At 36.2% G+C, this 72,089-nt stretch overlaps 4 pseudogenes; all 4 read right to left on the bottom strand.

The window, feature by feature from the left end:
- The window catches only part of LOC134361035 (olfactory receptor 4C16-like), a 3,478-nt pseudogene extending 260 nt beyond the window's left edge, over positions 1 to 3,218 (bottom strand).
- A 17,584-nt stretch (positions 3,219 to 20,802) lies between these two features.
- Positions 20,803 to 27,622, bottom strand: LOC134391800 (olfactory receptor 4C11-like; annotated as a pseudogene).
- Positions 27,623 to 39,113: 11,491 nt separating this feature from the next.
- Positions 39,114 to 40,089, bottom strand: LOC134391799 (olfactory receptor 4C15-like; annotated as a pseudogene).
- A 13,081-nt stretch (positions 40,090 to 53,170) lies between these two features.
- LOC134391798 (olfactory receptor 4C6-like) lies at positions 53,171 to 54,076 on the bottom strand (annotated as a pseudogene).
- Between the last annotated feature and the right edge of the window lie 18,013 nt (positions 54,077 to 72,089).

The raw sequence follows: 72,089 nt of genomic DNA, 5'->3' as shown, positions 1-72,089 counted from the left end.
TTCTTCAGGGAATGCAAGATGACAACATAGGAGAACATCAGCATGACAAAACTCACTTTGCAAATGGCACCAATATTGGAAACCAGGAGTAGGTTGATCACATAAGTGTCTGAACAGGCAAGTTTCAACAAGGGCTGCAAGTCACAGAAATAGTGATCCAGAACATTGGGGACACTGAAAGGCAAACTCAAGAGAAGAAAAGTTTGAGTGGAAGAATGTACACAGGATCCCATCCGAGCCACAGCCACCGACACACCACAGACCCGGTGGCTCATGATGGTCATGTAGTGCAGGGGTTTAGAGATGACCACATAGCGGTCAACAGCCACGAAGATAAGGATGAATATCTCCAGGCAGCCAAAGAAATGGGATGAAAAGAGTTGGATCATGCACTCAGTGAAAGAGATTATGGTCTTCTTCAAAAGGGTATCCACAATCATTCTAGGGGCTGTGGAAGTAGACTACAGGCTGATATCCTTGATGAATATAGATGGAAAAATCCTCACTAAAATACCAGCTAACAGAATACAGCAACACATACATAAAATTTTTCACCATAATCAAGTGGAATTCATCCCAGGGATACAGGGTTGGTTCAATATACACAAATCAATAAATGTGATACACCATAGTAAAAAATCAAACACAAGGACCATATGATCATCTCTATAGATGCTGAAAAAGCATTTGATAAAATTCAATATTCATTCATGACAAAGACCCAAAGACCCGCTATAAGTTAGGTATAGATGGAAAGTATCTCAACAGAATTAAAGCCATATATGACAAACCCACTGCAATATCATCCTGAATGGGGAAAAGCTGAAAGCTTTTTCTCTAAGAACAGGAACTAGACAAGGATGCCCACTCTCACCACTCCTTTTCAACATAATGTTGGAAGTACTGGCCAGAGCAATCAGAGAAGGGAAGGAAATAAATGGCATCCAGATTGGAAAAGATGAAGTCAAACTGTCCCTGTTTGCAGAGGACATGATCCTATATATTGAACAGCCTAGAGCCTCTACAAAAAAACCTCTTGGAGTTAATAAATGCTTTCAGCACAGTAGCAGGATACAAAGTCAACACACAAAAATCAGTAGCATTTCTAATCTCCAATAGTGAACATGCAGAAAGGGAAACCAAGAAAGCTAGCCCATTTACAACAGCCACCAAAAAAATAAAATACTTAGGAACTGAGTTAACCAAGGATGTGAAAAATCTCTATAATGAGAACTACAAACTACTGCTGAGAGAAATTAGACAGAATAGAAGATGGAAAGATATCCCATGCTCTTGGATTGGAAGAATAAACTTAGTGAAAATGTCCATACTACCCAAAGTGATATACAAATTCAATGCAATCCCTGTGAAAATTCCAATGACATTTTTCTCAGAAATGGACAGAACCATCCAAACGTTTATATGGAATAACAAAAGATCACACATAGCCAAAGCAACGCTGAGCAAAAAATAAATAAATAAATAAAGCAGGAGGAATAACACTACCTGACTTTAAAATATACTACAAAGCTATAATAACCAAAACAGTATGGTACTGGCATAAAAACAGACACAATGATCAATGGAATGGAATAGAGAATACAGAAATCAATCCACACACCTATAGTCATCTGATCTTTGACAAAGGCACCAAGCCTATACACTAGGGACGAGAGTGCCTCTTTAGCAAATGATGCTGGGATAACTGGATATCAATATGCAGGAGAATGAAACTCAACCCATACCTTCTACCATACACTAAAGCCAACTCAAAATCGATTAAAGAATTAAATATACACCCTGAAACAATAAAACTTCTTAAAGAAAACATAGGAGAAACACTTCAAGAAGTAGGACTGGACACAGACTTCATGAATATGACCCCAAAAGCACGAGCAACCAAAGGAAAAATAAACAAATGGGATCATATCAAGCTAAAGAGCTCCTGCACAGCAAAAGAAACAATTAACAGAGTTAAAAGACAACCAACAGAGTGGGAGAAAATATTTGCAAAATATACATCTGACAAAGGATTAATATCCAGAATATATAAGGAACTCACGCAACTTTACAAGAGAAAAGCAGGCAACCCAATTAAAAAATGGGCAAAAGGGCTGAGTAGGCATTTCTCTAAGGAAGATATACAAATGGCCAACAAACATATGAGAAAATGCTCAGCATCACTCAGCATTCGGGAAATGCAAATCAAAACTACACTGAGATACCATCTCACCCCAGTTAGGATGGCTAAAATCCAAAAGACTCTGAACGATAAATGCTGGTGAGGTTGCAAAGAAAAAGGAACTCTCATACATTGTTGGTGGGACTGCAAAATGGTGCAGCCTCTATGGAAAATGGTATGGAGGTTCCTCAAACAATTGCAGATAGATCTATCATATGACCCACCTGTCCCACTGCTGGGAATATACTCAGAGGGATGAAAATCATCAAGTTGAAGGTATACCTGTTCCCCAGTGTTCATCGCAGCACTCTTTACAATAGCCAAGATTTGGAACCAGCCCAAATGTCCATCATTGGATGAGTGGATATGGAAAATGTGGTATATCTACACAATGGAATACTACTCAGATATAAAAAAGAATGATATACTGCCATTTGCAACAACATGGATGGACCTAGAGAGAATTATATTAAGTGAAACAAGTCAGGCACAGAAAGAGAAATACCACATGTTCTCACTTATTGGTGGGAGCTAAAAATAAATATATAAATTCACACACACACAAGAAAATATTGGGGTGAGAAGAAGACATAACAATTACAATTCCTTGAAGTTGATATGACAAGCAAACAGAAAGGACATTGCTGTGTGGGTGGGGGGAGAGGGAGGTGGGAGGGAGGTTTCAGTAATGGGCCACAATAATCAACCACATTGTATATCGACAAAATTAAATTAAATTAATTAAATTAAAAAATATATATAAAGCCATTGCAAAAAAAAAGAAAAAGGCATCCATAATCATTCTTGGGGCTGTGGAAGTAGAGAAGAAGGTATCAGATAAGGATAAGTAGAAAAGGAAGAAGTACATGGGACTCTGAAGTGCTCGACTGGTCTTGATGGTAACAATAATCAGCAAGTTACCAAACAATGTCCCCAAGTAGAGAAGGAAGAAAGTGGCAAACACTATTTTCTTCCTAACAGGATCCTGTGTTGACCCAATCTGAATAAACTCGGTCACATTATTATTCAGGTGCATGATTTCATGAATGAGGAGGAGTGAGTGTGAAGTGGTTTATCTGCAAAAATAAAAAAAAATTATGATGTACTATGTGGTGTTTTGAGATATTTTAGCAAAATAAATATTTCTCATCTGGGCTTTCTGTGCCTAGTTTCTTAATAAGTCACTTAAACACTTGTTCCTCAATTTTAATGAAAACCTCATAGGGTGATTTTGAGTCTCGAATACACTTATGAATGTGATACTTTCCTGCAGCATTCTCACAATATAAACCCTTGTTAGTTTTGTCATATTCTGATTAATTTTGCCAATTCAATGAATGAAAAGTTAGGAAGTATTCATCTATCGCAATATTAGCCTCATGTTTTAATATTTAATAACTATCAGGGTACATGTTTTAGATTGTGTATAACTGAATATTTAGTATATAGTTTACTGCACTCAGAGGTTCATTATGTAAATATAAAGTCACACACCAATGCCATCACCCTGTAGATAATTTTTATTTATGCATATTTTATATATTTTATATCCATTATACATTTTATGTAGATATATATTATTTACAATTCCATAACATGCTCCACTCTTTTGCACAATTTCTCACAGATGTTCCAACGTGAAAAGAGGAAAAGTGAAAGGAAACATTAATAGCCTCTAAGTAATCTGCTGCACCTGTGAAGTGCTGTATGAACAGAAGTACTTGATATATATTAATGAACGAAAGGGAATGTTCTGTGATAGATGCTAATATCTCAAATATTCCCATTATCAATTTTCTTCTCCTAACTTATTAAAAGCACTTCTTACAGCATTCAGAGTCCCTGAGGTTACATTTAAATGAAATGAGGATGGGGTATTATTACACAATTGTTCATGTTTTCAATATCCAGGTTTTTAGTTTAATCATTTTGTAACTGCATGGTTTGGAGAGATATTACCAGGCAGTTGGCATAGGACCAGATTATGGTTGCAATCCTTAGCATAGTTTTTATTATCTGGGTATCTGGAAACCCCACGTTTCTCAGAGCAGAGATTCAGAAGAGGGAGGTAGATGTGCTTTTGGAGAAGAGGAATAGTAGGTAATCAGTAACTGACTTCTTTATTCAATTTGCTTTCCATCCTTGAAAGTAAACATTTATTCAACTTTAAAATGTAACTTCTTTCAGGACAGATGTATTTTCTTAAATTTAGAAAAAAATAGTATCAAAGGGCTTCACTTTTAAGAACTATAACTTTTCTCTAGATCTTTCTTGTCAAGATGAGATTGAAGGGACACATATGCAAGTAAATGTATGTGTATAAACTAACATGTAATTTATTTAAATATAATCTGGAAACATACTTAGCCCATTGTGTTCATCTCCAGTCCCATCCACACCTTCAATACATTGTGTTGAAAGTTGTGAGTTGGCCTAAGCACAGAATATGATAGACAGCAGTGACACAAAACATCCCTTATGTAAATTTCTTGCTCTGCCTTGGTAAATTTTCTTCTTATCAATAAACCTGAAATCTACCTTATCTTACTCTTAATTAAAAAATACTCTTTGGAAATATTTATAAACTTACTCACTTTCAGGTGCCGAGAATTTTTTAAAAAGTATCTTTGGGTTCTTTAATCTTTTGCATGAATTAACTGTAACAGAACTGAGTACCTTAATCATCACAATAAACTCAATCTTTCCTTTATTCATTTCCAAGAGTGATCCATCATGAAATATTTCTACTTGAAATATGGTTTTAGAAGCTTTGGGTGCATGATAATGTAAACGTCATTATCACAACCAATGACCCATGATCTTGCCTATTCCTTTGAGTGTATAGCTTTTGGTCTGCATATTGGCAATCCCATTAGACTATCCAGATCTAGAACAAGTTTATTTACTTCAAACATTTGGACATAGAGTTTTACGATAAATTAATAATCAGAAACACATACATTTTAATTAACTTGGTAGTAACTGTTAAATCCTTATCAAATATTTAATCAATATTTTAATCAAAGGTCATTAACTGTGTTCTTTCCTGGGAATCCTTTCCATTTCTTCAAACATCTTGAAACCTCAAAACCTGGCTATAGAAAATCCTCCTCAAAGATGCCTTCAATGGCAGTCCTGTGGTAAAGGAAATTATCTCTGCTACATCCTAAGAGGTTTCCTTATATCCCTTCTTATGGTATTACACATAATTGCTTAAGTGCAATTGTGTGTGTGCTCATTTTAGCTTCCATCCTGGAATAAGAATATTAGAAATCCCATAAAATGTTCATCTTAAGAACTTGTTGTTGCTTTACATGAATCCTTTGCTATTAATGAATGCACGGAGGTCCTTAACATTCTTTATATCCTCCTGATGCTAATGCCTAGTATTGTGTATGTCTGTGTATGGCTATGTCCACTATTTTTTCAGTCATGTTAACACATTTCATCGGATCCTCAAAGGAATCAGACACAAAAATGGGTTACAGTGGACTAGAGACAAGACATCACCAGTAATATAGCACATCTTCTAATAATGACTGAACTTACCTCAACTCTTCAAGATTAACCAATCTCAGAATGGCTATACTGGTCAAAACAATAGTAAATAGACAAGTGTCAGCACTGGAGTTAACAATGAAGAACTGAAGGAAAAGCAATTAAGAAGAGAAGGCTAGATGAGGGTGGAAAACAGAGTAATAGGCTGCTCCTTCTATGATTCTGTGTTGGATTGCAGAGGATGCAGAAGCATTGCTTTCCTCAAGGACTCTCTCCTAAACTCCCCAACCCTCCCTAAATCAGTGACACTAGACTTCTGTCTTTCAGAGAATCTCTTTACTCACTTCATTTATACACAGAATTTACCATTCACCATGGGAAGGAAAACGGATTGTACAAAGCTCTTTTGTGCCCCAAAAGCCCACATTAAAGAGTGATGTAATCTACACACTTTCAGCTTCTCATCCTGTGTAACTGAATCCCATGATTCTTTCTATCTGGTCAGGAGATGCTCTGGAAAACAACCTGGCCTGAAGACCAAAAGGTCATCAAAAAATTCAGTACCCATTATCTATGCTTCCTATATCTTTTTTTCCCAAATGTCATAAAGTTAATACTTAATTATTCCTCTTCCAAAATCTTACTAGACAGAGAACAAAAGTATTGTGGAGGAGCAGGGACAGATAAAATGACAAGTGGAAGAAGGTCAGGTAGAAACATATATTGAGGAAAAGAGATTTTTACCCAAAATATTTTCAGCAACACAACTCCACATTTATGCTATTTTATCTATTATCTTAAATATTTAGTGTTTAGCCTCCTCATTTTCATATTTGCTCAGAACATTCTCTGAGGCGTAGTCATTCAACTTTTCAAACTAAATTGCAGATATGCATGAATTGCAAATTACTTCTATGACAATATTTAAGAAACACACCGGGAATAATAATTCTATACTGAGATATACAATATTCTGTTCAAATCTGTGACTTTGAGATGGAAATGCTGGCATTCTACAGGAGCTTTATCAAGATCACTGTTCGGCATTAACCTTTTCTATAATTGTTTATCAGGCATAACCTCTTCTGAATTTCTGGTACCCATAGGTCTCCGTGGAGACTTATCTTGCCTAGCTACCTTAAAAAAATAATAATTGTGAGCTACTATTAACTCTTTCATATCAAGAAACTATAATGAATTTAGGATATGAAATGTACTCTTCTCCCCCTACAACAATGATGGCTTTTCACGTACCTAGTGCTCATAAATATTTGCTGACTTCAAAAAATTGTTTTACACCAAAGCTTGTATTTCATTCCATTTATTTTCTACATAACAGTAAACCTTTAAAAACTCTGAGTTATTCATATTCTTCTATTTCTTTCTCAGTATAGTCACACCGTATGTAAATATATTAAAAAATTATATTGGGTCAACCTGTAATGATGACTCTCTGAGCTCAAAAAATAGGAATAATGTCACTTACCTGTTAGAAGACCTTCTAAATTAGTGTCAAAACTTTTCAACCCTTTTTGAAAGCAGCCTTCCCAAAGAATACTTTTTTAAAACCCCTTTCTACATTCCAGAGGAAATATGTTAATGCATAATGATGGAAAACACTAGCATCCTAGAGGGTATTATTCCCTAAAGTTTTCCTTCTTTTGCTAATCAAAAACATCCCAGATGTTGTAATAAAGTTAAATTTTGGTTTGCCTATGAGAATAGCAAATTAACCCTTCTCATATTCAGTAACCAGATACAAACAAGGCTGTTGTGCCTCAGACACACCAGAGGTGTCAGAGAAAAAGGGGCTGGGGTTGTCAAGAAATTAGTTAATGGACACAAATAATGCGTATGTTTCATAAATATGAATATGCTCATTATCATGATTTGATTATCACATATTGTACATAGGTGTTAATATTCAACTCTATACCCCACACACATGTATAATCAATTATGTTTCAATAAAAAAATGGATGGTGAAGTGGGTGATACAAACAGGAAGAAGAAAAAATGGTGTCATTGGTTAAAGAGTAAGTGGATTACAAAGAAATATCTGTTCCCACACAATGCCCTAAATTCCCACTCCCTGCATTAGAAAACAAACTTCTCCAGCTCCTGTAGTATATTTGTATATATTTATGAGTACAGTTCAGGGAAGCCACCGTGGGGTCTTGAAACCAGAGGTGTGATTATGTGGGCTACAGAAAAACCCCACCAAAGAAGCACAGATTTACAGCAAGTGGTCAGATGATTGACTGGTATACTGAGCACTGAATCTCATGTTTCAAATTTATTTCCATTTGTTTTACTAATCCATGTTAGTAAAAAGACATTTATGAAGCAATACATTTTCTTGAAATAATTTTACTTCAAAAAGTATTTACTGTTTTTATGTATTACAATTTTTTTATGTAATAGCCCCAGTGTTTATCTCTTTCCATAATTTACATCATTTAATTTATATAATGGTCCCATGTAGTAGATACTAAATTTAACATTTCATGTAAGAGAAAACTAAGACATGCAGAAGTTAAGCAACTTGCCTGGGTTCCATGTTTAGTAAATTCAATTCTGAGATCTGTACTAATGACTGTCTTATTTTGTGTTTTCTCCTCATTCCACACATTTTCCTTACACTAGCCTAAATTGAAACCTGGGGAGTACTTGAAAGTGCTGATGGTGAAGGACACTTCTAATGGCTAAATAATAGTACCTCAGGTTGAGGACTTTGAAATTAATAGTACGTCAGTGAGGACAGGTTTAAATTCAGGTAGCCATGGGATATACAAACGAAAATATTTGGTAGAGGGCTGCATTTTTTTAAGTATAAATTTCAAGTCAGTACTGCAGAACTCAATTTGAAAATCATTAGTTTTAAGCGGTAGCTTAAATATGAGATTACCTGTATCACCCAAAGAAAACAGATAAGGAAATTCAAGTGAACCGATAACAAAATGTAGAGTTACACCAACATTTAAACGAATCCCTGAATGATCCCAAGAAGTGTGTTCAAAGAATCATGATAAAATTATGAAAGAGAAACTATATGGCACTGGAAGGACTAGGCTAAAAAGGAAGGAATGCATGAGTTTTCTGCATAAAATGACCACATGAGCACTTGTGTCTGAAACTCACACACATGCAAGTCCTGATTGAAGGATCAACCAATAGATAACTGTAAAATAGGAAAAATTTTTAATGTTTTTATTTTAACTTCTCAATATACATTGTAGTTGATTTTCTTGTCCCTTTACCCATTCCTCTTTCCCCCCACCTTTTCTCCCCTCCACAGCCCACTACATCATATCTGTTCACTTGTCTTAACAAGTTTAAGGAATTGTTGTGACTGTTGTGTCTTCTTCCCCCCCACCACTTTTTTTGTTTGTATATTTACAACAGAGTGAAAAGACAACCAAGAGAGTGTGAGAAAATATTTGCAAAATATACATCTGACAAAGGATTAATATCCAGAATATACAAGGAACTTTATAGCAAAAAAACAAATAACCCAATTGAAACATGGCAAAAGAGCTGAATAGACATATATCTTCTCAAAGGAAGGTATACGAATGGCTAACAGACACATGAAAAAAATGCTCAACATCAGTCATCATTCAGGAAATGCAAATCAAAACCACTTTGAGATACCATCTCACTCCAGTTAGGACGGCTAATACCCAAAGGACTGAGAATGAAAAATGCTGGTAAGGTTGCAGAGAAAAAGGAACTCTCATATACTGTTGGTGGGACTGCAAAATGGTGCAGCCTTTATGGAAAATAGTATGCAGGTTCCTCAAACAATTACAGACAGATCTACCATATGACCCAGTTATTCCACTGCTGGGAATATACCCAGAGGAATGGAAATCATCATGTCGAAGGGATACCTGTACTCCCGTGTTTATTGCAGCTCTATTTACAATAGCCAAGAGTTGTAACCAGCCCAAATGTCCATCGTCAGATGAGTGGAAAAGGAAACAGTGGTATATCTACACAATGGAATACTCCTCTGCTATAAAAAAGAATGAAATACTACCACTCGCAACAACATGTATGGACTTAGAGAAATGTATGTTAAGTGAAACAAGTCAGGCACAGAAATAGGGATACCATATGTTCTCACTTATTTGTGCGAGCTAAAAATAGAAAAATTTTGAATAATGGCTATAAACAAGAAAAAAATCTTATTTTGTTCCTCAAACACTAAGAAAGTCCTGTAAATTGTAAGCACTTATTGATGGTTGTGTTCATGATTTACCTTGTTCTTCACTATATCTACTGTAGTAAGTATTTATAAACTATAATTTATAGTTTGTGATTAATAATCATTTAGTGAGGAAATGAACAAAGAAAAAAATGAAATCAAATTGAGAAGGAAGTTAGTAACAATTTATAATTACCTTTTCCAGAAATCTACCTCTGTAATGGTAAATGAAATAAGAATCACTAATTCTTCTTGAATGACACTAAGACCACTCATTTAGAAAGCTTGAGATAGAACAGAGGTTAGATCTCAGGACACAACACTCCTTCAGTAACCTTTCAGAAATGAGACTTTCTTTTCATAGCTTTTATAGATGAGACTTACTAGCAATCAACAGCACTGGGACACATGAAATGAGATGTTGAAAATGTTAGATTGTCCTCATAATAGAATGTGGTATTTTTCATGATGTAGTGGGGAGTGGAATGTAGTATCAATAAGAAGGATGCATTCAGCATTTGGTGGACATTTGCTGCACAATATGAAAAAGTTCATAGCAAGATAGAATTGAAATATAATAGAAACATTTTAATGAACTTCTTGAAGTATCTTCATATCTAAATTCCTGTGCAAATTCATCCTGCCTGCCTCATAAGGATACTAAAGATGAGTTGTAAAAGTCTTCTTAGTGGACAGTGGACCCTCCTTGTTATACTTGACAAAAATCTATTTGCTTATTGAATAACTGAACCCAGAGTTTCCTCTGAGAAACCACAACTTGTCCATACTCAGAAAATATGGTTTGAGGAGTTATATTTCCAAGGACGGAAATATGATTCCTGCTCAGTCCATCAGAAAATATTTTCCCAAGGCTGTAATGATGTGGTCAGGGATCTATTATAAATGAGAGGCAAAGCCAATACTTTTGTTTGGAATATTGAGAAAAGTTTTTTTCTAATGGAGTTTATGAGAGGACAAACCCAGAAATCCTTTTTATAGTCGTACTACGAGTGGAGAGAGCCTGACTGAAAATGGAGTCAACAGAAAAGGAAGCAGATTCAACGTACAAGCAGAAGAAACCAGTTCTAACAACAAAATCTCCAATGTAGAATTGTCCCATTTCTAAACGATTTACTATCTTTTATTTATTTAATATTGTTGTTTTCTTAGACTTATTTAACAGTATAATGAATACTTGGAAACTTACTACGCATCCCAAGAACTAAAATCTTACCGATATTTGAATCTATTTTAAATCCCTTTCCTATCCTACACTGCCTCACCCTAAAGATTAACAATATCTTGTTTTTTAATGTATAATTACCTTGTATATGAAAAATAAAATATCTTTATAACATATGTATTTTTTAGTTTTATCTGGTTTTGAATTTTTAAAACTTTGGCACACTTTATGCAGACATAGGAATTTCTTTTATTTTTTCATTTAGCATTAATCTATTAAGTTTTATATCAGTTGTAGAATGTAGTTGTAGATTCATTTTCATAGCTGTACAATACCCCAGTGAATATCATTTCAAAACACATTAGGTCATTATCCTGTCAATTAGTATTTTACTACTACAAACAGTGCAATTATGAAAGTTTTAACATGTCTCTTAAAAATGCAATTGATAGGTTGCAGGATGTGGCAATATTTAGTTTTATAAGGTAATATGATACATTTATAAAAGAGATGCAGGAATCACAATCTAACCATATGCCAAAAAAAAAAAAAAAGAGAAGGCTGGAATATTTGTGAACAGACCTAATAACCTTCACACTATGAGGAAAAGCTTAATTTAAAAGATGTTCTAAAATTTTTGTTGTTGTTGTAATTACATACATATATGAATCTGTACTCCCACACCAAGCTGGGCTTATACTTTTTAATGTCAATTTTAGAATGTCAACTTTTAGTCACCTGATACTTGTCATATTTGGAATAAAATTTTAAACACTAAAATAGACTGATGTTCTGTGAAAGAGTTCTTTGAGGCATAAAGTCTTTCCTTTATTTATTAAATATTATTAAATATGTAAAATAGAATGTTGGATTTGAAGTATGTATTTATGTTTTTATTAATGAGAGGTAGTAACATAAAAATATTTCCTTCTACACCTACATGCCTACATTAATTAAAAATGACTTCCAGAGGTTAGCAGAGGCACAAAAATGAAAAATCTTAGAATAGTATATGATATCTTAGAGTTCTTTGTTTCCTAGAATATAGTCTGGGCTCAAAATCTTAGCCAAACAGAATAAGATCACCTGTTTGGAAATTTATAAGGAGATGTATCATCTTTACTCTCTTACTGATTTGTTATACATTTTAATAAGTAGGTGAACAACCCAAACCATGAGTCTTAAATGGACCTCATACGTTCTAATGGCAGACTCTGCCTTCGGAAACTTTTGCTTATAAAAAATTTCCTAAAGTGAAGAGCTCAAAAGGACTGCCTAATCAAAGATAGATTTACCTTCACCTCATTTCATAATGTTAAAACCAGCTTATATAGAGATGTGTACATGCATTTGCCCACTGTTTCTCTAGGGTATAATATTTTGAGATCATGAGCTATACTGAGGTGATACAGTCTTTAGATCAGCCTTACACACAGATTCATTGGAAATCAAGCCCCTGCCTCTGGCTCCTGAGGTAGGAAAGGGAAAATCACATTCCCCAAGGCATATGGCAAAGTGGTCTATATATCCATCCAGCATGGTCTCTTGGACTTCAAGGATGACAGAGTGCTTTAATTATTCAGAATGTTTGGTGCCAAAACCACTTCTGCACTAACAGGCCCTGTTGTTTATCAGCTCCCCAGTGTTTACTTCTAGTATCCAGTTGTTACTTGGCAAGAAGGTTCAGAGCTGGATCCTGATACTGAGCTTCTGGAAGTGGTTCCCACTAACAGACCCCATGATTAGTGACTAAAAATGGTAAAAAGTCCATACTACCCAAAGTGATATACAGATTCAATACAATCATTACCAAAATCCCAATAGAATGTTTCACTAAAATGGAAATAACAATCCTAAGATTAATATAGAAACACAAAAGCACCCAAATAGCCAAAAGAAAGCCAAGGCATCACTCTACCAGTTATCAGTATCTATCATAAAGCTATGGCAATCAAAACAGCAGGTACTGGCATAAAAAATGGACACACCAATGGAGAGAATACAGAGCCCAGAAATAAATCCACACACTTACAGTTGGATGATATTTGACCTAGATGACAAGACCACACAATGGGTAAAGGAAAGTTTCTTCAGTAAATGGTGTTAGAAATCATAGTGATGCACTGAACTTTCAAAAGGAGAGAATAGAACTGTGGTTATCAGAGATGGGAAAGGGGGACGGAAGACGGGTTAGTGAGAAATTGCCACAGGGCCACAAAGAATGATTACGTTTGTGAAGATGAATATACTAATTATCCTGACTTGATCATCATGTATTATACACAGGTATCAATATTCAACTTTGTACTCCATTAATATGTATAGTCAATTATGTTTCAAAATAAAATAAAATAAAATAAATCGTGTTGGGAAAAGTGGATATCTACAACCAGTGAAATGAAATTAGGCCCTTAAATATAAAAGTCAACTTAGGGACATCAGAAAATGGTCAACTCGAGGTGCCTGATACTCAGCTCCTCCCTGCCCCCCAAAAGATCAAAACAACAAGTAAACTATATTTTGGCTGGAGTGACTTAGGAAGTGCACTGGAGATCATGAGAGGAGCAAGAAAATCACTTTGGAGCATGGAAGCCCAGGATAGCACCACAGAGAGGGGAGCGAGGCACCCTGCCTCTGCCACACTGTTCCCCCAGCAAGAATCAGCTCAGAGTAGGGGGACTTCTTCTTCCAAGGAAAAGGTAGCTGGAAGCCCCTAGTTGTTTCCCTTGCCCATAGATAGAAGAAATACATTTTCATACATAGTTCACCATGTTTAACAGAAATTCCAATTTTTAAAGTATACACATATTAGTTTTCTTTTACATCATACAATGACAGAAAAAGAAGAAAACCAAAAAGTCACCACCTAAACAACCTAGATGAAAGAAAATATAAAGGATCATGTGCATACATGTTGAAAATTTAAATATTTCAAAAATGTACAAAATGAAAACCAATCTGATAATCATCTCTTTCCCATCCTCTCCAAAAATGATATTTATTGTTTACAGTTTGTCATGGTTTGTTCCATTAAGAAATAATCTTATGCCTATATACACATGTACTTTTCATTTTATATTGTGCTTTTATTCACAGAAAGGAGTGGTATAAACAGTTACGTAACTTCTTCCTTTGCAGAGTAATGCAGTCTGCCTCCACACAGCAGCACTTACAAACGAAACTCCACGCTCCACTCAGATTGGATTGCAGTGCTCTTGCCGCAGCAGATATGACAGAGACCATGCCAGAAATTAGTCCTCCCCCAGGGAAAGCTAAGTAGCTGTCATTGTGAAAAGAAGAGTCTCACCTCTCCCCCAGGTTGACGGAGACACAAAGAATTACTCAAAACCCATTTCTCCAGAGCAGCGGGAGGCCCAGAAGGGGTTAATTCCAGGAGACAGCTTTTTCAAGAGAGAAAGAATTCCTTGGAAAATAACCCTGAGCTAGGTTTTCCCTCCATTTTTATTGTCCAGCAAAGAAAGTTACAGAAAAGAACACAGGGGGTTAATCAGTCATAGTGAAAACATAAACAAACTGGCTACATGACCATTTTCATGAAATCAGGTGCAACTTAAAAATAGTTTAAGCAATTTACCATCAAAGGAGTCATAATACTAAGCTATGTGACATGCAAAAGTACCAATGAGATAATCATTATGGCAACACTTACTTCCCTAGGAAACTTAAAGAAACAGCTGAATGTGAAATGCGGAACCAAGCACTAATTGGCAGAGTAGGCTTGAAGCTTTTAGCACACGTGTTTTCTCATAATTAGGTTTAGCTGCACCAAGGGCATCTGCCCTTAGAGAAAGCACTTCTGCTGTGTTACAATTTTCAAATCCACACCAGAGACTTTTTAGTCCTGTGAAAGTTTGGTTTTTTCCCAAGTTTAGCATTTCTATGTGCAATACTAAAAAGTTAGGCTATTCCTAAGCTACAAGGCTTTGGCCTATCTAAAACTACAGGGCTGTGGCCTTACTATACTACAGACTAAACTAAAGGGCTTTGGCCCTTCTAATAGCTAAGGACTGTGGTCCTATTAAGATAAAGATCCTACTAAGCCACATCCTGATCTAAGGACTGTGGTCCTACTAATCCCAAGACTGTGGCCCTACTAGACTAAATGTTAAGGCCCTGTGAAATACATGTGCTTTATTTGTATTAGTACCCTGCACAGAAGAGATGAGTGGGGTAACATCCAGTGTTTGCAATTGAGCATGCAGCCAAAAGTTTGAGAGGTAGTAACTCAGAGTACCCTTAGGATGGAGGACACAGATCTAAGATACATTCCTTATTGCTGCAGCAATTCCCAGCAATAGAATTCCAGTTCTATAACTAATATAGAGCATCGCTCTGTTCCACCACCTATCCTAGTTTTCTCTTGCTCTTGGCCTGCACTTGAGTTGGTTTGGGCTGTTTGTCTGTGGGGTGAGTGAAAACTTTATCTGCAAGAATTCAATCCCTTAGTTACCTTGTGTTTATCAGGCAGCAGTTGCTACAGTTGTCCAGTTACAGTTATCATTGAGTGTGCAAGTGCTAAGACATACTCCACTGAATTCTCTGTGTTCTGGATGTAGTCATCCCTGCTTAACCTATAGTAGCAACCATAGCTACTCACAATAATCAGAATCAAGTACCCCAGCCAGAACAGTAACACAATTTTCCTGTTAGTTCACTCATATATGGTGCACGGAATGGTGGTTTCTACTATGTCCCTAGCAGGTATGATCTCCTCTCCAGAAACCAGGACCTCTATCTTAGTGAAACTCTGAAAGTGAGTTCCTGGGAGTGTTAACAGTAGGGAACCCTCTGCTTCACCCCTTGGATCTCACAATGATGTATGTTAGACAAACGGGGATCCCACACCACGTTATCAGGCATTGGTTTGGTGTTAAGTGCATATGCTGAATTCTGAGGGCAGTATTCCAACCCCTCACAGTGTTGACTTCTAGCTACTCCCTCATTTGAGCTTTTAGCAGGCCTTTTCTGTCTTCTATCGGCTGATTGCTTAAGGGTGGAAGGTTACTTGGTAAGAATCAGTGAATTCCGAAGTCATGGGAAATTTTTACATATCCTTTGCCCTCGAATAGGTAACATGTCCTTGGTCATGTTCATGGGATATTATGTAAATGTATCTGTGAGTCTGAAAATCCTTAAATGTTGGTATAGGTAAAGGCAGTGTGGAGACAGAAGGAAAAAAACTATATTTATAGCAAGAAGATACCTTTAAAAAGTTCACTAAAAAAAACAGAATTAAAAGATAATACATATCTTCCCATATTTTCTGAAGTAGCCTCATATTTATCATTTCTGATAAGGCTACCACTTTCAGGATGGAAGAGGTCTAATTAATCAACCTGCTGTCAGGTAGATGCTGTTATCTCAGGTACTGATGTCATAGTGAGTGCTGAGATATAGAATCTGCTACTGGCAGGTTGGACTCTCAGAAGCTGTGGATAGAACACTAGCATTTATGACAGGGAGCCCACATCACTGAGCCAGTGTTTAGCCTACATCTTTGCCACTATAGACACTTTGTGTGCCTATTGACACTTCACTGGGATATCGTTAAGCCAAACCATACAAACATAGTTCATCCTGATGATACGGATATTGAAACCTATTCTCTTGTAGGTGCTTCCTAATTGATGCTCATTCAATAGGTCTATTCACATGACTCCTTTCCAGACAACTTATTCAGCCTTTTTAATTTCCAGAACTTCATCAACAACCCAAGCATTTGCCACTGCCCCTGAATCACTGTATATCCATAATCCAGGATTCTTCTCTCTGTATACAAAGTTGACAACAAGGTTATTATTCAGGGCTTTGTCCACTGGCAGAAATTCCCTATGCTACTTACCTTTGAGACCATCATTGAGTTGGCTATGATGGTGACATGGATTGAATATTTGTCTCCTCCAAAGCTCATGTGGGAGCCTGATTCCCAGTGTGGCAGTGTTGAAAGATAGGATCTTTAAGAAGTGATTGGATCATGAAAACTATGTGGTCTATAATACATTCATGAAATAATGGATTAATGGTTTATAGGTTATCATGTGTTTGGACAGTGGATTTACAAGGAGAGCAAATGAGAACGCTAACACTTACACTTGCCATTCTTGCCACGTGATACTGGGAGTCTCACAATTCTCTGTACAGAGCTCCCACCAAGAACAAGGCCCTTACCAGATATGCTCCTTGACTTTGGACTTCCCAGCCTCTAAAACTGTAAGAAATAAGTTTATTCTCATTAACTACCCAGATTTAGATATTCAGTCATGAGCAAGTGAAAATGCACTAATACAGATGGGCAACTGTTCTTTTCAGTTCATGCCAATGTGTTATGATGCCTTGTCTGTAAACCAGACCGGGATCCTTTCCTGCTCTGTCAGTTGATCATAGAGTATTCCTTATGAGGCTATAGGTGTGAGTTGAGGGTGAAGCACTGATTTAACAGAAGTGGGTGATATTAGAATCAAAACCATCCATTTGTTCATGAATTACTCTGACCTTCTGATTCACTCAGGCCCACTTCATACAAATTCAGGCTGGTGTACCCTCCAGAACTTAAGACTTGCTGAATCCTATACTATCCAGTTTATAATAGGTAGTTCAGGTTGCAAAGTCTCCTGGTATCCCTGGTTAGTCACTCAGTATTTTTTGTACTTGCTATGTAATTGTGAATTGATTTTATCCTGTTTGTGAGGATCGAGAAGTTTGCATTCACCTAACTCCAAACTTTCTGTGATCATAAAAAATGTAAAATACAGTCATGTGTTGCTTAACAATGAGGATATCATTCTAAAAAATTTTTGTTAGGCGATTCTATCATTGTGCAAACCCATATAGAGTGTACATGCTATGAAACTTAAGTCCGGCTGCCCACAACCAAACAGAAGAAAAGACTCAAAAGTCAAATGTTGGTGGAAAGGGAAGGCATATTTATTTCAGTACTGAGGGGAAAGTAAGCTAATACATCTCAAAAGCTCAAGTTTACTAAAGGGTTTTTTAAGGGGAGAAGGGGAGGGGATGGAATGTGGAGGGAGTGAACTTCTTTCCAAAGCTCTTGCTGGCTGGCAGCTTCTGTTATCTCATAGCTGGGCCTGCAATTCCTTGTCAGTACTCAAGGTCAGCTTTTTGGAACTCTGCAAACCTCAAAGAAGAACTTAGTTTTGCAAGGTACTGATGAGCTTTCAACAGCCTTGTTTTTCTGCTTAGCAAGCAAGATAAGAAAGTCAGGGAATGAGAAGAAAGAGAGGAGGGGAAAAAAACTCTCAAAATTTCCTATAGCTCAGGTGGTTTTAGGTCCCAACATGGCTTCAGTCCTTCTCACTCCAACAATGTCCTCACTGTCAATAGTTCCTTCCATTCATATGGATCAAGGCAGCCAGCAACTCATCTCACTGCTTCCTGCTGGGTCAGGGGAAAGAAGAGGATAATCTGGAATAGAACTTTTTGACATGATGGTGGATCTAGCTTTTGGTACCTGGCTGGAGTGGCAAGGACCAAAGGCATTTGCTTATCTATTGTTTTCACAGTTGATTGGCAGCGGGAGATAGTACAGAGAATACAAAGCTTAATCATAAGGAAGAGAACAAAGATGCGGATGATTATAACAACAACAATTTGGAATGCAGATAATAATAAATTTTTTAACACCAAAAGTAGCCAACTAAATAAATCATTGAGAGGTCAGTGGGCTCCACCTCTTGTAACCATTTTGCATGAGCAAATATTTTATTTACTCAGGTCTTGACTCCCTTTGAGATATTAATGTAAGTGCAACAGGTGGTGTTTGCTAAGGCACAAACCCCTCCCTGCTCTGCTAGCAGAAAATCTAAAGCCTTGAGGTTGTCCAGTACTATCTGGGCTAGAGAGTTTAATGATGTCTGCTGGAGTGCTATGGCTCTGGCTGTGTCTTCCACTCTTTGACCCATGGTACTTGATAGATTCTGGATTATATCTCAATCAATCCACTCTCCCTATTGGGAAAGGTTATGCTAATAAAGTCTTGCCACCAGGTATACCGGTATTCTCCAGGAAGCAAGTCTCTCTTAACTCTATGTCAAGCACCATTGTATATTTCTTTTTGTATAGAGAAAGGGGCAGTGTAGCCTAAAAGGCAATATCCCTCAATTTTCCAGCTATTCAAGCACTTGTGAGCCCCACCCTGAGTTGATAAATCTGTTCCAATACCACAAACAGAGGTGTATCCTCTCAGGGTACATATCACACCTCCCAGGGTATTTCTGTGTAATTGGTCATTTATAGGTAGAAGTTTTAAAAATTGTATACAACCAAGGATCAGCCTTTTTGCAGTCTGGCCAGGTTCCAGCAGAGGCATGATGCCTTTCAACAGGAGGTTGCAGACATAACCTAGAATGATTTTTCTCTTTTGGACATTCACTTGTCAAATAGAGGAGTGATGAGGCCAGCAGTAGCAGAGCAAGTTTGCTGAAATGTGAGGATCTGCCTGCTCTGGACAATTCATCTAGGGGAAGTTTATGACTAAGATAGTTTAAAATAGGCAGGATCATTATTAAGCTGGGAACAGAGGAAATATTCATCTCTACTAACTGTACATGAAAAAGTCATGTTAGGAGGAGGCTGCTGTAAGAATACAGGGGCATTAGTGAAGTGGCTAAATTCCTCGTCCTTTCCTTGTTTTAATCCTTATTTTAACTTTACAGTTAAAATATGATTGCTTGTAAGAAATGTTTAAAGTTATGTTAAGGGTTAGCAGCTTTGACAGCTAAAAGCAGTTCTAAGCTCTGTGACTTTGCAGTTTGCCATCCTGTCAGCTCTTGCTCTTCCTGTATGGGTGAGAGACTGAGCTAAACCTCAGCCTGTCAACATTACCTGCATGGATGAGAAATGGAGTTGCTCTCTGGCCCACATTGCAGAAAGCCCCCTAGCAACATCCCCCACCTCCATGACCCAGTTTGCCCACCTGGTAAAGCCCTACCCAAAGCCCTTTACCCACCTTTAGCCACCTGGTGAAGACCCCAACTTAAATGACTCTGCCTGGATAGAGATGGAGAGCCAATAGGAAAGCTTGCTTGCTTGCTCAAGAAAGATATGTAACCCTAGTTCTCCCTGCATTCAGGTCTCAGGACTTTTGGAACAGTAGTTCCCCTGAGACCACCAGCGTAATAAATCATCTGACTTCATCTCTCTCAGTGCCTGCATTTCCTTTGGTGACTTCTGCAGTAACACTAGGAATTTCAGAAAATTCTACAATGGGTATTACCAAGGGCATGAATTGATCTTGAATTACACTTGGTAGTCAATGACATATCCAACAATCAGTTGTTTCCTGCATTTGCAAGGGTTTGTGAGAGCCTAACAGTGGTGTTGTGCTTCCAGGCAGAGGACGTTGCTGCAAGACACATAAAAAAGTATTTTACTCTTTGTTTTCTTGAAAAGATGGATTCTCATATATTTCACTTCTTGTTGAAAAGGCTCTTTACCAGTTTTGAGGTTATTTTCAGCACATAGCTGGCAGCCTTGAGTCACTCACTCAATAGCTCTGTGCAAATAGGGTCCCTTTCAATGTGGCTTCATTAAGACCAATAGAGCAGTGGGTACTTTCATGAGGTGTTTTACTGTGAGTGTTCAATTTCCATATCGAATTGGTGTCAGTGTTTGCAAAGCCCCAGTCTTTGGCACATTCCTCATTTTTCTCTGTATAATGAGGCTTAAATTCTGACAAGTCTACATATGGTTTTAGAGCTCCAGTGAGATGAGCCTCCTTTGCCTCTTTTGTGGCTTGTTAAGCAGCTTTGTCAGCAGCTTCATTTCCCTTGGTAGCTTGGGAACCATCTTTCTGATGTCCTGAGCAGTACATTACCACCAATTTGGCAGGAAGCCATCCTGCATCTAAATGAGTCAGTATCTCAGAGGCATACTAAAGTTTGAAAGGCTTTTGAGGGTTGAGAAGGCCTAAGGCAGGAGAAGTCATCAATTTTTCCTTCATGGTTTCAAATGCCTGCTGGCATTCTTTGGTCCAGTATAGAGGCTCAGTGTCTATCCCCTTTAATGGCTCATATAAGGGTTGCACTATTAGCCCACAGTTGGAAATCCAGATGCAACAAAATAGGGCGGTTCCCAAAACCCCTCTCAATTGTCTCCTATTGTTTGGGGACGTGGTAACTGCTATAGCTTGTTCTCTTTCAAGGAGAAGATTGCTTTTTCCCTTACTTAGTGAAAAACTTAGGTAGGTAACTTCCTCCTTCCAAATCTGGGCTTCTGAAAAGACTTTATATCCACATTGAGCCAAATGATTTAAAGTGATGATGGTGTTCTTTAAGCATTTATCATAGGTGGGGCTAACAATAAGCAAACCATGTACACAGTGTAATAAAATTCCTTCATCAAGCCAAAGGGTCTTAAGTCTCTAGCTACCACTTTGCCAAATCTTGTTGGAGAATTTCAAAATCCCTGAGGCAACACAGTCCAGCAATATTGAAAACAGTCTTTCGGTCAGGATCTTGCAATTTGAAGGCAAACAATAATTGTACCTCTTCTTCTACTGGTATTTATAAAAATGCATCCTGCCAATCCAAAACTGAAAACCAACCATAATCTCCCAGTATGGCCGTCAATAAAGTATAAAGACTTGCAAAAATGGGATGGATGCCTTTCACTATCTTATTTATAACTTTGAGATCTTGTGCAAAGAGATACTCATTAGTATGAGGTTTTTTCACTGGCAATATAAGCGTGTGCTATCGATTGAATGTCCCCACAAACTCACTGAGGCTTAATCCCCGCTGTAACTGTTGAGGGTGGAAAATCCTATTTTGCGTCCTTGAAGGAGTGATTAGATTGTGAGGACCATGCCCTAATGAATGGATGAATCCACGATGGTTTAATTGTGGTCACAAATGTGGTTCTGATGGCTTTAAAAGGAAAGCACATGAAAAGTTCTCTTTCTAGCTCCACTATCCACCATGTGAGACCCTGCATCACTGTCACCATCTACAAGGCTCTCACCAAATGTGTTCCCTAGAATTTTTCCTTTATGGTTTCAAATGCCTGCTGGAAAAATTTCTCAGTCTCCAAAACTGTAAGCAATAAATATTGCATCCTTACAAATTACCCAGTTCCAGGTATTTCTGTTATAAGCAAAAGAAATGGACTAATACATGAGGTTATAGAAAGAAGACAACAGCTTATGAAACACGAAGGAGTCCCTCACCAGACACCAATACTTCTGGCACCTTGATCTTGGGCTTCCCAGTCTTCAGGAGTTTGAGAAATAAGTATTTGTTGTTTATAAGCTACCCAGTTTATGGTATTTTGTTATAGCAGCCCAAATGGACTAAGGCAATGCCTATTTCAGACCAAATAAAATGATAAAGATACAGATATTCACACCTACATAAAGGATATAAAACCTGGTCAGAGTGTAAAGTGGGAGAGTGTTTTGTGAGAAAATCTTTGGAGAAATCCTTGTAGAGATGAGACTACCCCTCTCCACGAACTGTGTCTTTCTATGTGTTTGTGTGTGTGTAAAACAGAGTGGGCTTTTGTAGTGCTATTCTGAGAGCCTAGCATAAGACTCTCCAGATTGGTGGGACCAGGAGACTGAGTTCAAAAAAATCTAAGTGGGAAGATCCACTGGCTGACTTACTGGTAGAGTCAAGTGAGGGCTGCTGGTTGATATCAGCATACATTAACAGTATTCCTACATTAGTAGTATTCCTCATGACCAGAGATCCATGGGTGTTTCCCCTGGACTACAAAGGGGAGCCATAATGAGGCCTTCTAAGGACCAGTCCAACAGGTCACTTGGAAGGGTAGAGCATGTTGAAGGTAACCACTGGCTCTCTAAGGGCTAAGGTCACCAGTGATCAGACATTTCCTCTTATGTCAAGGATACTACAATTAGAAAGGACAAGGAGACAATCTTGAAAAGGTCTACAAAAAGGCCCTAAAAGGAAGAGAAATAGTTTGATATAATCCCATTTGTTTATTTTTCCTTTGGTTGCCCGTGCTTTTGGGGTTGTATTCATGAAGTCTGTGCCCAGTCCTATTTCCTGAAGTGTTTCTCCTATGTTTTCTTTAAGAAGTTTTATTGTCTCAGGGTGTATATTTAAATCCTTACTCCATTTTGAGTTGATTTTAGTATACGGTGAGAGGTATGGATCTAGTTTCATTCTCCTGCATATCAATATCCAGTTATCCCAGCACCACTTGCTGAAGAGGCAGTCCCTTCCCCAGTGATAGGCTTGGTGCCTTTGTCAAAGATCAGATGGCAGTAAGTGTGTGGGTTGATTTCTGGATTCTCTATTCTATTCCATTGGTCAGTGTTTTTATGCCAGTACCATACTGTTTTGGTTATTATAGCTTTGTAGTATAGCTTAAAGTCAGGTAGTGTTATGCCTCCAGCTTTATTTTTTTTGCTGAGCATTGCTTTGGCTATTCGTGGTCTTTTATTGTTCCATATAAATGTCTGAATAGATTTTTCCATTTCTGAGAAAAATGTCTTTGGAATTTTGATGGGGATTGCATTGAATTTGTATATCACTTTGGGTAGTATGGACATTTTCACTATGTTGATTATATCAAACTAAAAAGCTTCTGCACAGCAAAAGAAACAATTAAAAGAGTTAAAAGACAACCAACAGAGTGGGAGAAAATATTTGCAAAATATACATCTGACAAAGGGTTAATATCCAGAATATATAAGGAACTCACACAACTTTACAAGAAGAAAACAAGCAACCCAATTAAAAAATGGGCAAAAGAGTTAAGTAGGCATTTCTCTAAGGAAGATATCCAAATGGCCAACAGACATATGAAAAAATGCTCAACATCACTCAGCATCCGGGAAATGCAAATCAAAACCACATTGAGATACCATCTAACCCCAGTTAGGATGGCTAAAATCCAAAAGACTATAAACGATAAATGCTGGCAAGGCTGCGGAGAAAAAGGAACTCTCATACATTGTTGGTGGGACTGCAAAATGGTGCAGCCTCTATGGAAAATGGTATGGAGGTTCCTTAAACAATTGCAAATAGATCTACCATACGACCCAGCCATCCCACTGTTGGGAATATTCCCAGAGGAATGGAAATCATCAAGGCGAAGGTATACCTGTTCCCCAATGTTCATCGCAGCACTCTTTACAATAGCCAAGAGTTGGAACCAGCCCAAATGCCCATCATCAGATGAGTGGATACGGAAAATGTGGTACATCTACACAATGGAATACTACTCAGCTATAAAAACGAATGAAATACTGCCATTTGCAACAACATGGATGGACCTTGAGAGAATTATATTAAGTGAAACAAGTCAGGCACAGAAAGAGAAATACCACATGTTCTCACTTATTGGAGGGAGCTAAAAATTAATATATAAATTCACACACACACATACACACACACACACACAAACCGGGGGGGGGGGGGAAGAAGATATAACAACCACAATTATTTGAAGTTGATACAACAAGCAAACAGAAAGGACATTGTTGGGGGGGAGGGGGGAGGGAGAAGGGAGGGAGGTTTTGGTGATGGGGAGCAATAATCAGCTACAATGTATATCGACAAAATAAAATAAAAAAATAAAATAAAATAAAATAAAATATAAAAAAAAAAAAAAGGAAGAGAAATAAAAAGTGTTCAATATCTGCCAGGCCCAGAGACAGTAAGCCAGCTTGTTAAGACACCAGGTCAAGTAGGACTTTTCTATCCCCTGAATGATTCTCCCTCTCTTGTCCCCTCACCACAGACTCTGCTGTCTGCCTTTTTTCATTTTAGGCTCCTAGGCCTGAGCTGAAGGTGGGCGGTTGGTGAAGTTTTGATACTTTGATTCATATAGATTGGACATTTAATTTCTATTTGAAGCCTTGTCTAAAATCTAGTACAATTAGTTCTTTCTGTTATTCTTGTGAAGAATATTCATGAAGTTTTGTGAAATTTCATTCAGACATAGATAAAAAGTTTCTCCTACCACATTAAGTTTGAAGGAACAACAAGAGACAAAAATTAGTTTTATTTTTATTAAGTCTTTCTTACTTAAGAAACAATTACACTTAAACATAGCCTTCATAGGACTTGACCCAAGTGGTTTAAGGACAGAATTGTAAGACATAATGTAAAAAAATTTGTAAGGATTTACCTGGAAATGGTGTAAAATAAATTTTCCTCTTGCGAATATGGTACTGAGAGCTTTGACCAATGTCATTTTGGGGATGTAAATGTTCACTTTACCACCACTTATCTATATGAGAATCACTGGGAATCTGGTGCAATATTATGACATTTTGTGTTCAGTTGAGGGAAATGATCATATATATATAAAGTGCATTATGATCTTTTTACATTAGCCTATATCACTTAAAATAGTACTTCTTGGTGCCAACATGATTGGACTCATAAGATCAGACATTGAATCAGTATGACAGTAACTAATTGTGAGATTGTGAGGTAGGGGGTGCATGTGCACTATACATATAGATTAGATTACCTTTAAAGTGAAAATACACAGTTTAAAATATTCTCACATAAAACTAAAAGTCCAAAGTTGAGAAACACTAGACCTGACTTTTTAATTAATGGGTATTTCCAAGAAATAAGAATTTTGAGTTTTGAGGTACTATGAGGAACAAAGAAAAAGCTTCCTCCATCATCCCCAGAACTCAAATAAACCTGACAGCAGAGGAAGCTAAGCTACTCTGGGTCAATAATATAGGAACAACCTGAAACTTTATTCCTCTCTGAAATATTCACATAATCAAAAGTGACTTACAATGTATGCAGAAGATAAAGTTCCTTCTAATCTACCTGGAGCAAATCAGCACATTTCTTTCACCTTTTCCTTCTCTTCAGGCATTAATCCTCATCCTCCCTTCTGCATATTCCAGCTGCCAACCCCTCTCATGGACTCTTTCCTCTCCTTTTAGAAAATCAATGCAAAAGATCTCAGAGGGCAGCTGGCTGGCTGATACTGCCTGTCACATCCAAATATAAGGATCCTCCCTTGTTCACCATTCACAGAATTTTGCGAGGTTTTCCAGTTAGATATCCTCAGTGAGGCAAGCTGAGGCACAGATTTCCAGAGTAGCATTTTCTGGGAGCATCCTTTCTAATTTTCAGGTTGGCAAGAAAATAATCCTAATTCTGTGAGTGTCCTCTTCTCTTATAGATTAGCTCTTATGAACTCATTCATAAGAGACTAGAATAAAATCTGGAAAAGGAGTTGGTGCACACACACACACACACACACACACGCACAATTATTCTTACATTTCTTTCTGAAGAGAAATGTGTACAGGAAGCAAATTTATCATCTGAAGATGACCAGATGTGCATAGAATTCAAGTAAGGCCCACCATACATTGGTCGAAATAATTATGATCTTTAAGCAATCATAGTCTAATGCAATCCTCTCAGAATAATAATATATATATATATATTTACACACACATATACACACATGTATGAGTAAACGAGTATACTTGCACATACACATTAGATATGCATACACACAAATATTTATCCACAGATGTCTTGATTGTCTGTTTCCTGACAAGATTATTTTATCTTTTTAGTCTGTGCAACAAAAACTAAACTGTTAAGGAAATATACATTAGAACCCTCATATATCATTGATCAACTAAAGTCATACTTTGTTACACCATAATTTTTTCATGGCATTTTTCATTTCTGCATTCCTCAGTGTATAGATCAGAGGGTGGAGTAAAGGTGTCCCAATTGTATAAAACACAGCCAACATCTTGTCCATTGGAAAGGTAGTTAGTGGGTGTGTGTATATAAATATATATGGACCAAAAAATATGACAACCACAATAATGTGGGAGGTGCATGTAGAAATGGGCTTTTCACATTCCTTCTGTGCTGTGGTTTCTCAGAGAGTATAAAAGGACAATATAGGAGATAAGCAGGATTATGAAACTCACCATGCATATGACCCCGCTATTGGACACAACTAGCAAATTTATCACATAAGTGTCCATACAAGCAAGTTTCAACAGGGGCTGCAAGTCACAGAAATAGTGATCAATCTCATTTGGGCCACAGAACGGCAATCTCAAAGCCAGGAAAATCTGTGCTGAAGAATGGATACAAGACCCCACCCAGGCCAGAATCACCAGCACACTACAGACACGCCGGCTCATGATGGCTGTGTATCGCAGGGGCTTACAAATGGCTGCATAGCGATCGAAGGCCATAAGGATGAGCACAAAGATCTCCATGCACCCAAAGAAGTGGGCTGCAAAGACCTGAGTCATGCACTCATTGTAGGAAATGGTCTTCTTCTGAGAAAGCGCATCCACAGTCAATCTAGGAGCTGTGGTTGTAGAGAAGCAAGCATCAGCAAAGGACAAGTAGAACAGGGAAAAGTACATGGGACTCCCAAGGGTCTAGCTTGTTTTAATAGTCACCACAATGAGAAAGTTCCCCAACAAAGTCGCAAGGTAAAGAATCAAGAAAATCACAAATATTGCTTCCTGCTTTCCATCATCATGGGTCAATCCAAGTAGAATGAATTCAGTTACACTGTTATTCATCACTGTGTTAGAGGCTGTAGATAGGATGCAGGTGACAAATGTTTAATCTGCAGAGAGAACAAGAAATGCCGTCTTGGGAAGATTAGTGGGCTGACCTCTGAATTCCTTGGTTCTGTTGCATGCTCTGTTACAATCTCTGTAAATCTGCAGATGCCTGGGCCTCTCCAAGATTTATCTGTTGATTCAGAAACTCACCAGATCATACCAAAGCTTTCATATTTGGGGAATAAAAAATAAATGCCCGTCAAAAATTTTGATTTCTATCAAGATTCTGAACTGCAGAACTTGTTCTTTCCTTGGAAAAGTGACTTAACCACTTTGAAATTTAGACTTTATTTATGAGAAATAAAAGGCCAATACTTACCCTACCTTATTCTGAATTTTCAAAAGAATTAGAAAAGATTATACACACACATATATACACACACTTTCACACATGCATTTTATGCATTACGCATCTTATCTCGATGATTTGCGATCTGAAAAACACTATTCCAATATAACTAATCACTGAAATTCTTGGAAAATTCTTCCTGAGAAAATCTTCTCAATTCAGTTTCTTCATTTTTGTATCCATTATCCCTGGCCCCATAGTAAGTTGGATGAACTATGCTTTACAAAAAATCTATTTTAACAATCTTTTGCCTGTGCCTCTGTGTCAAGATGTCAGCTTACCGATCGGCATGATGTAAACAATGTCTGGATAATACCATGGGTTGGGCATAATTGAAGGAAACTACCCTTTACCCTTTTTACCGCACTCTTAAATGTATCCCATAAGAATATTGAGCTTCTCTACCTATGAATATGACCTGTTATAAGATTTCTAATATTCCTATTTGTGGAGGATACCAACATTAATAAAGCAAATGTAATTTTACAAGGCCTAACTTTTTAAAATTGCAAATAGAAACGCCAAGCTTGGGAAAAGCAGAAAACTTTCCCAGGACTAAAGTCTCTGTTGTAGATAAAAAAAATTGTAACACAGCAAAAATGCCTGCTCTAAGGGCAGACGTCCTTGGTGAAGCTAAATCTAATGATGGGAAAGTCTTTAATTGTTTCTTCAAGTTTCTTAGGGAACTGAGTGTTGCCATATTGATTATCTCATTGCTCTTTTTGTAACCACCTGTGTTCCTTTTCTGTAATTTTCTTGCCTGGGCAATAAAAACTGAGAGAAAACCTCATTCTGGGTTATTTCCCAGGAATTCTTTCTCTCTTAAAGAAGTCATCTCCTGGAATTTACCCCTTCTGGGTTTCTCACTGCTCTGGAGAAATGGGCTTTGAATAATCCTCTGCCTCTCTGTCACCCTGGGAGAGGTGACACCGATTATCTAAGTAGTGTTTTTTTCATCATATATGCTCCTCTACATTTATGTCCTTAATTCCTCTGGATACTTTTTCTAAAAACGTTATTTTTAAAAAATTTCGTAATTTCAATGTACAACTTTATGATTTTTCTATTTTAAGTCCTTGTTGTAGCATATGTAGTTTACATAATTAAATCATCATATAAAAACTACCATTTTATAATCTGATTTTGAGTTAGGATTGTTATAACTACTATTTCCATGTTGTCATATTTTCTTTAGTTTAATTATCAATTTAATGCTGTGATAATGTATAAATTTTTATAAAATATTTATTTGACCATGTTTCCATTGATTCATTTATGTTGCTTCCAATTTTCACTCTCATAACAATTCTACAAACAACTTTAAAATAATTTCCCAAGTGTAATATTATTACCCAAATGCTAGATATTATCATTGTTATTGATAAGTATGAACATTTATTTTTCATATGGCAGTTTTACCTGTAGTTGTTTGAGGAACCTCCATACCATTTTCCATAATGGCTGCACCATTTTGCAGTCCCGCCAACAGAGTAGGAGGGTCCCCTTTCTCCACATCCTCACCAGTATTTGTTATTCTCTGTCTTTCTGATAATAGCCAGCCTAAATGGAGTGAGATGATATCTCAGTGTGGTTTTGATTTGCATTTCCTGGATGCTGAGTGATGTTTAGGATTTTTTCATGAGTCTGTTGGCCATTCATGTATCTTCCTTTGACAAATGCCTATTCAGCTCCTTTGCCCATTTTTTAATCTAGTTAGTTGGTTTTTTACTGTTAAGTTGTTTGAGTTCCATGTATATTCTGGATATTAATCCTTTGTCAGATGCATATTTTGCAAATATTTTCTCCCACTCTGTTGGTTGTCTTTTCACTCTCTTAATTGTTTCTTTTGTTGTGCAGAAGCTTTTTAGTTTGATATAATCTCATTTGTTTATTTTCCCTTTGGTTGCCTGTGCTTTGGGGGTCATATTCATAAAGTCTATGCCCAGTCCTACGTCCTGAAGTGTTTCCCCTATGTTTTCTTTTAGGAGTTTTATATCTTTGGGATGTATATTTAATTCTTTGATCTATTTTGAGTTGATTTGGGTATATGGAAAGAGGTACAGGTCTAGTTTCATTCTTCTACATATGGATGTCTAGTTTTCTCAGCGTCATTTATTGAAGAGGCAGTCTTTTCCCAGTGCATGTTCTCGATGCCTTTCCCAAAGATCAGATGACTGTAGGTATATGGGCTGATTGCTGGATTCTTTATTCTGCTCCATTGTGTTGTGTGTCTGTTTTTATGACAGTACTGCACTGTTTTGGTTACTATAGATTTGTAGTATAATTTGAAGTCAGGTAGTGTTATGCCCCCAGCTATTTTTGTGTATTGTTCAGGGTTCCTTTGGCTATTTGGGGTCTTTTGTTGCTCCATATGAATATTAGGATTGCCATATGACCCAGCTGTCCAACTGCTGGATATATACCTAAAGGGATGGAAATCATCATAGCAAAGGGACACATGCACTCCTATGTTTATTGCAGCTCTATTTACAATAGCCAAGAGTTGGAATGAGCCTACATGCCTATCATCAGACAAGTGGATAAGGAAAATGTGGTATATTTACACTATGGAGTACTACTCTGCTATAGAAAAAGAATGAAATACGGCATTTGCAGCAACATGGGTGAACACAGAGAAAATTATATTAAATGAAATAAGCCAGGCACAGAAGTACCACATGTTCTCACTTACATGTGGGAGCCAATAAAAATAAATAAATAAACAAACAAACAAATGAATTTTAAAAGATACAACAATCACAATAATTCCTTGAACTTTTTAAGGGACGAGAACACAAGTGAGGTTGCCAGGGGTGGGAAACGGGGAGAGGGAGGGGTGAAGGGAGGAACCGGTAAAGGGCCATGAAAATTGATTACATTGTATAATGGTAAATTTAAAAAACAATAAAAATCTTTTTTCAATATTTTGTTCTCCTTTATTAACTATATATTTGTTATAAAACAATTAATGATTATAATGAAATATTCAAAATAAACAAAAGAATAGAAGAGAAATTAAAGTCTCTGTCCATATTACATGAATCTATAATCCTACTCTCCAGACATCTGTACTTTTATTTTCTTGTATTTACTTCCAGAAATATTAATAAGTATATTTGCCATGTGTTTATTTCTATATATATTTTTTACATTCAAGTATGGCCAATGTTTTAATGTTGATAATTTTTCAGAAAAGTGGAGGAACATGGGTAAAAAGGGTTATCTTGTTATTTTGTCTTATCGTCTTACTAGGTTAATAGGAATGAAACTACATTCTATTATATTCATATAAACTTTATCAGCCAAATTTTATATTTTTCATACTGCTTTTTTCGAAAATATCACCCTTTTGATTATCTTTAATCTTCTGTCAGCTCATCTTTTGGAATCTTGACATTTTAGTAAAATGGATATTAATCTAGCAAAATAATAATTGTATCTCTTAGTTAAGAATTATGATTTTGCTTTTTCTCTGCATGTTATTTCTTTTTCTGTGATTTTTTTCCATTTTATGTAGTCCAGTCTGTCAATTTTCCCATTTTAATTTAGTCTATTTTTTAAAAATATTAACAAATTATAATATTTCTTCTCTACTCTTCCATGATTTCATAATTATCTTTCTCTTCAAATATTGAATCAAAATTTGGAATTAGTGTGAGAAATTGGAAAAATGCTCCCCTATTCTTAACAATTTCTTCTTTTTTTATAAATGCTTTATTTTAAAGTTCGATATTATGCAATGCAATCATTTCTCATGTCCCTTTACCAATTCCTTCCCATCTCTGGAAACCTCAGTTCCATTCTCTCCTTTTGAAGGTTCAACATATTATTGTGATTGTTGTATCTTTCTGGTTTTAAGATAAATGTACATAAGATTATTAAATATGTAAGGCACCGTGTGATATTAGAAGAGTAGACACCATCTATAAAAAGAAGAGTACAAATCCCTAAAAAATAGATTGATCAGTGAGAAGTTCAAAATTATGTAAAGAGATGAACTATAATTGAAGAAAGTCAGATTTCCAAACAGGTTCTTTGAGATGCAAACAGAACCAGAGGTGAGAGGTGTGATAGCACAGAGGTCAGCATGCTACTTCAACTCAGACCCCACCCCACTACCTGTTAGTGGCATAATATTTAACAAGTCCCTTGATATTCACATATGAAATATAAATAATAAAATAGCCTACTTTTAGGGTTGCATGAAGGTTGGATAATTCAGTACATACAAAGCATAAACACAATGTGGCTATGCACTACCTGTATTCCACTGGTTACTTTCATTATGGTTATTCATACTGGCTTTCCAAGACGTATTTTCTATTTCTCAAAAATAGTAATCCAAATAGTTCATTTACCCATACTACAGCTACACAACTCTTTTAAAACATCAAGTTATTTTGCTGAGTAGCTGAAATTTTATCAGTACTGTGTATCATCCTAGTTATCTCATGGTGATTAGAAGCCAGAAATGACAGTTCCAGATATCTTTAATAAATATAAAAAATAAAATTAATAAAAAGTGGATAACATCTTGAATAAAAGGGGCCTATGGTGAGAGAAAAATACAAGTAAAGTAGGGTTTGGGTTGTGAAAAGGTTGGAATCCAGAAATACAAAAATCAGAAAAGTGAGGACATTTGGGATGAGGGAAATGAAGCCAAGTTTTAGTGGAAATGAGAAGAAAAGTGCTATATCTGGCAAATAGATCAACATGAAACCTCAAGTTAGCCAAACTCCAAATCGTAGCAGAAAAACTCGGAAAAGTAAATTGTCCTCTTAGCCGAAGGCCATGAAAAACAGGTTCTAAAGTTTGGATATGTTTTCATTGGCAAAGTATAAAATTTGGAAGCATAAAACACGAATGCAACGTTCATTAAGATTTATTTGTCACCTAACAATAAATCACTCCAAGTCATTTAATGGAATTTAGCCATCTCTGTTTTGTTTTGCTTTTACTAAATTTAGTACAATGGGGCTTTGAGCTTATCTGTAATAAAGCGCCTACCTCATTTAAGATGCCTGAGTCCCACTGAAGACGTCTGTCTCTCTGTTCCTGCAGCAGAAACTTAGTGCAGAGCATGCAAGTGGATTCACTGTGGCCCCGACAAAATAAAGACTGGCCTGCAGGCATCTCAAACAGGATTCATCAGTGGCTTCAGACTCGCTAATTCTTTTCTTAGAGAAGGATCAGAAGGTCTCATTCTCCATTTCTCCCTGTGGGAGACAGAAAAAGGTGGGGAATAAAAAATTTAAACATCTTTCCTCAGCTCTAACAGGAGCATGTTTATATTCCCAAAACAGAGAACAAGATTACTTTTGCACAGTATTTGGTACTCATTACATTCTAAATGAAATGTCTCACAATTTAATAGAACAACAACAAAAAAAATCTCACTTTGGGTGAGATACCTATGTGAGTTTTAAATCTAAAATCATGAGAATTACTAGCTCATACAGGCCAGAAATTCAGGCTGAGATTTCATAAATGTCACTATTACAAAGGGCCAATCCTAGATTTCTTTAAGCAAATCCTCACAGGCCTTTGTTGAGATGCCTACTGTATGTCTATAAACAAAAAGGAAGGGCTCAAATTCAGGTATCACTTCTTTTCCTCAGTTTTTCTATTTTGTCCCTCTTCTTTCTTTATTTTGTCACTTCCTATTATTTGAAAAGAAAAAGTAGGAACTTTATTAACATGATGACTCATAAATAAAATAAAATGATTAATATGATTTCCAAATGCAGTGACTGAGACACTCATCATGGCCTTCAAAGCTCCCTACCTCAGTGCCATTACTTGCATTCCACTTGTCCTCTCAGGGCTTCTGCTCATTCATTCTCCACCATGCCTAACCCTTTCTGTCTCTCACGAATACACCTAGACAGTCTCATTGCCTGAATTTTCCATATGTCACAGTGGCTGAATAACTCTTCTGCTCTAACCTCCACTCTCCATTTCTACCTGTGCACACCCAGTTCAAATATCATCTCCTCAACAGAGCCTTCCCAGATTTCCCCAGTCAAATAATTTTCTTGCTAATTGCTTTCCACTGTTAAAGTGTGTTTATTGAATCACGTAATCCCTAACTGTATCTTTCTCTCATTTTTGCTCCAACATATTTTGTTCACTTGATTTTACAATACCTTGTAAGGCAAACTTGCATGGTTCTGCTTTGTACACTTCAGGCTAAGCTTGGAGATAGTTTAGCAGAGAGCGGTCAGAGAGGATCTAGCACTGGAACCCAAGCCCTCATGCTCCACAGCAATCTCTCTCTAACCCTCCACCCCACACAAAGCGTCAGTCTCCAAACATCCAGGTGGAGTCAACATAAAGCCAAGAAACCATAACAGGTGAGGAAGGAAACCACTGACATGCTCACGACATGTTCTGACTATCAAATGGATGCAATCTTCAGGATGGGTCAAAGACATCAGCATTTTAAATGTATATTTGAAAAATAACAAATGAGGAGGAGATACAAAGGTTAGAATGATGTCAGAGGCAAAAGGGAAAAAAATAAGTGTCACTGTGAACAACAGTTAGAGAAGAAAGAAAAATCAGGAGATGAGACATAGAAAAACACATAGTACAAGGGCAGGCAAAAAACCACGATAGGGACAAAGAGTAGCTTCTTCTAGGATTTCACTAAAGAGTTTTGCTTCTGTCTCTTCTACTCCCCATATTACCTCTAACCCCAACCTCACAAAGAAGATGTAGTAAGCAGGGTGGTAGCAAGTCAAAGACAGCCGACATTCCTATCATCAGTATCAATGCATATCGATTGCATATCATCAGTATGCACCCCTATTCTCTTCCAGCCTTAAACTTTGCAAATAAGAAGTCTGCAGGTATTGGATACTATACCTCCGCCCCCTTCAGTGTGTCTCCTTTTTTGATCAGAATTGGGCCTGAGACATTGCTGCATAAAGAGAAGCCAGTGTAAACTGGGGAACCCCTCAACACTGGAATCTTTTCATCACTGATGGAAATACATTCCTGAAACTTCAGGTTTCTCGGGAGATGAAGATGACGATGACAGCAATTGCGCTAAAACCTGGTCCCACGTGGGAGGCAAGTGAAGGGTTATAGTTCAGTTGGGCTCGAAAACTTACCTTTTTTCTTCTAAAAAAAAAAGAAGAAGAAAAGAAAGAAAAGGAGAGATGACATCCAATAAGGAACTCACAATTTTCTCTTTTTCAACTCTGATTTACTTTGAACCTGACTCACATGAAGTGTGTCTGCAGCATGTAAATTGTACTTTAAATTTACCCAGTCTCACTTTCTGTTGCAGAAGCTATGGGGAAAGCAGATGCTCCACAAACAGCCAACCTTTCCCAGAAGGCCTGATTTAGACTCTAAATCTGAAATATCAGCAGGATGTTTCTTACTTCTGCTTCTAGAACTTTCTAGAACAAAAAGAAAATATCCCCACTAGTCTGTGTAGAAATATCTTTAAAGTCAGTTCTATTACCCCAAAACATTCCCTGGCAGTATATGTGAACTAAACATTTATTTTTCCTTCACCAAATATTTATGGAGATTTCATAAAAGTTCACAAATACCCAGCCTCTGGAGGGACAAAGACTTTCCACAAACCCTGAAGAACCTGTTGAATGAACTACTTAACACAGTGAATCCAGGACCATGGCAAACCATGGGGCCAATTAATCCCAGACAAGGTTGACAATAAGAAGATTCTGTCCTCAGAACTCACCTCTCCTAAGGGACACCTCACGTTTTGGTTACCAAGTGTTCCACTTAAGCTCAGACTCAAAGTCACATTGAGATGTATATTGCTAAAAGTTACCAAATGTTTTCTCCTTTAAGCCAAATCTTTTCTGACTGGCAGGCAAAGCTCTGAGCCCAGGTAAAGTTTCAGATAGATATTATATAATTGAATTCCAGCTCCATCATTTGTGGTTCTGTGATGTTAAGCAATTTTCTTAACTTTTCCTAGTTTTCTATTCTGGAAAATGTTACTATTAAATATTATAATTATCATTAATCCTAATGATACTGATAAGATATATTATAACATAAATAATTACAATGAAAACTACTAATTAAAATTTCTATAATGTCTAAAACATTTTGAAGTCAATAAGTCAGTAAAGAAAGGAAGGAAAAAGAAAAAGGGAATGGAAAAAAATGTTTGACAAATTTTTATTTTTAAATCAACTGCTTAAGGTATAATTCACATATAATATATAGGCAGTAATTTTAAATATATAGTAGGTGAGTTTTTACAAATGTATACATCCATGTAACTACCACTACAATAGCAGGTGTTTATCAATTCATTTATGTATTCAAAGAACTATGTTTTGGCTTTGTTTGTTTCTTTACCCTCTTTTTATTATTTCATTTTATTATTTGGTTCCTTATGAAGACTATGAGGGAGAATCTGTTCCATGGCTCTTTTCTAGCTCCTAATGGTTTGCTGGCAGTCTTTGGAGCTCCTTGGCTTGTAGATGCATCACCCCAATCTCTCTGCCTTCACCTTCACACGGCATTCTCCCTGTCTCTGTGTCCAAATTTCTGCATATCTGTCTCTGTGTCCAAATCTCCCCTTTTCATAAGTACATAGATATGTTGGATTACAATTCACCCTAAAAACCTCATCTTCTTTTTATGATTGATTATATCTCTCCAGCAATACATGACTATGGCCATATATCTCAATGATAGATTTTGTTTTAACCTCATTTTACTTTATCATCTGCAAAGACCTTATTCATATTAGGTGACATTCATAGGAACTGAGGGTTAGAAATTTAGCATCTTTGGGGGGATACAATTTGACCCATAACACATACTATAGAGCCCCTAGAACTGAGGAGATGTCCTGAGGGAAAAAGTGCTGCATTATTGAGGCTCTCCAAATTTCCTTCAAAAGCTCTCCTGGTGTCTCTGCCCCCACCTCACCCTACCTCCAGCAGTGACCCTCCAACATAGCAAAGCCCAGATTCTCAACTTCCTGTCCATGCCCAGAATCAACAAATGCTACCAGGGTAAAAGCAGCCACAGAATTCAACTCACTTAATTGAAAGTCATGCCTTTTGGAGTCTCATTCCTTCCACTTTTGGTTGCCTCAGCAGGTCTCCAGTACCTCATCCAGGCAATTTCTCTATTGTATCTGGTGGCATTTTTAGTTGTCCACAGCAAGAGCATTTTTGGCCACAAGTTATTGCATCCCACCCAGGAGCAGAAGCCCATTTATGTATTTTTATTATCATTCATTTATTAATTTAAAAAGTATTTATTGGCCACTTACCATGTCCCAGGTGTTATTGCAGGCATTGGAGATTTAACAGTATACTTAAAAAAAAACCCTACCCTCAAATAAATTACATTCTAGTGCATATACAATAAACAAAATAAAGAATCAAACTGTATGACATGTTAGATAATGACAGGTGTTAAGTAGAAAAATGAAACAGAAATGGAGGAATAGAAGTCACAAAATGTTAGTGGGTGGGATCTGCAATTCTTTGAGGTAGTCAGAAAATGCATTACTAAGAAGACACATTTGAATAATCAACCAAAGGAAGTGAGGCGTTGAGAGGGTAAGCCATGCAGGTATGTGGAGGAAGAATAATAGAGACACAAAGATCAGACTTTCCAAATATCTTAGGCCGGAGTATGTCTGGGATCATGTAAAAAGTATGCATTTGTATACTGTAATGGAGTCAAAGACTTGTTAGAGTCAGGCACTAGTAGAAGGAAGCTGGAAATAATGCAGATGTGGTTAAAAATGAATGGGTATGAAACTGAGTTTATAAAAGATTTAAACTAATGGTGATGACAAGGTCTAAGGTATGACCATGGGAGTAACCAGCTGAGACAGATTAAAGGACATGATTCCTGGATGGTCAAGTGGTCAATTTAAGAGTCTGTATGTTGGAAGGATTATCTATGTAGATATGAAAATAACTAAGAAGTATGGCAGAATCATGTTGAGTGACAGTGAGCAAGGAGCTAACCCCTTCAAGAAATAAAGGGTAATGACCCCAAAAGCAGCATATACTTTTAAAAGGAGGAGTTGAGTCTGCCAAGTCAGATTGAGACTAAAAGCTAGGGAAAATCATGGACAGTAGAAGAGATATAAACCAGAAGTAATAATGAAAGAGGTGGGAGACAGAAACTGAGGTGGAAATGGCATAGAAGATGTGTCTAAATTTGAATGATCTATTTATTGATAATTGTTCAAATAGAATTGTTCTCACTTGGATAGACAAAGTCAAGAAAATTGAACTGTAATCCTCTTTTGCAATCTACTTTTTATGCTCTGGTACCTCTGGTTTCTATTCCTTCTGTGAGTTAGTGGGGGAAGACAGCTCACTATATGTGCAGTTTTGGTACTGGTTTTGCTAGTAATGTGGTCTTTCAAGAGTTCCCCTTGATGGTTTCTGAATAAGGGATACCCATATGGAATCTGTCTTACTCTTCCATAGCTGATTGATATGGGCTGCTCACCTCTCCCAAGAAGAATTCATCTATAGGGAGAACTGGGCCAATCAGATTTTATCTCTCAAAAATTCACTGACTCAAATTCTGTAGCAGGTGATAATGAACCCACCATAAATGATGGAGTAATGTGATAGAGGAACACCGAGAGCTGGGGTTCTAAACAAGCTCTGGTCTCTGCCTTTCTTGAATCCTGGTTGTTTATTTCATTTGAGTCAGTTAGATCAGTGTTGTAGATACAAACTTCTTTTCAAGTGAAATAGTTCGTGTAAGTTTCTGTTCCTAATCTCTAAGATATATTTTTGTCTTCCCTCCAAAAAGGTTTTTCAAAGCATGGAGTGAATGACAAGCAGTCTGATAGGTAATTTCTCTTTTCATTCTTTTTTTGATTATTAGATTCTAAGTAAGCATAAAATTCAACTCTTTAATTTTACAGGTGAGGGTACTGAGTAGCCAACTCAGAATTGATTAGTAATCTGAGGGTAAAATCATTTTCTGACCCCCACATAATGCTTTTTTCAACAGCATTATGTTACCACTTTCAAGGTAACATCCCATAAAGCTTTTGTCTAAGATCATTTTGAGTTCTTTATTCTCAACTTTTATTTTTTTAAAAAGTTTAATGTGTTATTTTTCATCAGAAAGCACTGCCAATTTGTTCCATAGTTTCCTCATGGCAGTTTTTACTTCCTTATTCCTGAGAGTATAAATCAAAGGATTGAGCAAAGGAGTTAGCATGGTGTAAAATATTGCCTACCATTTTGTCAGAGAAGAAGGTAGATGGAGGTCGTACATACACAATTATGCATGGAACAAAGAACAAAACCACAACAGCAATGTGAGATCCACTGGTGGAGAGAGCTTTCTGCCGCCCTTCAGAACTATAGTTTCTGAGAGAGAGCAAGATGACACCATAGGAGACAAGTAACAAGGAGAAGTTTATGACGCAGATAAACCCACTGTTGGCAACCACCAAAAGGACAAAGATGTGAGTGTCAGTGCAGGCAAGCTCCAGTAATGGGAACAAGTCACAGATGAAATGATCAATGACACTGGGGCCACAGAAGGGCAGCTGGAAAGTAAAGAGAATTTGTATCATGCAATGCAAGAAACCCCCTGCCCAGGCTATCCCCATCAGAATGCCACACAGCTTCCAGGTCATGATGGAAGAGTAGTGCAAAGGCTTGCAAATGGCCACGTATCAGTCATAGGCCATGGCTGTGAGGACAATCACCTCCACCCCAGCAAAGAAGTGTTCAGCAAAGAGCTGGGTCATGCAACCTTCAAAAGAGATGGTTTTCCTCTCATAGAGGGAGTCTACAATCATCTTTGGGGCAATGACAGAAGAGAAGCATGCATCCAGGAAGGACAAAAAAGCCAGAAAGAAGTACATAGGAGAGCCCAGCAGTTCAGGGCTGCTGAGGATGGTAACTACAATCAGCATGTTGTCTCCAACAGTCACAATCTAGACAAACAAAAATATAGTGAATACAATTTTCTGAACATTTGAATTCTGTGAAAGCCCCAGTAGGATGAACTCAGTTACAAAGCTTTGGTTTCGCGTGATTTCCAAGAAAAAAGTGAAGGCTCCAACAGTGATCATGCAGAATCTGCAATTACAATAAAAAAAATTTTCTTCAGAGCACTTTATAGTATTATAGTCATTAACAAGTTGGCACACCAATATGCAAAATTATCTTGAATGCTTCTTTTATCATTGAGAATACAAAATTAGAAACTTGTTGAAGGCAGTAGCGGGAAGTCAGGCAGAATGGAGATAGAGATAAATTATTGAATACTTTAAAACAGCCAGAGTTTCAATATGAGGAAAAGGAAGCACCCACACATGGCAAAGAAAAGAAATAGTTTTTATCTCAAGTCCCAGTTTTGCTTAATTACTTCCTGGGGTGGATTATTGAGAAGCATTCTGAAGACACATCCAAGTTATGAGAAAGGAGGACTGTAGTTTATTTCTTATTCATGCCTGCCACTGGCATGGGATGGGAGTGACCAGCATGGTGACCAGCATGCCATTCCTGATCAGGAGACTGCCTGATCTACAAATAAAAGAAGAAATAGCAGACAATTTAAGAAGCACTTTAAAATCATGGCTCCTCCTCAAGTATTTCTTTAAAAGTCTGAACCGAATTTGGCCTTTAAATAAATTAATTCATTCTGTATAAAAGAGAAAGTTCTATGAAAAAGTGTCTAGCTCTATACTTAACTCATAGCAAGTATGTATTGTGTTGAGGTTTTTTCTTTTTAATTCATCATCTTAATATGAGAACAGAAGTTCATAAAAATAATAATGCCTACTTCAGAGTGTCATCATGATGACTACACGAAGTAATGCAAGGAAAGCAATTGCTCAGGACCTATTGCCTAGGAAACACTCTGTGTTGGGTCTTATCATGCCTATTTTATCGGTGGAGAATTCATGCCTAAGGAGACTATGCTCAAGCAAACAATAGATGCTTGATCGGGAATTTGAACACAGAACCTCTGTCTCCAACACCCAATTTCTTTCCGCTGGATCAACAGGAAAAAGAGTGGGTTTTTTCCTTTTCTAGTAAGAACTTCAGAGCAGAGGTGGCCTTCTACAGTCTCCATCCACATGTGAAGATTCAAGCCTCTGATTCCTTTGTTCATGTTTAAATGAGGCATCTTGATGAAGGAAACAGGACAAACGATGTAGAATTAGAAGGTGATGGCTCAATCACTTACATATACTAATTGAGAACCCACATAGGTAAGGAAGAGAAAAAACACACTGAATATAAGTCAGAGTCCTGAGGTTTTATTATTTGCCAATTATTTATGTATAAAATGTGTCCTGATCTGATCAAGTAAACTCTTCAAAATAAATACCTTTCAGATTTATATGAGTTTATTGTAAAGCAGAGATGTTCATATATAGCTGCTCATCTCCCAGATTATGATGAGGGTCAAATCTGAAAATGTGAAATGTTGCTCATGATACAGTGCCCTTCCCAATTGTAGTTACTATTTGTTCACTTAAAAAGCCAGCCAGCCGCCATACCTGCAGAAAGCTCTTGCATGAGTCATCCAGATAATTACTCCAACTTCATTTTTCACGGGTAGACAGAGCTTCAAAGCATGATTGTATCCTTACCTGTACATATAACTGAAATGTATCTGTCAAATTGCATATATATGTATATATGTTGTGTGTGAATATTTGCATCTATCTATGTATATATACATATATAATACATGTTTAATTAAAATAAGTGGATAAAAGAATAATGGGATTTATTGTAAGAATAAAAAATAAGCTCATTTTATGAAAGCCACTTAGAGTTAAAAGAAATAATTTTAAAAATTAACAAATTAACAAATATACCATTGTATACATTAATATCTGTTGCTTACTTTAAAACAACCATTTCCATTATGTTCTCAGTTTTATTCCTAACTGGTGTCTGCACTGTGAACTCCATGCTCAGTTACCACCTATCACCAAGAAAACAAGAATATAAAACAAACCCTATAATGTCATTGGGTCAGTAAATAACCATTTATTACAAAGTGAAGAATATCAATACATGATCTAGCAGTGGTCAGCTTAGCCTAGGCCAAAGCAGGAGAGACAATGACGTGAAGGGAATGAAAACGTCAACTCCAGACTGGTAGAGACCTGGGTTCAAATCCAGTACCTTCCACTTGTTCTATGGCAGGGAACAAGTTACTTAAAATTCTTAAAATTCTCAAATCCTCAGGTTTCACGTCTATAAATGGATACGATAAGAATGCCTATCAATAGGGTTCTTATAAGAATCAGGTAAACCAATAGACATAAAAACACTGATGCAGTAAGAAGCACAGAAGAGTGTGGTCATCAGTGTGAACAAGCTCCCAGAGCCATTGACACAGAACAGAATGACAGCAGTTTGGCATCTAATCCCTGCTTTACCATGACCAAGTCTGATAAGTGTTTCTACTCATCATTTATTTACAAATGTAAAATACTTTGTTTGATCAATCACAGTGCAGAAATGACATTTTTTGAATGAACAACACCTTTAAATGTCCTTTGTAATCCTGAATAAAGGACGGTGGCCCTCAGACTCACATGCATCCACTCCTATTTCAGGAACTTCATTGTACAATGATGACCAAGTTAGGTGGGAGGTGGAAAGGAAGACAAGGTTCTATGTTAATCTAATGATTAAATAATTGTTAATCTTCCCACTTTCTTTATCTGAGATATTCTAGGAGTAATACCATTTTGGAATTAAAATATTCTTTAGATATAAACAAACCAACCCCTTTTTTCAGATAAAAAGAATTTCCAAAATTAGTGTTAAAACTTTGCCAGTGGAGAGTATCGCATCCTCAGGATTTATGATCACAGGTTTAGGATTTTAATGATGTGAGAGGTAATTATCCTAAATGCAATGTGTCATCCTGGATTGAATCCTAGAACAGAAAGAGGACAGTAGAGGAAAATTAGCAAAATATGAATAAAATCTAGTGTTTAGTTATGGGTAATGGACCAGTGTTCATTTCATAGTTCTGACAAATACACCTATGGTGATGTAAGATGATGATATTAAGGGAAACCAAGTGAGTAGTGCACAGGAATTGTATATTCTGTATACTCTCATAGTACCTTTTCTGCTAATATAAAATTACTCCAAATAAAAGTTAATTTACAAGAAAAAAATTTTTTTCAGTTTCCTCTGTCAAAAAGCTAGCAATCCCAGCTCCATCATCTAATAGCAGTGTGTCATTGAATAACCTGCTATGCCTCAGGCCCCCTGGCTTAAAAGAGTCTAATAGTTACTATGAATATATTTTGCAAAGTATAAATCACAAGGAAAATATGAAATATTGCTGTCAGCATTATTTTTAAGCAGTGCTTACATACACAAAGTCAGCTGGAAAATTGAACCAGTCATTAAAATAAAATGTGTTTTTTAAAATCATGCTATTTTTTAATGATACCCATTCTAAAATTTCAATGAAACTGCTTTTTTCATATAAACCTTTTGGAAAACATATTAGTAAATAATTCCAGAAGCATAAACATGCTTGTGTTCTTTATACTGGAAACCTCACCCCTAAAAATTTATTCTACAAGTAAAATGTGATGGGGAAGTTTTATAATGGAAATTGGTGCAGTGTCATTTATAATAGTAAAAATTGAGAAGTATCTAAAATATTCAATAATAGGAAGATGTTTATGTAAATCAGATTATTATGAATTAATATCACATGTTATGACTAAAGTACTAATTAATAATATGAGGAAATACAAAGTGAAGCATTTTTATAATATGTTAAGTGAGAAAAACAGAAAAAAAAATTGTAATAACTCTGACCATTTGTACAGGTATTTTAAATATACTTTTACAATCTAGAAGAGAACATATAAAAATAATAAAGACTTTTTATTTGCTATATATATCTTGTTATAATTACAAGAATATTTAAAATTAACATCAGATTCAAACCCCACAACACCATATTTTCCATCATCTCAATCATTCAGGAAAAGGATGTGAGGTCTGGGGATAATTTATTTGCATAGGTGGAACTAACATGCTAACATAGCACAGAATCTTATATTAAAAATTTTAAAGTATTGCATACTTTCCATAAATGGCCATACCATAAGCCCAGCCCTCCCCATGCTCTATGCACTTAATTTTGTATCAGTTTATAATTCACATTCTCCTATAGGTAGCATCTTATCTGTCCATGTTTCTCCTTATATTTCCATGGTCATTCCTTTCTTAGTAGCCATGGCCTTTAATATGCTGCAGCTGCACCTGAGATTGCTCAGGGCCCCCTCCCAGCATGAATTGTGTAGTCCGTGGCGTCTCTACTGGCTGTGACCTTGGGAAAGTTGCCTTCTGTGCCCCACTGCCTACTATTTACTTCTTATTAGTTTTAGTACCAAAACTAATTCTAGCACTAATCGTTCTGAAAATAATAGAAATTCTGGTTCAACTTTAAAGTATATGTAACATCATAAACTATAAGAGGAAATAGTAATAAGGTTATCATCCTAAATAGTATTTTGTAATTATATTTTAAGAAGTAAATTTTAGATGCATTTATATGTACATATATGTACATATCAATAACATTTGCAAACACTTTCTAACTAAATATTATTATAATTTTTTTTAAAAAATTAAAATTCTACTTGTAATTATCCTCCCTGTTAAATTCTTTCAATCCACCATCTTTTTGATCTAGGATTATCATTCAGCAATAAAAGATTTCTTCCTTGGTTGTCTGACTAATCGTATTTCCTTCCCTGACAACCTAGGACATATGTTCTCTTTAGATTTCAAATCCTTCTCTCTCTCTCAATGTTGCTCTGCTGATTTCCTAATGTCTCAATTTTTATACTCTACTATTTTGAAAACTAAATAACTTCTTTCTGTTTCCACTGATGTTCTTTCTGATGGATGCTTGAGCCTTCTTTTGCTGTTGTCTTAGTGACTTAGCTCATTCTAAAGGAGAGACAAGGCCACTACAACTAGCACTAAAGCAATTCGGAGCTTCAGCCACCCAAATTCTCTTGAACAGTTCTGAGGCGGGAACCTCATTCTGTTTGACATCAAATGCACTTGTGAAAAGTTAAGTAGGCATAATTAAAATCAGAAGACCCCGCTCTGAGACTTGAGTCACTCTTTCTTACCCTAATATCCTTCCCTGTGCCGTTTGTTAGGGTGTCATTGAAGAAATAGCAAATGCCATATTTCATATCAATAAGTCTGTAAATGCCACTGTAGCACTTGAATTTACCATGCTCCTACACTAGCATTGTTCATATAGCCTCAGAGAATTTCACTTTTTAATCTAAAACATCAGGATGGAGAGAACATTAGAGGATAAGTGATAAATGAGGCTATATCTAGAAAGAACAAATAAAATGCTATTGCAGAGGCAGGACAAAAGTGTCCACTTGTTGCATTTCTAGTTATCTGGATTTATTGAAGATGGAAAGCTGGAGATAGGTCTAATTTCATTAGACTTCAAGTAACAGGTGCTCCTAACCCTCCCCCGTAACCCTCCCCAAAGACTTTACATTCTGCTATAACAGCTGCTGTTTATTGGCACCTACTATGTGCAAAGTGCTACCACAGGGGCTCCTCATATACTATTGTATTTGCTTCCACATCCTTTGAGCTTGGTAATATTATAATCATCATTAAAAATGAGGAGTCTGAGAGCCAGAAAGGTTATGTAACTAGCCCAAGTGTTTACAGTTTTTAAGTAATAGGCCCTTGCATAGCACTAAACTTTGTAGCCTGATCACAATACTAATACTTCACCACAACACTACACCAAGATTCGAAATCCTCTCTGAAAATGCAAAAATGTCAATTATAAATCTCACCACGTAGCACTTCTTCGAAAGTTCTGGTGATGGCAATCTCCTACTCTATGGAGAAAAGTCCATTCAGTGGCTGGCCAGAACATAAAGATTGTTTCCTACTCCTCCTTCTACATCTGAGGAAGAGGGGAAGAGTATCTCTGGCAGACAAGGTAGAGAATATTCCCCACTGCTTCTCAAGTGCTGTCTTCAACATGTCTCTGAAAAAAAAATAATAAAGAAGCAAAAGTTTCCTTCTTGACTTCGAACTGGAATTTAACGAGGTTTCCTAAGATGTCATGAACCTATAGAATTGCTTCTCAGTTCCCTCCAGGGTTTGCGAGTTTCCCATCGGTATGATTTTCCCAGAAACAATTTTGTGTTATTTAACTTGTTCAAGTGTTTGAAAAACTTTACGTCCCTGATTAATTAGAAGATTTTTTCTTTTTTTTTTTACTTCTGCTTTTCTATTTGAAGATGCTTCCATTTTCCTTCACACTCAGGAATAGGACACTGTGTAAACTGGGATGTAATATAGTGTCTCTTTGCAGAATTAGGGCAAAATGCCTGTGTACTTTCTAAACATAAAAGCTGAGTTCTAGGATTAGGCATCATCAATCCATAAGGACACACATGATGTTTGGGGAGTAGGGTGACAGTGAGTGCTTCTTAATAACACTTTACTTATAAATATGCAAAGATTTATACATTAATCAAAATGTTTTTTTCCCTCAGAAACTGATCTTGAGATTCCATGATTTTAAACTAAAAGCACAATTTCTAGAGGTTAAAGGAATTTTTCTCTTTTCATTTTATTTGAAAAGAAGATGTGGCAGGTCTGTTTACTCCAATAGAATTTAGCGTTGAGACTGAAGCTTGAGGGACAACTTGGACTGAGCTCATCAGGTCCCTTCAGAGAGGGCACACACCAAATAATTTGTTGCTTTCTTCAGCATTTAAACATTTTATCTTACCCATTTTTGCATCTATTTACACCCTGCAGAAAAATGCAGAAATGAAGTGACTCACCAAAAAGTCAAGGCCCAGAAGTTGTCTGTGGGATTAAAAGAAGAAATGTCATTTTTCTTTTAATTTAAACTTTAGGTGTGTGTGCTGACACAGAAGAATCACCTGACATGGACCACATTCTGGGGCTGAGAAATCTCTCAGCAACGAGACTTTAGCAATTCGTTCCAGGACCCTGGTTCTCACTTCCCACTGCACTGAGCATCTTCTACTGTATTCCATGCTCTGCTTTGCCTAATCCTTTCTTATTTGTTTCTGTTAGAGGAACAGAGTGAGGTAACACAAATGAGATTGTAAAGATGGAGTAGGACAGATAATCTAAGAAACATATTATTTCTAAACAGTTGTAAAAAAAAAAACAAAAAAAACCAAAAAACAGGGTGATTGTTTCTAAAGTCCAAGTCAGAAAAGAGAAAGATGGAGACAGAGGGAGCCACAGCCCAGGAGATGTGAGAAATGGGAGATGGGGAATAGCAATTTGCCTTTCCAGAATTTATTCAATATTCCACTGCTTCCCACTGACTTAAAATTCCATCTTCATTATTTATTAAATTTAAAAACTTGTGCTAAGTTTACAAAGATAGATGGCTCAATTTTCGAGTAATTTATTCCGCTCTTCAAAATTCTCTATTACTCAGCCTATAGCAAAATGTTTACAAACCAGAGCTTTAATATGTTCCAATATCTAGTAGGGCTAATCCTCCATATCTGTCCTCCTCACATTATTTTTTTTTATTACCAAGCCTGCTATTCAGACATACACATACATCCATATAAATTTTTGAATCAGTTTATCAATTTCTGTGAAAAAACGTTTTGTCACGGCGGTAGGTATTAATTCATCACAAAATTATTGTCTCTTAAATCAAGGCCTCCCCCAGCGAATGCAGAGCCAGCCAAATTTTTTTGCAAGAACCCTGTTTATATAATTAGTTTATGTAAAAAATAAATAAACAATTGGACTAAAGAGTACATTACAAAACTCATGAGCTAGTGTCAGATGTAGTGATTTATTGATGGAGATTCAGAATTGTGAGCAGAAAGAAGACACATATGTACTTATTTATAGCCCAAGTAGAGCACATTAAAATTCTTCTTAGTGTTTAAGCATCTCTCTCCCTATCATGTCCAGTAATCATGTCTTCTTCTCTTCAGAACTTGTTTATGTTGAAAGAATGTCTCTGAAGCTCCTTAGCACTATTTATTTAACTCTATTTCACATCATTACTCATGATTGCTGGCTTCCAATGACTTCCTCAAAGATACTTTCTTGATAATGATCGCACACACACACATCTGATGACCAGAATTAGCAAGAAAATGTGAATAATAATTTATTTCTTGCTCGTGTCAAATTGTATGGAATAAATATAAAACTATACATCTTCCAACTGTGTCTTCCATTGAACCCCTTTGACCATAAACACTGCATTGCTGGAATGGGATGTCTTTTGACATAATCCCTGCATTCAATACACCACCACCAGTAGGGAGGACAGATGAAAGACCTGACACAGATATAGAAAAATGGTTCCATTCATGTTAGGCATGTCCTTCATCACACCCGGCTTAGGACCAACACAGGAGCACACAGTGTCACCATAGGTAATGGAGCAAGATAGAGCACCAATTGGAGGGGCCAGTCAGCACTGTAGAGCTATGGTCTTGAAAGGTCTGGAAGGAGATCAGCACAGCCATCCCTGGAGAACTGCCTGGCAAGTGGCCTAGAGACTGTGGAAGGGCTGAGGTGGGTGCCAACAAGAGGGATGCACAGGGTAAAAGATGCCTGCCACCACTCCCACCACCTGCAGTGCTGTAGATGCTGCCACCGTAATCAAAATATGGACAGGTAAAAGCTGATGAAGGCCCACACACATGGCCAGTGCCAATGGTCAGCAGGAGACTATTCATTGCCCAGAATCTTGAACTTGTCCTACATCACCCCAAATCAGCATGTCAACACCGTTCTAGTAACCAATGTAGTACAATCTTATGAAATAGATAATGAACTAGCCTGTGGAAGCCATTTCCTTGTCAGGCTGTATTCCTGAAACTATGATCCTGGCCACAGGGCCTGGGATAGCTTCACAGGTGCAGCAGAGCTTCTGGTTGGCCCTTGGGTAGGAGAGAATTTTGGAGAGCACCTTAAAGGGAAAAAATGGGGATGAGATCCATACAGTTGAGTTAGGGCTAGGACACCCCATAAGTAGACATTGTCCAGTCCCCAGACACTAGAAGGGAACTTAGAAAATGTCAGTGAAGATACCCCAAAGTGTGGACCCTAGGACAGCAGCCCCACTTGCCCATGTCTAAGGGCAGTATTATCGAAAATATTGTTTCTTTCCATCTACGAACATAAAATGAGTTAGTCTTGAAGACAGTTGGGTGAAAGTGTTCCAGTCAGAGAGAACAGCCTACGTAAAGGCCCTACGGCAAAAACATGTCTGGCCAGGAAAAGGAACAGAAAAGCACCAGGTGTCATAGAGGAATCAGTTGTAAGAAAGCAGTTCAGAGAGAGAGCAGGGAAGCCAGAGTATGGCTACACGATCTTTTTTCCCCTACGTGATGTGGAGAGCCATTGCCCAGTTTTAAGCAGAGGTGTGACATGATCTGACTTATGAGTTTCAAAGATACCTCTGAGTGCTGTGTTGAGGATCAGATATTGGAGCAGGGAATGCCGAGATAAAAGTAGGGAGAGTAGCTAAGAGGCGATAACAAGAATCCAAGTGACAGATGATGAAGGCTTGGAACTAGATGAGAGTTCCAAACGTGACTAAAAGTGGCTGAATTTGGGATATATGTTGAAGGTTGAGTGAGCAGGATTTCCTGATAGACTGGATATGGAGTATGAGACAGAGAGACCAAATGTGCCATTAGCTGTGACAGAAAATGCTGTGAGTAGAGCAGGTTTGGGAATGGGGCAGAACCAGGAGAACAGCTTCAACTTGTTCTGTTTATGAAGTCTGTTAGTCATTCAGGCGAAAATGCCATGGAGGAAGTTGGATTTCCAGGTTTTAACCTCAGGAAAGAAGTCTGAGCTGGAGATACTGATTTGGAAATCTTGGTCATGTTAAGAGAGTATGTCAAGAAAAACTCGGTTAAATGTTGCTAATGGGTTGTGAGATGAGCAATGACTATTAAATGTAGTGACACAGAGGTCATTGGTGTCCTTGAGAAGAGCATTTTCAGAAAGTATTGGATATTGAAGTGTGACTGAAAGTAGATTAAAGAAAGTGGAAGTAGAGAAAGGGAGATGAGCATTATAGAGAACTATTGAGTTTTGTTACCAAGGAGGGAGAATGAAATGGGAGAGTAGCTGATGAAGGAAGCAAGGACAATGGAAGATTTTATTTAAAATAAGAGAGAGAAAAGATTGCTACTTTGCTGATGAAAATGATCCAACAGAAAGGAAAATATAGATGAAAGAAGAAACATAGAAGAGATACTTAGATCAATGCCCTTGTGTAAGCAATAGGTAACCTAAGTCCAGTACACTAGTAAAGTGATTTCATTGGCTTTGGATTAGGCACAGGTAATGCATGTATAGTAGAAGGTAGGAAGGCAGCATACAAGTGAATGGATGCTGGCAGATTGACAGGTGTATTTGAAAGGGTCTGTGGAAGATCTCTTCCGGCAGCTTTTCTCTGTGAAATAGGAAGTTTGCCTAATAGGTATTATTAAGTTTGATCTTTACAGTAGCTTTTTAGACAGATATCATTCTTCAAATTAATGTACCCTTCTATTCCTACTTTGCTATGCCTTTGTATCATGAGTAGTACTAAATTTTTCAAATTCTAATATATAGATAATTATATGGTTTACAAACTATTATTGGTAATAAGTTCCTTTAAAAAATTAAAACCAAGATTTGTTTCAGGAGTCAGAGTGCTAAAAAAAAAAAAGAGTCAGGCATTAAGTTGCTAAATAATGGGTTTAATGAGTAAAGATATTTAATGTGAATTAATTTGGGGGATTTATAGAACATAGAAGAGAAAAAAAATTTGAAATCTAACTGGCCAGTAATAATTTCAGCATGAATGGTCGGAAGAGCTCTTATATCTATGTAATAAAAGATGTAGATTCCAGGCCTAATTTCAACACTACAAAAATTATCAAACAGAGTACAAATATTTAAGATTAGGGATCTCATTATGATCCTTCCACTTAATTTTATAATTGAACTAAAAAAAATGGTCATCATAAAGTTCTTTAGACCAAAGTTATGACATTATCAAGGGCATTTTCTTCTTCATTTACAAAAAGCAAGGTGAAGAAGTATAAAACGAATCCAAGAATTTAATTCTAAAATTCTATAAGCAGGCAGCGAATATTATGTTCTACTATTGAGATAGCACAAATTAAATCAAAGCTATGTGCAAAGATTTTTGATGCTAAGTTTCTGAAGTCATCTATTTGTCCATGAAGGATGTGACTTTTAATTATTATTCTAATACAGTCACTTTTATGTCCATGCTCTTTTTAAATTTAAGGATAAAAAATTAATAAGATTCTCTGATCAGGACTTTGCCTACCTTTCATATCTCACTTTGCACCATGTTCTCCCTCCTCCAATGTGCACTGATTATTTGAACTTCTATACTCCAGGCTAGTTTCTGCCTTAGGGTTTCTACATGACCTTTTCTCTTTGGCCTGGAATGCTCTTCCCACCGATATGCTTAAGGGTGGTTCTACTGCGTAATTCAGATTTCAGCTTAGAAATTCCTTGCAGAAAACTCCCCATGCCTCCCTAACCAGAGTTACCCAATCACATCCCCACCACTTCATTACTATTTTCTCAGAATCTGTTATCACTGTATGATTTTATTTTCATTTTTTATGTTGTCTCCTGCACTAAAATGAAAGCTCCAAAACATAAGGAAAGCATATTGCCTTATTCATCACTCTATACCCAGCTCCTAGAAGAGTATCTGAAACTTCATACAAACTCAGCAAATATTCTTTAATGAGCAAATGAACATTGTAGTTATTAAATATATTTGGTGATTATTAAAGCTAGATACCTATTGCACATACACATTTTTACTTAAAAATGAAAATCTTGAGGTAAATGTTTTGTTCTGTTTGAATGCTGTAATTGATCTTGTAATTGTTATCATACTCATATATACCATATATATTTGTTTTAATAAGCAAACAGAATGCTAAATCATACTATGACCTTAGGCTTTCCCACCTCATCAAGGGAGATAGTTTAAAAACTTTCTAGTGGCAGCTTTTGTAGCAGGATATCTGGGAGAAAATAAACATCCTTTGGATTTGAAAACCCAAATTATGAAGGAAACAGGAAAATCACTGTCCCATAGTTAATAAAATAGATCTATAGAGTTGCTCTAGTCCCATAAAGAATATATAATTTCAAGACAAGGACACTTGACTCTACAATACCTTGATTCAACCACAAATTTATTTTATTTTGCATCTTTAAAGAATGATGAGGTAGTGGAGAATTTGAGTAAAGTAGTGACCTTCATATTAAATAGCACAATAATAAGCTGAGATTGTCTTTGCTTCCAAAAAGTACACCAGTCATGCAAACTGGGAGGATACTAACTCCTAAAGTGCTTATATGTATTTATTCTCCCCACTTCTTTCTTAGCATTTATATGGAAATATTTTTTAAAAACCCTAAGTCTCTTTTAGACTTGTATTTATCCAATAATATTTATTAAGCACGAACTAGGTAACTAGGAGTGTTCTAATCACTAGGTTTACAGCATGAAAGAATAAACATAATACCTGCTTTGATAAGGATTATGATCTTTGGGGGAAAACAGAAATAAGAGTCAATAAATATTTTTTAAAGTATCACTGTAATCATAAACTTTAAGAATATAACCAGGATATAGAATTAGAGAATAACTGAAGAAAATGACGAGAGAAAGTCATCAGGAAAGACTTCTCTGAGGAGGTGGGAGTTCATCTGATGATGGAAAACAGGTCAGGGAGCCAGCCAAGCAAATGATCCGAGGAATGATCAATCCAGCAGAGGCGGGAGAGGGGAGCCCTGAACTGGAAAAGGCCCAGAATGCTCAAAATACAGGTTTTTTTAAAAAGTGTGCCCAGAGCCTTGAGAGAAAGGGAATGAAGTATGCAATGTACTGGAGACACAGGCAATAACCCAATTAGGCAGGATAATGTAGTATCTTGACCAGCTTTGTATGCTTAAAAGATGCCTCTGGCTGCTATGTCCAGTGGATTGAACTAAATGGGAAGGGTAAGACCTCATTGACCTTGTAGGGAAGATTTGTTCTTAGCATGTAAGCTAGTAACCACTCACTGTCCCTTATTTCGTCCACAGTTTCCTTATAGCGCTACTCACCTCTGCATTCCTCAGTGTGTAGATCAAGGGATTTAACATGGGTGCGATGATTAAATCAGACACAGTCATTGCCTTGTCTATGGGGTAAGTGACCACAGGCCTCATGTACAAGAAAATACACGGCACAAAGAACACGACCACTGTGAGGTGGGAGCCACAGGTGGAGAGGGCTTTGCACCACCCTTCAGAGCTGCAGGACTTCAGAGAGCAGAGAATGACCATGTAGGAAGTGATGAGGATGAGGAAGATGGCCATACACATCACCCCACTGTTGAGGGTGACAAAGAGGCCCAGGATATGGGTGTCCATGCAGGCAAGTTTCAACAATGGAAACAAGTCACACATAAAGTGATCAATGACATTGGGGCCACAGAAGGGCATCTGATACATGAAGAGAAGCTGTATTGTGGAGTGCATGGAGCCCCCCAGCCAAGACCCTCCCACCATCAGGCAGCACATCTGAGGACTCTTGATGCTCCTGTAGTGCAGGGGCTTACAGATGGCCACGTAGCGGTCATAGGCCATCACAATGAGAAGTAGGATCCCCACACCACCAAAGAAATGTGCCACAAAGAGCTGGGTCATGCAGCCTTCAAGGGAGATGGTAGTGCTCTCAGACAGGGAGTCCACAATCATCTTGGGGGCAATGACGGAAGAGAAGATGGCATCCATGAGGGACAAAGAAGTAAGGAAAAAATACATAGGTGACTTCAGACTTTGACTTGCAGTCAGAGTTACCACAATGAGTAGGTTTCCCAACACTGTAGTCACATACATGATTAGAAACACAGCAGAGAATATCTTCCTAAGCTCTGGATTCTACGTAATGCCCAAAAGAATGAATTCAGTCACATTCTTTGGATTCTCCATTTAATGTGGACTGATGCAAGCACATCACTGAGCTGGAAAATCTGCAAAAGGAATATTATTTTTAATTAGTAATCACTGGGTGTGTTGGACATTTTTTGTACCCTGTCGCACACTCTCTTAACCTACTTTTTTCTCTCACTGTTGCTACAGAAACCAGTTGCTGATAATAAAAGCCTGGCAGAGCTTGATCCTACTGATCGCCATGACAACACCCTCTCTCACTGGTGCAGTACTTTCTCTCTGTTCCAGTGCTTGCTGCTTCAGACACTTAGGAGACCCTGCTTCATCATTCGGTGCATTCACACACCTCAAAATATGAAGGAATTAATGCACTCAGGGAAACCTTTGACCATTAGTAGGTAGGAGCCAATGGATAAATGGTAACCAGCTCAACAGAATCTTGAATTAACTTTCCTTCCCTCCCTCTTTTACTTTTCCCAATGCCTCCATTCTGTTTTCCAAAGTAAGCTATCTACATACAGACCCTTCTTTCAGCCTCTCCTTTTCAGAAACTTTAAGCTAGGATGCTGACCTTCCTTTGTCACTAGACACACCAAAGATCCTGGAAAATGTCATACAAATTTTCATTTATTTATTCCACATATTTATTGAGCACCTAAAATATGCTAGTAGAAGAGCCTATGAGACAAGTACGTCATATCCCCAGGACTCTCCACTTGTTAAGAACTATACTCTTTCCATTTGCATGCCTTTCTCCTAAAATTGGATTATTGATAATAATATTATTATTGTTACGTATTGCTGATATTCAATGAGTTCCTGCTATGTCTCAGGCAGTGGAATATGCTATGAGATATTTTCTTCATTTTAGAGATTAGATACTGAGTCTTCAGAGTGGTGGAAAAAATGACACCAAGTTCCCACAGGTACTTAGTTAACACTGAAGCCAAATACAACTCCAGCTTCAGGCTCCAAAATTAATACCAATAACAATCTACCTTGCTTCTCTTATAATAATATCAACAGTTCAACATGAATGAGGTATCGTCTCTCATGACAAAAGTTTATTTTTGTAACAATTTAATGAGATAGATGGATGCTTCCTGTGCTTGCTTTATTCAACAATTGTACAACAAAGTTCAATAACAATCCTCCGATAAACAGCATGTTCTAATTTAATGTATATAAGAATATATATATTTCAATCCTGAAACTAGAAGTTACAACCATTAACTAAGTTTCCAAGTGTTCTAATAATTTTCCTGAGGTAATGATTAAAAAAAATTAAAGCTTAAGCCCCTTTCTCTGCTCCAAGAAGACCCAGACATACAACGTAGCTGCCACCATCCCTGCACATGAGACTGAATTAGCATAAATTATCCTGTGGCTAATGTGAATATCTTATCATCAAAGCATAAGTTAAATCCATGATCACTCTTCGTTCATAACACACCTACTCATTTCCACTTTTCTTTGTGGAGGGGTGCTCCCAAATGAAACAGAGAATTCTAAAGAGTAATCAAAATATCAATTTTAAAAACTCCTTTTTCTTGCACTCACTGTGTACCATCAAGGTTCTAAGTCTGTTACAAGCATCATTGCGTTTATTTTTCATACCACGCAAGATGTGAACTATCACAAATCCCATCTTGAAGATGAGTAAACAGGCTTCGAGACTAAGCGTGTCATCTAAGATGGGTGGGAATTTTGAATCTAGGTAGTCTCCTTTTGAAGCACACATTCTTAACCATTACACTATACCTCTGAAGGAGGGAGCAGCAGCCTCTGCTCACTGGGTGCAATTGCTACTGCAGCCAAATGATAAGGTAGAAGAGCTGCTTCAGTAAGCAGCAAACTTCTCTTCACTAGGAACACTTGAGCAAAGGTTGTGCACCAATTGGTTATAATGTGTTAGAGGCCATTGCTTTATGAGGTGTAAACTACTCATTCTCTAAGACTCGTCTAAATACCAAGAGGCACAGTCTTAATATTCTCTACCTTGCTAAATGAAGTAGACAGCTGCCAGGACATTCTTTGAAAATATGCATTATGGACTAAGCCTAGTCTCTCCCATTTCCAGCTCAAGTACTTCAAAGGTTATTGAGTAGCCCTAAGAAAGTAGAGAGAACACATTCTTGGAAATCAGGACAACTGAATTTTATTCCTTGTTGTCCCTCTAATTCCAAAGATATGTTGTTACATTGCTCACCATTCTGGGACTCAGTTTCCTCATCTGGAGTATGGGATAGTTGTAGCAGATGAGTGGAATGCTAGGGGTTTAAAGGAACCATCGCAGGGACTCTGTCACTTTCAAACACAGTCACTTGGTTCTCATCTGCATTCAATTTTACACATCCAGGTAAGATTCTCTTTGAGCAACCTCAAAACTTAGAATCATTTAAAACAGCAGACAATAGATAATAGATGACAGTGTCTAGTCTGCCTTAAAATCTATGAATCTATCACAATTCTATTTGACTGCTAGTATACACCTCAACTTCTCAGCCTGACAATCCCATAGTAACAACCTCCTGCTTTTGTAGTCTCCCTCCTACTGCAGTCCAGCCCATCTCTTACTGAAAGCATACGCACTTAGCCTGTTTTGTACAGTGCAAAAGGCCAAGAGTGAGTAGATTTAGCTCTCCATCCAAGTCAGGCAACTTACTGTCTGCATAACCTTCAAACTCTGCAAAAATGAAACAATGCAATACTAATTAATGTCCATATGTGCCAAGCACTTACTGTTTGAGAGTATAATGCCAAGGTCTTCACATTTTTTTTTCTTTTAATTCTTACAAAAACCATATAACATAGGAACTATTATGATCTTGAATTTCCAGTGTAGTAGGTAAGATTTGGAGAAAGTGTGAAAATGATGAAAGCTATTGTTGGGTATGTGATCAAGGTCACAGCACAGGCTACAAACCACTATGCTGTACAAGCCCTCACAGAACTTTCATGTAGATCAAAGGAAGTAACAGGCATGAGAACATTTGAAGAATGCTGTTCAAATATTCATCATGATTATTTTCCATTCCTATAAGCTCCCGATATCGTGCTGCCTCTGCCCATGCCCCTGTTAACAAATCCATTACCACTCTTCCTTCATGCCTCACTTTCTCCCCAATGCCCCCTTCACCACTGTCACTCTGTATATTTATTACATGCACCTGTATAGGTTGCATAGTAGCAATAATTCAATTATCACCTTCTCTCTTTTTTTTAATTTCATGTTGATTTTAGCTCTTTATGCAGATGCTTAGGGATGGCTAATTTATTATCTTTCCACCAAGTTTCTAATGCCGTATGATGTTCACACTAGTCATTTAATTAACTTTAATTAAATACATGAAATTGAGTTCATCCAAGGGAAGCAACATGGAACCATGAGGCCCATGCAATGCCAGTACCAATTCCTGCCTCCAGAAATGGGAGTACCATTGTCAGAGTCTGCCTGCTATTCCTCTGCCATCCAGGCTTAAATATCCCATTTACCATCTTTCACCTTTACCATTTCTATTCCTATACATGCTTTAGCCAAACTCGAGAGTTGAATCATACCTTGGAGTTCTAGTTCAGTTTTGAATCACTGCCCATCAGATCCTCTTTGTAATATTGTCTTTGTCTTATATAAAGAAGTGAAGGATTACATTTATTCAACTGTCTAATTATTACTTAGTAAATATTTCTAGTTTAATAGCATGTTCAACAAGGAAGTTCCCTATTCATAAACAGGGCAACAGACTGAGCACACATGAAACCGTGCACGTAAAATATAAGTTCCAGAACAGGAAAATATCAGTATGGTCTACAGGAGAATTTAGAAAATTCAAACTTTATAAATTCATAATTTACAAAGTGAGCAACAAAAAAAATAGCATGGGCAAGGCATGAAGAGAGAAAGGAAAAATGTGGTGTACATAGTTGGAATACACGGACTCATATCACAAAACCTGGATTTCTTTACGGACATTCCAGGGATGTCACTAACTAGAGGTCATACATTTTCTCTAAATCTCCGTTGCTTTTTCCAGAGTTGTTGCATTAAATATATTTCATGCCTAGCATTATGGTTTATATTTTAACACTTAAACTTATAGACATTAGAATATAATAAGATAGTAATTTAAATTATATTTTAAATGTGTATTAAATGTTATAATGTCCTTCATATTGCAGGGATCTCATAAAACTTAGTCACATACACACCTCTACCGATCCTAGGTTCAAGCACTTAGCCAGACTGCAGTTCAGTTGAGACTGGGGAGTAAGAGCCATAATTTTAAATAAACTTCCGTAAAACTCCTTATTTTCCACGTTACATTTAGTTGTTCCATCTGAGTACCTATGATATGCCAGATAACCTCTCTGTGCCTCAAATTCATTTTCTATAAAAAGGGAAAATAATGTTACCCATCTCAGAGGGTTTTTGTAAGGATTAGATGATTTTAAAAACATAAAGGGCTTATATCAGTGTCCCTATTTCTTCTCTTGGGGTGAGGAGAATGACAGTGAACACAAACTATCTTAAAACAGATCCTTTGGATGGATCTTCAACAAACATATGTTTACAAAGACTTCTACTAATGCTCAGTTGACTAGCAAGATATCAGCTTAATGACTCCCAAACACTCAACAGATGGAGGTTTTTGAATTGACTTATAAAACAAGCCTTCCAAAACCATTTTCTAAAAAAGCCTGTATTCTAATCAAAAGTAGAATAGTTTAAATAATACTTAAGGGTTTCTCACTGTTATTTTTATGAATTATGAAAGTAAAGCATGGCCCTTGGAAACTATTTTACATAGACAGAGCATTAGAAAGTTTAAAGTCAAAGGATCAGGCTGGCTAGTTAGCTGAGTTGGTTAGAGCATGTTGTTAAAACACCTTGACCATTAGAACAGTCTAGGGTTCATAGGCCTGTACCAGCCAGCTTCCAAACAAGAAAAAAAATAGTAAAATAAAGTCAAAGGATCACTTCCAATCACAAGCACTCACTCATCCCTCTAGAGATGAATATAATCAGCTGGATTTAATCTTTCAACAATGTATACATACATCAAAACACCACATTGCACCATGTAAACCCAATCACTCAGTCTACCTCATTCAGTTTCATAACTCTTTAGTATCTTTCATTAAAGTATGTGCAATTGCATATATTCTTAATTATTATAGCTTTGAAATAAAACACAACATGCAGTAGAGCAATTTGTGCCATTTTTTCTGACCCCTGAGTAGATCATGGTTATCTTTTTCCCTTTATATTTTTATAAAAAGTTCAGGATTTATTTTGTTCATATTACTGCATGCTTTTGCAGCCAAAACCTCTCATGCACTCTAAAAAATATGTTGTCTGTTCATTAGATCTGTCATTCAAGGCATTCTTAGCTGTAGCTAGGCTTTTTCTTCTCTATCAATCTACACTTCTTCACCACCTTTGTATGCTTCTGGAGTTATAGTAAAATCATATAAGATAGTGTTTATTTTTTACACTGTCTTTAAGGATGTGACTTTATTTGAATTATTAATGTATTATTATTATTACTATTATTATTGAATTTATGTGGGAAGAGAGAGGCAATACAAACCTATATATTGAGTTCAACATATTTAATAATAAGTCCACGATAGATAGATAAATGGTCTTACAGGTGTAACTTTTGATAAACATACATAGGGTTAAGTAACTGGACAAAGTACACATAAAATATAAGAATTATATACTTAGATGTAGGATTATTAATTGATTTTTGTTTTCTTTTCCTTGTAGTTTCTTCTCACTATTTCTTTTTCAGTTTGTTAATATTTCTATTTTAATAAAGAGAGAAAGTGTACGTTTGAAAACCTTGCAAAAATGCAAAAGTACCATGATCTCCAGCATTTTCACTTCAGTGAAATATCTGTGAAATGAAGAAAGTAGCCTAAAATATGGCAGCATTTATATTTAAAACCATTACAGCAAGATTATCTTCTGTATGTATTTTTCTTCTTTTTCAAATTCCTTACTGAACATATATATACATAATGATTTATATATAACATGATATCAATAAATAATTCATTTGGAAGTTCTAAATAAAAGTTACATTGGTTATAACATTCATTTTAGTTACCAAACAGGCTCTCAAGAACATTCAGTAAAAGACTAATTGTATAAAATGTGAAAGAGATGAATAACCACAGATTTAGAACTATATTGTCAAATTAGATTGAGAAGGCTTTTGGTTAGGGTGTCATAGATAATTTCCACCAAGTAGTATGTTTAGGCTAGAAAATAATAGGATAAAAAATGAAAATATGAAAAGCATATCTTAATGACAACATCAAGAAACTACACTAAGTTATGGGCAATTTCTAATAGCAAAGTGATAGATTTTGAGATGAAAGGCAGGATTATTGCTAAAAGTGAAGATATAAAGCCAAAAACATGTATAAAGTTCTCTAGAAACTTAACATTTTACAGATTGGTATGCTTGGGGTCAAAAAGAGAGATTCTGACTTCTATTCCAATCAATTATTGGCTCCGAGGAAAGTCAAAAAGCACCCAAACATCAACATGTGTAACTAAGGCAAGGAAGGCTTGGAGTTGTTCTATTGCAATGGTGGCAAAGTTCATGTCAACATCAGGATCATTCTGAGGTCAGGTGTCTATTGCCTTGAGTAGCAGACTTTTTGCACTGAAACAGTATTTTTTTTAAAAAGCTACCTGAGGACCAGCTATTATGTCCATATAGTGTAAAAAAATATGTATTTTATATCTTTCAATCATAATTTATACTAAGCCAAGTTCAAAGGAAACTCAGAATTTCAGAGAGATGATTGAGGTACCCGTGGATGATTTGTTCCAAATCCTTTTGCTGAAAGGCTGAGCTATACCTTTTATGGCCTCATAGACCTATAGGTAAAGGGACAAATGTAAGGAAAACCCAAAGTTGAAGACTCAGAGAAAATATTCCCTAATGTGGATTCAGGCCATGGACACATACACACAGGTGCAAAAGTGATCAGGAGATAAACCATACCTTTTTCAGTCTGAAACTGAGATATGACTCACCTAAGGTGCACAGGAAACTTTAAGTCTGGAAATTGGGAGACGGTTTTACTAGACTTGTGTTCTCAATGCCTATTGGAACACAAACAATATCCTAATGAAACTAAAACATTAAAGGCCTCAACATATTTTCAAACATGATAATTTGAATGTAATATCCAGTACATAGAGAAAGCTTATCAAGTACATAATAAGCCGAGCAATATATAAAAGACAAGGTGAATTATATGAAATATATAAAATACTGGGCAATATATGAAAGACATGGTCAAATCAAATACAATAACTTTACAAATTAGTATTACTGGATACATATTGTACATCTACACATTCCATGTTTAAGATGCATAATTTAAAAAAATTCACGGGGAATTAGGAATCACGATATTTTACAAAAACCTTAAAAAAAAAGATCTAAATAGAAGCATCATTTTAAAAATATAGCATATGAAATTAAGATCTTAAAGTTTTAATAGTAGATTAAACATAGGTGGTGAGAGAAGTAGTATATTAAAATTTTCAGAATAGAAAATAGAATAAAAGAATAAGACAAAAACTGATAAAAAATATATGAGGTAAGAGACACAAGTAATTTAATGCTTGCAGAAACATATTTAATAGGAATCCCAGAGTTTGGTTGGAAAAAATATAAATAAGTAAATTTGATGAGATAAACATTGAAAATTGTTCTGAAAGGGATACATCTTATTCCATTTATATTTTTATACATCCATAGTAGTAACATTCTAGAAAACATGAAAAATCAAAAAGAAAATTACAATTTAAAGGAGCAAAAGTAGTAAATTTATAACCCTTCAAAGTGCTAATTTGACTGACAGCTGACTTCCTATCAGCAGCAATGGTCTGAGAAAGGATAACTCCATATCTTGAAGTCTACACCCAGTAAAAGTATCAATCAAGAATAAAGGGAGAGGGGAAGGTAGCTTAGGGAGTGATTGGGTAAGTGACACAAAGAATAATTACACTTTGTAATGATGAACTTGGTAATAATATTGATTTGACCATCACATACTGTAGCCAAACAATGATAGTGAATCTGTACTACATAAATGTGCATAATTAATTGTGTTTCAGTTCAAAAAATTAATTTAGAAAAAAGTTAGATCATCCGCTCCCACAGAAAATGCAGTAAAAACAAAATCAAAATCAGAACACACACACACACACACACACAAAGAAAACAATAATGAATAGAAAATATTTTCCATAAAATATAATTGGGGAGAATTTGTCTAAAATATGTGCACATTCACATAGATGTGTAAGGGTATATCACTATAAATTTTCTGATATAATTTTTGAAAAATTTTCTGCAACAGAGAATCAATACACTATATTATTCATCATACCTATCAAATGCCTCACTTATAAATGCATATTCGACCTGAATTTTAATAAAAAAGGAAAATTAAGGTAAAATACACAATGACAAGAGCTCCATATCAAGTCTATATGCAGAATGATGGTGAGTATGTTATTTACAAAAAAATCACATGTGCAGAAACAAAATTGCTGAGAGAAACTGAAGAAGCACAATTCATTAAACATACGAAGTTGGTTTATTAAAATTGGGTTATGGTCTTTGCTTTGTTAATTTTGGAAATATTATGTTTTTAAAAATACATAATAAATCAAATTGCAGGTTTTTCTTGTTGCGTTTCCAAGACTAGAAGAACAATATTTTCATATGATTATCTATCTATATATATTTTTTCTCAAATGATTAAATGATTTAAAATTAATGATATTCTAAATTAGGAAGTAGGGACATTCTTCCAACTGACATGCTTATAGCTTGTTGCAAGTCCCCAGTCAAGATTCTCTAGGGTGTGATTCCTCAAGGTCATGCAGTTACATTTAAATTACACACACTTTACCTAAATTTAGTTTCCAAATCTCACTCACCCTTTAGAGGCTCTCCATGCTTCCTATATCATTTTTCCCCAAAGACAAATAATGTGATTTATTGGAATCATTTTTTGCATATTCTAAGAATGAAACTCCTGTTACCTAATTATAAACTAGAACTTTTTTGTAAAAAGTTACATTTTTGTAAAATAGTATTCAAAAATTGTATTTTTTGAATCAGAGAAGCCTTCCGTAAATAAGTCTATAAATAATCTCTGGCTTCTGCTGAGTTCTTAATCTGAGTGTTATATTTTAATTTTGATGTAGAGAACTCTGAAATCAGAAATCTAATATTTTTGGCATAGAGACTCCTGTGTGAGTACAGCTGCAGTGCAGTTGTATACAATTAATAAATTTGAGAATAAGAACACCAGGTATTGAACTCTATTTCCTACATTGTTAAGAAACAATGTGGATTTGTTTTACAGCCTCCTTTATTTACTTTAATGATGTTTGGTCAGATTGGTGAATATGAAAATAATATTCACTATTTATTCTCAACCTTAGAAAATCTTTAAGGGAAGATTAAAAAACTTATAAAGCTTTAGATAAATATGCTAGACATTGTATAATAATTATGATTTTAAATCCACGTAGGTGGAAGCAAATCAAAGCAGTATAACTGTGAAATCTGGATGAACCCACAAAGATTTCAGGAAAAGCGCTGCCTGGAATTTAACATTAAAAGGTAATACTGCCAGAATTTGGTGGAGAAGGAGGTCATTCTAGTTAGAATAGATATTTTGGTGAAGTTCTTATATTAAAAAAAATCATGTTTTATGCATGAAATGTCAAAAATGCTGGTGTGAGTGAAATAGAGAGAGGAGCAGTGAGGAGTGTGGACGTGCAGTGATATTAGATATTGTGCAAATCCAGGCAGAAGTGTTTAGAATTCAGGTGTTTTGTTAGGAGGTTATCTTGAAAAACATGTAGAGATATGAATGTGACACTAAAATAAAATCTTAGCAACATCAGACTTGCAGGGTGGGAGAAGGCAGGCTGACTGAAGACGCAGAGTTATCTGGCTGAGTAATGGGTGTTGGGGTGGGAATAAAAATGGGAGGATTTTTTGAAAATCTCTTTTTGCTCAAACTTCCTTTCTCACCATTGAAACCTGAGATAAAGGGAAATCTGAGGGAGACAGAGAAAGACAAAAAAAATGGAAAAAGTAAAGTTTTTGTGTTGATGGTCAGAGCCTTGAGGAAATTTGTTTCTTCAACAGAAGAAAATGAAGGGAATTGGTAAAGAAAGCCATTTTTACCATGCTTCTAAAAATGTTTTCACTCTTTGTTCTCTGTTTGCACCACTTCCTGTTTCCTATAAGATATTCCTAGAAATGCTAACACTTTATAATAGTCATACAGACCTCAGGGTGACAGCTCAGGTCCAGTCTAACTGAGAAACCTCACCACTACTGTTTTCTCTTCGCTGTCTAAAAGTATTGAATACCCGCATAGAAACAGAATGCTAATTCCCCAGTGGCAGTCTATGTGGAATTATGTGTGTTGTATGTAAGGATATTTTAAGTGAAATTCATATAGTAGTGCATAGTTATTTAGACTTTAGTAAGGGGGAGAAATATTGTAAGCATTTAGTATGTACATATATTTATATAACTTGTAGAAGACCTTTATGCGAAAGGCACATTACCTGTGTTATAGATGAGGAGATGAATCATGGATTGGTAAAGGGAATATTCCATGTTCAAGTATTAAGTGTCCAAAGAGAGGTTCAAATGAGGCACAGAAAGGCCAAAAATTAAACATGGGTACATATTTTGTACATCACACGGTGATGGCTTCTCGTTAGGAGCCATCTCTGTTCCCTCATTCCTACTCTCTTGTTATATCTGGAAGCTCAGGATGAACTCTCTGATTTCCTCCAGTAGGAATGATGAAACTGAATGAGGGAAATGAGAGTGCTGGAGCCACTTTTGTCCTCTTGGCCTTCTGAGAGTTCCCAACCCTCAAGGTGCCCCTCTTCCTGCTGTTCTTGGCCATCTACACAGTCACTGTGTTTGGAAACTTGGGAATGATTGTGATCATCAGAGTCATTCCCAAACTCTACACCCCCCATGTAATTTTTCCTCAGCAATTTACTCTTTCTTGATACTTGTTACTCCTGTGTTAATGACATATCCACATATCATGTACTCAGCACTAAAAAGGAAGAAAGTACTGATACACGCAACAACTCAAGCGATCCATGATGGATTTCAAGGGAATTATGCCGAGTGAAAAAAGGCAAATCTCAAGAGGTTACATACTGTATGATTCCATTCATATAACAATCTTGAAATACAAAATTATAGAGATGGAGAACAGTTAGTGGTTGTCAGAGATTTAGGCGGGGGGAAGGGAGAAAGGTGGTTATGATTATCAAAGGGCAGCACTAGGGGTGCTCATGCTGGAAGTATTCTGTATCCTGACTGTGGTGGTGGAAAATGAATCTACATAAGTGATAAAATTGCATTGAACCAAATACACATTCCATCTCAGGGCACCTATGACCTCCCAGGGACAACCTTGTCCTTGGCCTGTCTGCACAAAGTCCTCTAAAAATGATTAATATATACTTCAGATCAATTTTCTGCACTATGCAGAGAAGCCACTATTAGTATATTTTTCTCCTTTTTTGGGTAAATTTCTTGATTATATTTATAAGATAAACCACAGGTTTCTAGCTTAAATGAATTTGAAGATCAAAAGAGGAAATATAAAGCTGATATAGCTTCTAGTATTTTTGTCTTTTTTTATTTTTGTAAATTAAGATAAAAGATAAATGAAATGTTTCCAGGTTAAATTAGGTCAAATCAGAGAAAGAAAAAAGCAAATTATATAACAAACACTTGCTCCTCTGACACCTGTAATTTTTAAAAGCATTAAGAATATTTTTATTAAATTTAGAGAAAATACAACTATAAACAAATACATGACATTTTCCAAAAGGCCACTTTGTGATCAAGTATATACACATGGTGTTAGTGGTTTTTTTAAAAAGTGCTATATCATCTCTGGTTTGAGAACCATCTATTGTTCTAAAACGCCTTTCAACTCAACTCCAGCGCTGTTGTCAGGTGACACTGGCAAAAGTGTAAATGTGGGGAAAACATCGGACATGGGTCTCAAAAGAAGATTCCCGGGCCCACCAGGTCCAAGTCCAGCTGGGTTAGTAAGAGGCACAGCTGCAGAGCGGGAAGCCAAGAGTGGATTCATGTCTCTACTTCTACCAGACCTGGATTCTGTTGTAAAAAAATGATAAAATATGGATTATTTAGTCTCCACCCTTCACAAATAAGTCAAATTGAAAAAACCCTCTGAATATAAGTAGTAGCATAAAGAAAGTTATTATTATATTGTTAAACTGACTGATATAGACATATATGAATAACCAATTTACCACTACTCTCAAATTTAAAATTCTAGCTGGCTAGTAATAACGCTGGTATTTAGCACATTTTTTGGACTACTCTTTAATTATTCAAAATGAAAGTACAAATAGGCCTCAATTCCTAAACACAAATACTAATTTATATTACTAAAATCTGATTAAAGTTCAGCCTTGATAATTCAAAACATTTTCTGATAAAGAAACAGTGCTAGACATGAGTTTTAGGTTCCCAGATTTGCACCCAAATAATTTTATCTCATATACTGCTGGATACTGGATCCCACATGCAGGGTCTATGAAATATAGAAGGGTAAAAGAGGACAAGAAACAAGAGAAAGAAATGGGAGAAAGAAAAGGGGAGAGAAGAGCATTTCCATGCATATTTAATATTTTATTGAACACATTAATACTGTTTTATATTTAAATACCAGTTATATAACTGATAGACCTCATTTACTACAATAACAGCTTTTAGAAGGTCTTATCTATGCTGCAAGTCAAGCTACTTACCCAGCAGAAAAATGAAGAACTTGAGAACTTAGTATATGGATACCTTTCCTGATCCTCTTTTAGGCATTCAAAGGTTTGAAAACAATTCTCAATTAGATTATTTCTCTAAAAAGTTGAGCTAATACAGTTCCTTTTTCTTGGAATAAGTACTTAGTTTATGACCTAAAGTCTTAATGGATAGAATCCTGCTTTATTACCCAAGACCACTGACAAGTTCATTGATAAGAGACAAGCAACCCTTTGAAGGTGCCCACTTCAGCAATGGGAAACTCAAATAAAAGAGGCCTCCTAGAACAAAGAAAGCATGGAAACAAATTCATCATATCTCCACATTACTGAGCACCCCTGAGTTCCCAAGCTGTATTTTCCTGTGAATGACAACTTTCCTAACTCTGGGAAAGCTTCTGGTGATGCCTAATAAAAGCTCTGGCACACTTACAAATCCTGGATTAAAGATTAAGCTTGCTTTTTTTCATGCAAACCCTTTATCAACTTAGATCATCACTGGCTTTTGTCTCTGATCCATACAAATCAAGCTGAGCACAGAACTTGAAAAAAGAAAGGGGAGAGGGTGAGAAAGAGAAAGGAAAGGGAGGAGAAGACAACTCTGCCATAATGAATTTGGGAGTCTGCTTCAAGATGCTACAGCCTAGTGTAATAAGAAAAAATGCTTTCAGTATAGTCCATACCTCTTAGATAAAGTTACAACTTTTCACTAAATTTAGTACATAAAACTTTTATCTAATCGACAGATAAATTTTACCACTTTCTTTTTCTATAGGAGTTCAGAAAAATAGAAACATTTGTCTGAATAACTAAGGAAGTTTTTAAAATTTCAAGAGTATAAATTCTTTAATGTTTTATCCAAATTTAAGAATCTGGCCTGTGATATAAACTCAAGAGTATACAATAACATATTCCTTTAAAGTCCAACTAGCAAACATATTAGTCTAAAATAAAATACGAAGATTTCAGAAAAAAAGAGATATTTCAATAAAGAATGTGTTTACAGTTTAATGGATTATAATACAATTTCAACTCAAGACATTTTCCTGCATGCCAATATAGGCAATGTGAATATGAATAAGACCCTCACAACCTAGTGGGATAGAAAAATATGTGTACATGTCTACAACCACCAACCATTTGCTTCAGGAAGACCTTTCAACATACAGTATAAGGGCACTTCATAACATTCTTGGAAGTCTAAGTCAATTTACCAAACTGGCATTATTAACATGCCAAGGTTTGGTTACTGAGTGTAAAACTTAGATTAGAGAAGGGGGAAAAACTCATCTCAAACTATAAACTATACATCTAGCTCTGATTAGTAATAAGTACCATTAGTGAAAAAGGAAAACAAGACTGAGCAAAGGTTTAACCAATTCGCCATCACTTCCATAGGAGTTATTCAAACTGGCTTATGCAGAGAGAAAAGAATTACTCCAATATACAAAGGGAAAGTATTTCACACTGTTTAATCTAAGCCAGTTAAATATCAGATTGCCACAAGAATATATAAAGCCAAAAATCTGATGGCTTATTGGAATTTTGAATACTCATTACGCATTTTCAAAAACAGTAAAATTTAGTTAATATCACTATAAAACATACTCATAAATTAAACTTTCAATTTTTAGAATCGTAGAAAAATAAATGTTTGGATTTACCTCTAAATCTTTCTGGTACATTTCTATCTAGTTTTCTCTTTCCTGGTGAATCTAGATGTTTTATATCATGACCAGAAAACTTTGGTGGTGGAAGAGATGGATGAGACTCTGCTTCCAGAAATTTAACCAAAAGTTCTGAAAAAGACTAAGATAAAATATTTGGTTATATAGGACCGGATAATAAAATTGTATTCACTACAATTAACAAAGTATATTCAGCTATTGTAATTAAATAATAAAAACTAATCATGCCATTTGAAACTTTTTTTTTTTACAAATCAGCTTTAAGAACGATTGAAAATTCCAGCACTTTAGTTACACAGTTATCATTACAAAAATTTAACAATTTAATCAATACTCTGATGACAACACTCATTTCAAATACCTTTTTTTGGCAGTTGGCCAGTTTCAAACATTTTATAGTCAGAATTAGCCAACTCATAACACATTTCTTGCCATCAATGGCACTTAAAACACCAAGTCTTATCATTTTAATAACTGTTAATATAGATGTGAAAAATTATATTGAAGAAAAACAAGCATTAAACATGATTTTCTAAAGTAAGACCCAATCAATGAATATAGCAAAAGATCACCAGTAACATTATCAGATTAAAATAATGTAGTGTGGACCTTTCCTTTAAAATAAATTTTATGCTAGCTAAGTAAAATAGTGTTTTATCTTTAACTAATTCTGGGTAAGTCACCTATCCTTAATGTCCTCTTTATTAAAAAAATCAAAGAAACTCCACATTCTAACTCACAGTACAACTCAATTCAATTCATACTCATCTAAAGCCTACCACATACCACACACAGTGTTTTCATGTTTACTAATTGCTTCCTCCTACCAGAATGTAAGCACCTTGTCTATCTGGTTTGCAGCTGCATCCACAATGCTTGGCATAGTCTGGTACAGGGCAGGTGTTCACTGGCTCACTTTGCAACATGTATACATGAGCAAAATAAAGCCTCTGCTGTCAAGAATCTTATGATTTAGTAGCAAGACTGCCAATGGCAGCATAATCAAGCATAAAGAAAAGAACAGTTAATACTTTGAAAAATAAAAGTGCCATATAAAAAGTTAAAATAAAACCTATATGCAATAAAATTATTAAACCTGCCTTGTTATCCTTAAGCTAATCACCTCTCTCTTCTCAGTTTTCACAACTCCAAAGTAAAAAGGGTTGTATAAAATAACCTGTAAAAGAAATCTAATTATTTGCTAATGAGTGCAATACACAATCATTTCACCATTCATATTCAGCAAGAATAAAATCGGTTCTTACACTATTAAGCACAGATTGCTGATTTGGACTCAAGGATGTGTTGGGGACACTTTTTGATCCTCCTCCAAGCCACCCAGTCATCCACCTGGTCACACCACCCTGATCTTCATGAAACAACTACAAGATTATTTGAAAACAGAAAAATATTATCAATACAAGAACAGAAAAAACAAGAAGCACTTAAATGTAATTTCATGTAGTATGGTTTTCAAGTCCAATTACTAGAAAATGTTTCCTACTGATAGAGGCCACAAATAGAATAAAATGGCATCCCTGGAATGATCTCAAATAAAAGTTTTGGGAATTGCCATATCTCAAAATTTTAGCATCCTGATATCCTGAATTGAGAAGTGGTTTATAAATTACAGAACATGTAAACTAATACATAAATTAAACAAATCCATTTGCCCAATGTTCTGTGAAATGATTCCATTTCTACATTATTGAAAAAACTATATTCAGTAAAAGTTATACATATTAAAAGGAAACAATTTGATACCACTATTTTAGTTATAAATGTATTCTGAATGGCTTTCACCGTCTAGTTACCTGCTCCATTTCCTCCCTTTCAATACCCAGGACGCTTCCCATCAATCTCAACACTTCATGACGCTGATTTTTTGGTGTGTGGAAATGTCCAACAAAGAGGTTTCTCATTAGGACTCTATGAAAATGAAGGCAGAAACAGCTCAAGCAACTTAACATTGAGTGTACCCAAACACTAAACACTAAACATATAAATATTTAATTATTCTTAAACAATTAAATGTTTGATTATAAAAAGACTAAATAACAAAATATTTTAAAGTAACTTTTAAAAACATCTTGACAAGTCTAATGAAGAATATTTCAAACAAGCCAAAATGTAGACCTTTTAAAACATCATTTATTAGCCACCCACTTTCTTCACCCCACCACTGAATAAGGTGGTGCCTCATTAGTAATTGTCACTGCCTGATTGGGCTGATGTTCACCTGAAGCAGACATTTAAATGGTGACAACTGTTCTTGTGCTTAACCATCATGCTTACAATTCCCATTCCCATTTATTAGTAATTTGCTAATATCTAAATTTTAAAAACATTAGATATTGTCGCATATATACCTAGGTTTCAGAGCTAATACATTTTTTTAATAAGATGACCAGTAAGGGGATCTTAACCCTTGACTTGGTGTTGTCAGCACCACACTCTCCCAAGTGAGCCACAGGCCGGCCCAGAGCTAATACATTTAAACAGCATAAATTTATTTAATAACAGCAGGGAACAAAAAAGAAGAGTAAAAATAAACTTTTTATTTTCTAAGTCTTCATATTGGGGTGATGTTTTAACTCTTCCATGCGGTTTTAAGAAAACCAGTTGAAAAAAATTGACTTTAAAAATCAAAAGAATATAACTTATTCTGCTGACCCCTCATTAAAATTACCTATATCTCCTCACAACATAAGAAAAATAAAAGGCTCTTAAAAAATTTAATTACATATAAACATCTACAAGTAGAAGTTGTTTTTACCATAAAAGCAATCTCCATAAAATATACAAAAGTTAAAAGGCAAAAGCACACCTGTCCACTTTTCCTTCTTCACTTTTTACTGAGTTCGCCAATTTCTGCTTTACATCATCCAGCATCGCTTGTTGGAGCTCATCTGTTTTAAAATATGTGAGTAAAGATAGCCTTTAACTGATTAAAACAGTCTGGATGAACATATAGTGAGATTTATGAGATATTTTCTATGAACTTTGAATATATGCACTTCTAATTGGGAATATTCAATTATTTGCATCTCTTCTTTGGAACAGGGAACTAGGCTCTCTGATTTAGAAATCATCTAGAAACCACAGTACGCATTAATTGACATGGTCTACACCAATAAAGTAATCAATTCTTTAATAGGAAATTTAAAAACCAAAAAAGGTTTTCATCCTCTTTATTAACTTAAGAGCAAAGAAGAGATTTTCACCACTGCTGCCATGCAGGAAACATTTCCAGAGCCACTTATTTAATGGTGGGAAATGGAAAAGACATTTTTAGATTTTCCTTTTTCTATTTTCCTGGCTTGGACTCACTTTTTGGTGAGCTAAGAGGAATGTTTAACACAACTAAGACCACAGTTTAGGATGTCGCTGATAGGGCAAAGTATTCTGGGGTAAGAAAATTGCAAAATACAATTCAGATCATCGATTCTAAAATACTAATGAAGTTACTATAGCA

This window comes from Cynocephalus volans, chromosome 12 (assembly GCF_027409185.1).
Source record: "Cynocephalus volans isolate mCynVol1 chromosome 12, mCynVol1.pri, whole genome shotgun sequence".
Classification (NCBI taxonomy): domain Eukaryota; kingdom Metazoa; phylum Chordata; class Mammalia; order Dermoptera; family Cynocephalidae; genus Cynocephalus; species Cynocephalus volans.
This window is presented reverse-complemented; position numbering and strand designations above follow the sequence as displayed.